At 57.5% G+C, this 66,846-nt stretch overlaps 3 non-coding genes across 3 annotated transcripts; all 3 read left to right on the top strand.

The window, feature by feature from the left end:
• Window positions 1-27,634: 27,634 nt before the first annotated feature.
• TRNAM-CAU (transfer RNA methionine (anticodon CAU)) lies at window positions 27,635-27,706 on the top strand. Its single transcript has one exon. It is a non-coding gene; the product is annotated as a tRNA-Met (tRNA).
• A 1,553-nt stretch (window positions 27,707-29,259) lies between these two features.
• TRNAM-CAU (transfer RNA methionine (anticodon CAU)) lies at window positions 29,260-29,331 on the top strand. The gene has a single exon. It is a non-coding gene; the product is annotated as a tRNA-Met (tRNA).
• A 1,553-nt stretch (window positions 29,332-30,884) lies between these two features.
• Window positions 30,885-30,956, top strand: TRNAM-CAU (transfer RNA methionine (anticodon CAU)). The gene has a single exon. It is a non-coding gene; the product is annotated as a tRNA-Met (tRNA).
• Window positions 30,957-66,846: the final 35,890 nt, after the last annotated feature.

Raw genomic sequence — 66,846 nt, 5'->3', positions numbered from 1 at the left:
GGAAATTCAAATCCCGGGCTTCATTAGCAAGTTCGGTATGCATACATTACCCCCCTAGTTCGAACTAGCGGGGTAGTGTAGACATACCCCCTGAGACTCACTGGTGCTGGCTCACCCCCTGTCCTGCTCGTGGCTCCGTTGTCCTCCTCCCCACAGCCCCCCCCAGCTCTAAATGCTGCTCACATCAGTTCCCCTTCCCTGTGGCCAGGCCCTGCAGGGCTCTGGGGGCTGGTTTGCTGCCCTCAGCCCTGCAGTAGCCTGCTCCCCAGTTTGCAGCCCCTCCCATCATGCGTGGGGTCTCCTGGTACCGGAGGGAGGACGGGGGCAGACCAGGAAGGTTAATTTGATGTTGCAGCGGCAGGAAGAGGAGGGGTGGCGCAGAGGAGCTGTCAGTACATTATCCCAATACGCCATCCCAGTGCAGGCGTCGCACTCAGCTCTACCTGCAGAGGAGTCTCTATCTGCGCTGAGCAGAAAGGGGGTCTAGGACACACACACAAGTAGCCCCAGAACCACGCAGGAGCAGAGTCGTTCTGCGAAAGGGAGAGGTTTATTGGGTCTGCGAGGGCGGCCGTAGGGGGGTGTCGTGTGTGTGCCACTCATCTCCGTCTGGGCAGCGGCACCGGTCGGGCTCACAACTGGGCACAGGACCCGACCACGGCACCATCGATCTCCAGTGTATCGATCTGCTGGAAGCCGCGGCAGAGCTGAATTGCAGAACGGCTGCCCATTGGCAAAGACCTTGAAATGCTGGTTCCTGCAGCCGATGGAGAGGAACCCACTGCTCCTGGGGGGAGGAGCAGCCAAAAGAGGGACCCACTCAGACCGGTCTGGCAGCGTGACGTAGTGGAACCAGCGCTGCCTAGGTAGGCTTTTACCTCCCCCCAGTCTGCTTCTGAGACCGAGTTTCCCCCTCTGCCCCATGGGCTAACAACAAGGCACTTTACAAACATTCTCTGTGTCATCGGCATTGTATGAAGGGGGAAACTGAGGCATGGAGTGGCATCTGATTTATATAGCTCAAGCCAGTCCCCACCCCTCTCGGTCTGCACCCTCCTGGTCTAGTGTGGAGGTCATGGACCTCATTGAGGTTTGGGGGCAGGGCCCCAGCGTCCATGATCTCTGTACTAGGAGGAGGAACGTGGCCGTCTACGGGCGCATAGCGGCCGCCATGGCCCGAAAGGGACACAGGCCACCCAGGAGCAGGTGCACCTGAAAGTAAAACAGCTGCGGCAGGCGTACGCCATGGCCACCAGGGGCGGCGCCGCAGCAGGGGCTGCCACCTGCCCCTACTTCCCTGCCCTCGACCGACTCTTGGGGGGCGGGGCGGTCCGTGCCAGCCCGGGAGGCAGCGAGCCGGGACTGGAGGGCCCTGACCTGGGCACACCGGAGGGGCCACCACAAGGAGTTCCAGCACTGGAGTCGGCAGGGTCATCCAGGGAGACCGTACCGGGGAAGTAGTTCCAATTAAGTAGTTCGGGGGAGGAGGCGGGAGGGAGACCAGGGACCGCGCAAATGGCCATGCCTCCCACGGATCACACAGACACCTGTGCACGTGCAAGCACATGCCATGCCACGCTCCAGCTGCGTGACACCCAGGGGCCGTGGCCCAATAGGCACATGCATGTCTGAAGAGACCTGACATGCTCCTGACCCTGGGGCGGGACCCAGCAGGATGCTTTCCCTCCACACGTCTCCTCTACATGGAGGCAGGGGACATCTCCCCCCCCCCCCCGCCCGCCCACCGCCCCGGCCACACTATACATGGCACAGGGACATGGGTGCAGTCTTGGGGCAGCTCCCCGTCCCGGGGAGAGCCAGACATCCTGACCATGGCCTCTGTACAAGCACAGCGGCTCTGACGGTGCAGGGCATGGTCGCCCTCACGTTGCGGGGCGGGGGGAGGGGGCTGGGCATCATCTACTGTGTCCCCAGGGAGAAGTGACCACTCTCTTTCTCTACAGCTGTACCAGCTGCTCGTGCAGGGCGCACCACCCCACCCGGGACATGCTCCCGCACCCATGGCCTGCTCCGGTCCGCCACCACAGAGCAGGAGTACTGGGACCAGCACCTGGGGTCCTTGCGAGCCCTGCACCACACCGTCAAGGCCTGGATGTGGGAAGACCTGCAGCTCCGCCAGGAGCAGCTGGCTGAGGACCGAGCCAGAAATGCAAATCTGCAGGCCCTGCTGCAGAGCATGGTGCCCTGTGCTGATCCTGCGCCTGCTGCCCCCCCAACAACTGTCCCTCCTCCCACTCCTGCCCCCCTCCCACCTCTTCCTCCTCAACCCCCACACCCTCCTCCTCCTCAATGTCCACACCCCCCACCTCAACCTCTGCACCCTCCACCCCATCCCCCCGGGGACGCCGAGGCCCCCTCCCTTGCCGTGCTGGGAGGCGGTTGGCCCGGCGTCACCCCCACCCCGATCCCTGAGTTTCCCCTCCCCCTCTTTCCCCTTGCTTTCCCCTTCCAGCTCCCTCCTCCCAGTTTTCCCCCTCCCCTCTCCCACACTCTCTCCTGCCCTTTCCTGCCTCCTTTCCCCCGTCTCCCCACAGTTTTATTTCCCCTCCCCAGTTTTGTTAAATAAAGAGAGTTTGTATTTTTGAACACACGTGTCCTTTATTTTTTTTTACATCAGGAAGGGGGGCTAGGGAGGGGTAAGTGGAAGAAGGTGAGGGAGGAATGGGGCATGAGCCCCCGATGGGGAGGACTAGGGTGGCTCTGCAGGCTCCTTGGGTGGAAGCTCTCCTGCAGGGCCTCCTGGATCCTGACAGTCCCCCGATTGAATTCAAATTAGCTTTTAGGTCTAGATACACTAGTTCAAATTAGCTTAGTTCGAATTAACTAATTCGAATTCAGTTAGTTCGAATTCGTGCTGTAGTGTAGACATACCCATTAATGACACACTCTTGCAGTTCTGATGCCATGCAACAGAGGGCAACAGACTGCACCGAAAACGTTGCGTATGAAAAAAAAAGCTGATTGAAGTTATTCTACAATATTTTACCAACATTTTTAAAGCACAAATCGTTTAATTTCAGTTAAATCTTTGCCCTCAAACACTTCACGTGCAATGATCTTGGGCATTCCACACAATCATTTAGCATTGAAAGGCGATCTTTTCCTGTGCTTTGCGGTGACAATTTGGATTTGGGCATCCAAATCCAAACTGGCAGGAAAATGTCTATTTGAAACTAAACCTCACACAAGCCATTTGTGCTTCTAACTGACCGTTCTGTCTCCTTTCATTTGCAAAAAACTCAAAACAAAGGAAAATGTCACATAGAAGCCCAGGTGGGATGATACGTCTGGTGCCTCCTGCCACAGCAACCCCCCGCCCAGTGAGTGCAGAGGAGGCAATAACTCACTGGCTGCCGGGTTACGACAGGGGCAGGGAATTCCAGAAGAAACTCGCCCAGCAGAAGGGTTTGGCATTCCCCCTCGGAAAGAGCCACTTTCCTGCCCTGAAAAGACATTTCCAGGCTCAGTCATGCTGGGCGAAGCCCAGGAAAGGGGCATGGAGACAAAGCATCTCATTGGACAAGCCCGCCCCCCCCCTGTTGTGTCATCATATTTCCTTTGGCATCCGTTGCCATGTGTGACGGACCGGACCGGACCGGGCCGTGTCTGGGCACAGCTGAGGGCATCCGCTCAGGGCGAATTGCTCAAATTCGGGGCTCCTTACAGCCCCCAGACTGGTGACCTTTCCAAACAGGCCACAAACCAGTCCCACGGAGCGCTTCAGCAGCCTGCCTGAAGCCTCCCGAGCAAAACCCCTCCGACACCCCAGCAATATCCGTGCCCCAGATGGCCCCGGGCCTCATACACCGGTGAGGTCACTCGTCAGGTCGGGCCAGTGAACTACGAGATCTATCAACCGGATCGGAAGAAGAAAACCCAAATATTTCATGTAAATTTCCTGAAGCACTGGCGAGAACGGGAGGCCCTGATGATTACCCCCTAGCCAGCGGAGCCCACTCTAGGGCCGGAAATACCTGATCTGGGGGAGGAAAGAGAGCCACAGCTGGGAAACACCCTCTCTGCAACCCAGGTGAAACAAGCACATTGTCTCATAGGGTATGTGGAATGAGGAGTAACGGTAGTTCGAACTAGGAAGCCTAGTTCGAACTACCTAGTTCGTGCCCCGTGTAGCCGCGCTGCACGGGGTTCGAACCAGCGGGCTTTTAAAAATGGCGGCGCCCCGCTTATGCAAATGAAGCCCGGGAAATTCAAATCCCGGGCTTCATCTGCAAGTGCGGTATGCCTACATTACCCTCCTAGTTCGAACTAGGAGGGTAGTGTAGACATACCCAGAGAGACATTTCGAAAGACCTTCACAACCCAACCCGGCCATACTGGGGTAATAACACAGAACATTTGGACCCCTCCAGGCCAAGTGGTACGAGAAGGTACTCGGCCTCTCCCCCGCCAGATGCGGAAGGTAGTCGAGGAGGAAGTCCAGTCGATGCTGCAACTGGGAGTGATAGAGCGCTCCCAGAGCGAGTGGCGTAGCCCAATCGTCTTGGTGCCGAAGCCAGATGGCAGTGTCCGCTTCTGCATCGATTTCAGACGAGTAAATGAAATTTCAAAATTTGACGCCTACCCCATGCCGCGAACAGACGCACTGTTAGAACGCTTGGGGAGAGCCGACTTTATAACCACCCTAGATCTTACAGAGGGATATTGGCAGATCCCCCTGGACTCCGAATCGAGAGAAAAAACTGCCTTTTCAACTCCCCCGGGATTGTTCCATTTTATAAGGATGCCATTCGGACTCCATGGGGCCCCTGCAACATTTCAGCGAATGATGGACCGCTTGCTATCCCCGCATACGGCGTATGCCGCCGCGTTCCTAGATGATGTGGTAATTTACAGCCAAGATTGGGAGGAACATCTGGAGCGGGTAGCGGCCGTAATGCGGACATTGCGGGATGCCGGCCTGACCACCAATCCCACGAAATGTAAACTTGCCTGGCAGGAAACCACCTACCTCGGGTACCAGCTGGGGTGGGGCCTAGTCCGGCCTCTAGTAGGGAAGGTGGAGGCGGTCCAAAACTACCCGGCACCCAACTCCAAGAAGAAAGTAAGACAGTTTTTAGGGTTGGCAGGCTACTATCGCCGTTTTGTGCCACACTTTGCAACTCGAGCCGCGCCTCTCACGGCGCTCCTCAAGAAAGACAGTCCTCAAAGGATCAGGTGGTCGCCGGAATGCAAGACAGCTTTTCAGGACCTAAAAGCCGCTGTGTGCAGCGAGCCAGTTCTGTTCAGCCCCGATTTCTCCCGGCCCTTCATTGTCCAGACGGACGCGTCAGACTGCGGACTGGGGGCAGTACTGTCCCAGGAAATTGAGGGAGAAGAACACCCAGTGCTGTATATCAGCCGAAAACTATTTCCTCGAGAGCGCCGCTACGCCGCAATTGAGAAGGAGGCCCTAGCGATAAAGTGGGCCATCGAGGCGCTGCGGTATTACCTCCTTGGAGACTCTTTTATTCTTTTTACAGACCATGCACCCCTACAATGGCTCCATCAGATGCGGGATACCAACAGTCGCATCATGAGATGGTACCTGTCCCTCCAACCGTATGTATTCACAGTGAAACACCGAGCAGGGAGGGACAATGTCGATGCCCTGTCCCGCAGGGAGGAAGAGCAGAATCCCGGTCCCGGAGATTGGGAGCTGGACTTAAGGGGGGAGGAGTGTAGGGGGGTGGAATGGCCACCCACTGAGCCGGAGGCGGAGGAACCCCTCTGGGAGCCATTTTGGGCCCAGCCTAGCCCCGCCCCCTCACCTGACCGGAAGTCAAAGGGCGGGACTAGGACTATAAGAAGGCTGCCTGGGAGCTCAGTCAGGGCCCAGCCCAAAGTTATAGTGAGGAGGCTGCTGTCAGGCAGCCCCATCATTGGGGAGCTTCACAGATCCCATCGAGCCCTTGTGGGGGATGAGCCGGGGGCAGAGCCAGGATTGTGCACTGGGAGCAGGGTGGGCTCAACCCCCCTTGCAGCAGCAAGCGCCCCGCGATCTGCAGGGTGGGAGGCGAGTCCCAGTCCCCGCGATGGCCATGGTGCGAATCCTGAGCAGTGCCACTCGCCTTCCACAGGCATCTGTGGGGACTGGAAGAACCATTTCACAGCGGCGCAGAGCAAGGCCTTCGACGGGATCTACCGGGACCGCATGGGAGGCCTCCTGGGGGCGTTCCCCTGGGATGCGCCCTGGGATTGAACAGTGGGAATAAAGCATCCAGGAGACCACGAGGAGCCAGGGCTGAGTTGCTGGGAGTGGCTGGCTGCCGTGGTTCACACAGCCTATGGGAGGGAATGGCTCCGGCCTGGCAGGATGGACCAGGCTGAGGAGCGTTGCCTGGCTTGGGCATTTCATGCCAGTGCTACCTGCCATGCCCTTGCCCTCCCTCCCACCAGGTTCCATAATCAGCCTGGCCTCTTATTGCCACAGGGAGCACCTCCAGGGTCAGCCTCCAGCCACTGCAGCTCGCTCCCTCGGCCTGTGACACCTCCCTGAACCTTACCGGCACCGCTCTACAGACTGAGGTGCATGTTCTGGGAGTGAGGTGTTGTGTCATCGTCTGCCCTGGAACTCTGGGTGCCTTAAATGCTCTGCTGCTGGGCTCACAGCCTGACACCCACAGCCTCCGACAAGCCCACAGAGCCCTGTGTGCGCCAGCCTGTGGCTTCCTTCTTCCCTCCAGAGCTGAGTTTCCCCCAGGCAGGCTTTTCGCAGGAGTACGAGGTGCAGGCTTCCTGTCTCCTCCTTGCTGGCAGGGCCCATCCCACTTAGCTCTGACTCCTGCACTCCCCACACCGCCAGCCCCCTGCCCTGAAGGACCCGAGCAAGGCCAAGTAAGTCTTCTAGTAAAATATTACAGCTTCAAAAGAGAAGCAATGTTTTGGTAAGAGAGTGAAGGAGAGAGGTACAGATTGGCCTTTCTCACCCTCGTTGTCTGAAGAAACAGTTCAGCATTCAGTAACTAAAGGGTTCACCCTGGAAAGTGGGTGACCAGGAAGTGTTGGCAGGTAGCCAGGAGAACCAATGGGAAGACCGTGTTAGAGTTGGCTTGAAAGGGAATCTGCCTGCTGCTTTTCCTTTGGGCATTCAAACCAAGAACTGGGGGGAAGGGAGATGAATACCCATGCCTAGAAATGGACTAGACTTTGGAAGTACAAACATGTGAGTAGATAGGGAATGTTTATAGTTCTACACAATTTTCTTTGTTTTGGTGTTTAGTTAACCCCCCCTTACGCTGTAACTAAAACTGAATCCCAGGGAAGCAATTCTCTGTGTTTTAATCTATTCTTTTCTCAGCTGCTCTATAACACCTAGCAATGAAGTATCCTTTATCAAGAATATCTTTTTGTTTTGTTAATAAGAACACCCTTTTAAAGACTAGGATCTGATTCTTGTGTCCTGGAAAGTAATAGGAGGTGGGTGAGTGCATGACTAAGACTGAGAGGTCAGCTATCAGAGATTATTGGGTTTTCTTCAAGCTTGCTAGTGGTAGCAGAGCTTGGGATACCCCTCTGAAGAAGTTCCCAGGAGCCAGCATCCCACACCGGCAGCTCCTCATAGTTGTGCCATCCTCAGCTGTGGCATCTCCTGTCTGGGATCGGATCTCTCTGCTTGGGAAGAGGGAGGACGTGGCTTTGGAGGTCACTGGGGGGCCTGGTGCTGTGCAGAGGCAGCAGTCGGGCCCCACACACACTCCCCACATCAGTAGGAGCCATGGGGAAGCAGAGCACAACAGAGCAAGTGCATTTGTCCAGTGCTGTCTGACTCCGCCATGGCTCCTGCCACACAGAGAATAGAGGGGGCATGACTGCTGCCTCCATGTGGTGCCAGCCCCCCAGTGATCCCCAAAGCTGCATCCTAGGGTACAAGATGCCACGCAGGGAGAGGGCGGGGTGATGGTGGGAAAGAGCAGGGCATGGGGCAGTAATGGACAGGAAGTCCCAGGCCAGATTGTGCAATTGCTCCAGCTGAGGATGGCCCATGGGCTGGGGACAGTGCTGCTGAACACGATCTGGGGGTTATCCAAGATCACAAATGGGCATATGAGTCAACAAGGTAATACAGCTGCAAAAAAGGGTTTGTCTAAACAGGGCTCTGGCTTGTCAGATCTGGGCGGTGCCTGTCCTCCTCCACCAGTCTCAGCTGACGGACTCTGTTGGGTTCTGGCTGCCACACTGTAGGGAAGATGTGGGCCAGGTGGAGCGAGTCCAGGGGAGAGTCACAAAAATGATAAAAGGTGTAAAATACCTGACCCATGAGAACGCCATAGACAGTCTTGAGAAAAGAAAAGGTAGGGAGGGCCGATAACAGGCCTTCACGTGTGTTACGGGCTCTTCTAAAGGGGCTGATGATCACTTCTCTCTATGTCCACTGAAGTTGGACAATGTGTGAGGGACTTTACCTGCACCGAGGGAGATTTAGGGGAACTTTCTGTCCCTAAGGGCAGTTAAGCTCTGGAAGAGGCTCCCAAAGGAGGCTGTGGAATCGCTGTCGCTGGAGGCGTTTAAAAAGAGGCTGGGCAGACACCTGTGAGGAATGGTCCAGGGTGACGTGCTCCCCTCACAGCTCAGACTTGAAGATTTCAGGGGGTTTCAAGACGCCCTGCCCCTCCAGGGCTCCGTGCTTTCTGCCTCGCTGCTCTGAACGAACTCCCCGAAAACATCCATTGAGCTGCCTCATCATCCCTTCCCTCCGTAGCACTCCCCGTCTCCATGACGCCTGCAAAGCCAGGAGAACCCTGGGGCTGATGGTGTGATGAGACCACTGCCTCTCCTGGAGACGATGACTCCTTGTGCTGCCCTCCCAGGCAGTCTGGGCGCTGAACTTCTCTTCACTGCTCAGGTGCCCAGCACAGGACGGTTCTCCTCATGGCGCAGCAAACGGCTTGGCTGGGGCTGTGACAGACCGGACTGTGTCTGGGCACAGCTGAGGGCTTCCGCTCAGGGCGAATTGCTCAACTTCGGGGCTCCTTACAGTCCCCAGACTGGTTACCTCTCCAAACAGGCCACAAACCAGTCTCACAGAGTGCTTCAGCTGCCTGCCTGAAGCCTCACGAGCAAAACCCTTCCGAAACCCCAGCAATATCCATGCCCCAGATGGCCCCGGGCCTCATACACCGGTGGGGGGGGTCTTAGCACCCAATCCCACCTACCCCGAACAAGTACTGTCCGGTTCCAAGAAACCAGCCACAGATCCCTGGTCAATTTACCCTCTGGACCTTACCCACAAATCATGCTGAGCCAATCATTTAGCATCTAACATCTAAAGGTTTATTATTACAATAAAGAAAAGCATGAGAGTAAGGTTGTTAAAGGATAGTACATTACATGCATCAAATTTCCCGGTTCTCGATGCAGCCTCTAGCAGAGATGTTACAGCTGCTGGCTTACAAGTCCTTGTTGCGCATCCTAGGGTCAGGATGGGCTCACAGTTCTTCCTGGCTCTTCGATCCCTGCACTGCTGCCTCTGGGATGAAGTGCTGAGCTGAGTACCAAGATGGAGTCGACCACATGGCCTATTTATCCCTCCTTCCTGGTCTCTTCCTGGCTACAGCAGGTCACCTGGCCCATGGCTTATCCCTGTGTTCCCTGCTGGTAGCCTCTAGGTATGAGTCACCACTCTTGAGGTGTGTCCTTGACCTAAAGAGGGCTATTGTTCCAGAGCTTTACTCGTTAGCATATCCATAGGCTGAGCTGCTTTGCCCATAGTTCAACCACATACAGAGAAACATTTGGTATCCACACAAAATACATGCTTATAACTTCACATACCAACATTATACAATCACATGAATAGCATATATGGAATCAGAAGAAAGTAGGCTTCTACTGGACACCTCACGTGGCCCCCCTTTGTGCCACTTTTGGGGCCAACACCCCCACATGGGTGCAGCAGTGATCTGGCTGCTCCCCTCAACATCCAGTAACATGACTGGGGGCAGGGAGGAAAAGTTGCTTTCCTCTCCCCCACATTGTTTCCTAAAAATCCCCCCTCACTTTCTGTGTCTAGCGTCAGGAGTGAAAGCAACTTAAAATTCTTACAGGTACTGTGGTACCACACCTCCCTTTGTGGAGGTCAAGGCAAGAGCTTGAATCACAGAATCATAGAATAATAGGACTGGAAGGGACCTCAAGAGGTCATCGAGTCCAGCCTCCCGCCCTCAAGGCAGGACCAATCTCAGTCTACACCATCCCTGACAGATGTCTATCTAACCTGTTCTTAAATAACTCCAGAGAGGGAGATTCCACCACCTCCCTTGGCAATTTATTGCAATATTTGACCACCCTGACGGTTAGGAATTTTTTCCTAATGTCCAATCTAAACCTCCCCTGCTGCACTTTAAGCCCATTACTCCTTGTCCTGTCCTCAGAAACCAAGAGGAACAAATTTTCTCCTTCCTCCTTGTGACACCCTTTTAGATATTTGAAAACCGCTCTCATGTCCCCCCTTAATCTTCTTTTTTCCAAACTAAACAAGCCCAGTTCATGAAGCCTGGCTTCATAGGTCATGTTCTCTAAACCTTTAATCATTCTTGTCGCTCTTCTCTGTACCCTTTCCAATTTCTCCACCTCTTTCTTGAAATGTGGCGCCCAGAACTGGACACAGTACTCCAGCTGAGGCCTAACTAGTGCAGAGTAGAGCGGCAGAATGACTTCACGAGTTTTGCTTACAACACACCTGTTGATACAACCTAGAATCATATTTGCTTTTTTTGCAACAGCATCACACTGTTGACTAATATTCAACTTGTGGTCCACTGTGACCCCTAGATCTCTTTCCACCATGCTCCTTCCTAGACAGTCGCTTCCCATCTTGTATGTATGGAACTGATTGTTCCTTCCTAAGTGGAGCACTTTGCATTTCTCTTTATTAAACCTCATCCTGTTTACCTCTGACCATTTCCCTAACTTGCTAAGGTCATTTTGAATTATGTCCCTCTCCTCCAAAGAAGTTGCAACCCCACCCAGTTTGGTATCATCTGCAAACTTAATAAGCGTACTCTCTATCCCAATATCTACATCATTGATGAAGATATTGAACAGTACGGGTCCCAAAACAGACCCTTGAGGAACTCCACTTGTTATCCCTTTCCAGCAGGATTTAGGACCGTTAACAACAACTCTCTGACTACGGTTATCCAACCAATTATGCACCCACCTTATCGTGGCCCTATCTAAGTTATAGTTGCCTAGTTTATCAATAAGAATATCATGCGAGACCGTATCAAATGCCTTACTAAAGTCTAGGTATATGACATCCACCGCTTCTCCCTTATCCACAAGGCTCGTTATCCTATCAAAGAAAGCTATCAGATTAGTTTGGCATGACTTGTTCTTCACAAACCCATGCTGGCTATTCCCTATCACTTTATTACCTTCCAAGTGTTTGCATATGATTTCCTTAATTACCTGCTCCATTATCTTCCCTGGGACAGACGTTAAACTGACCGGTCTGTAGTTTCCTGGGTTGTTCTTATTCCCCTTTTTATAGATGGGCACAATATTTGCCCTTTTCCAGTCTTCTGGAATCTCCCCTGTCTGCCATGATTTTTCAAAAATCATAGCTAAAGGCTCAGATAGCTCCTCTATCAGCTCCTTGAGTATCCTGGGATGCATTTCATCAGGAGCTGGTGACTTGCTGACATCTAACTTTCCTAAGTGATTTTTAACTTGTTCTTTGTGTATCCTATCTTCTAAACTTACCCTCTCTCTGCTTGTATTCACTACGTTAGGCACACCTCCAGACTTCTCGGTGAAGACCGAAACAAAGAAGTCATTGAGCATCTCTGCCATTTCCAAGTTTCCTGTTACTGCTTCTCCCTCCTCACTAAGCAGTGGGCCTACCCTGTCCTTGGTCTTCCTCTTGCTTTTAATGTATTTATAAAAGGTCTTCTTGTTTCCCTTTATGCCTGTAGCTAGTTTGATCTCATTTTGTGCCTTTGCCTTTCTAATCTTGCCCCTGCATTCCCGTGTTGCTTGCCTATATTCATCCTTTGTTAGTTGTCCTAGTTTCCATTTTTTATACGACTCCTTTTTTATTTTGAGATCATGCAAGATCTCCTTGTTAAGCCAAGCTGGTCTTTTGCCATATTTTCTATCTTTCCTACTCAGCGGAATTGTTTGCTTTTGGGCCCTTAACAACGTCCCTTTGAAATACTTCCAACTCTCCTCAGTTGTTTTTCCCTTCAGTCTTGCTTCCCATGGGACCTTACCTACAAGTTCTCTGAACTTATCAAAATCTGCCTTCCTGAAATCCATTAGCTCAATTGTGCTGGTCTCCCTTCTACCTTTCCTTAAGATCATGAACTCTATTATTTCGTGGTCACTGTCCCCTATACTGTCTTCCACTTTCAAGTTCTCAACTAGTTCCTCCCTATTTCTTAAAACCAAATCCAGAACAGCTTCTCCTCTGGTAGCTTTTTCAACCTTCTGAAACAGAAAGTTGTCTCCAATGCAGTCCAGAAACTTCTTGGATAGCCTGCGCCCCGCTGTGTTAGTTTCCCAACATATGTCTGGATAGTTGAAGTCCCCCATCACCACCAAATCTTGGGCTTTGGCTAGTTTTGTTAATTGTTTAAAAAAGGCCTCATCCACCTCTTCCACCTGGCTAGGTGGCCTGTAGTAGACTCCTAGCATGATATCACCCTCGTTTTTTACCCCTTTTAGCTTAACCCAGAGACTGTCTACACAGCTATCTCCTACGTTCATCTCCACTTCAGTCCAAGTGTGTACATTTTTAATATACAAGGCAACCCCTCCTCCCTTTTTTCCCTGTCTGTCCTTCCTGAGCAAGCCGTACCCTTCCATACCAACATTCCAATCGTGCGTCCCATCCCACCAGGTTTCTGTAATACCAATGATATCAAAGTTGTATTTATTGGTTAGCAATTCCAGTTCTTCCTGCTTATTACCCATACTTCTTGGATTTGTATATAGGCATCTAAGATACTGATTTGATCTTGCCTCCCTGTTGTGCCCTGACCCTCCTTGCTCCTTCCCATTATAGGCCGTAATCCCCCCCATTTCCAACCCATCTCTCAGTCCCGCACATTCAGCACTTACCTGTGGGCTTTGCTCACCTGTCCCCGTCGAACCTAGATTAAAGCCCTCCTCACAAGGTTAGCCGGCCTGTGTCCAAACTGAATGACAGGAAATTACCTGTGAGAAATTTGAATGTGTGGAATCCAGGGAGCTCAGGGCTGGGGTGTGTGGGTGTGGGGAGCTCAGGTTAGGGGGATGGAGTGTGAGGATGTGGGGGAGCTCAGGGCAGGGGGGTGGGAAGTTTGTAGATGTGGGGGAGCTCAGAGCAGTGGGATGGGGAATGTGGGAGTATGGGGAGCTCAGGGCGGGGGATGAGGAGTGTGAGGATGTGGGGGAGCTCAGGGCAGGGGGTGGGGAGTGTGGGAGGATGGGGAGCTCAGGGCAGGGGTATGGTGGAGCTCAGGACAGGGGGCTGGAGAGTGTATGGGTGTGGAGAGCTCAGGGCAGGGAGTCCAGGAGTGAGGGGGGGCGCAGTGCAGGGATTGTGGTGCAGGAGTCAGGGGTAGGTGGTGGGGGGTGTTTGGAGGTTCAGGGCAGGGGACTGGGAGTGCAGCCACTACACTACTTGGCCACCAGATCCCTGGAGTACACTGTGGCTGTGCAGCCCAGCGTGCTGACAGCACCCAAAGCCCCGCCCCCAGCCCGCCAGGCTTAGTGGGGCACCCCAGAGCGGCTTCCTATCGCCCTTGTCTAGCACAACATGGACAGTTGGTTCCCACTACCGTGATCTCCTGGGAGACTGAGACACCATTATGCCAGGACGGCCCAAGCTGCTGAGGGAAATTGCCCCTCACCATCCCGTCTATCCAGGTCCCTCTGCCTCTGGGTTTGTTCTTCAAGGGCCAGACGCGTGGGGCTGGGACTGTCCTTGTTCTGTGTTTGCAGAGTGCCCAGCAGAATGGCTCCTGCTTCACCCCTGGCCTAGAAATAACCAGAACAGGCAGTTTGGGGAGGGAAGAACCAGGGAAGGGAAGGTTTGGGGCCGGGGGCTAAGAGGCGGGGCTGGGAGGCAGGGCTGGGGTGGAGATGCAGATGGAGGGAGTTGGGGTGGAGGCTGGAAGAAATGGAACTCAAGGAGCTGGAAGGGTTGGTGAAGGATGGAGTAAAGGGAGGGGGGCCAGGCTACAGGACATGGAGGTGCCAGCCACAGGAGGGAGGAAGAGACGTTTGTTTGACAGGACCCCAGGGATTTGGGAGCGAGGAACAGTGGGAGGGGAGTGGGAAACATTTGGGGAGAGGAACCTTTGGGAGACCTGGTGGTGAGGAGGGCGGCAGTCAATGGGAGAGGAGACAAAAAGGAGCAGGTGCTGCCTGGGTCCAAGGAGGTGGGGAGAGATGGGGTCTGGGTGTCACGAGTACCAGAGTTAGCTGCACCTCCGTCCTCCTCCCTACCTGGTATCTCTGCCCCCTCCCTCCCGAACTTTCCTTCTGCATGTCTCTGGGCCTCTCTGTCAGTGCCAGAGGGGATCCCTCCCCCCCCCCCCCATGGCTGGATTCTTCCCTTCCCGAGACATGCAGTCACCATCTCAGTGGGGTGGGAGCCCTTTGATGCTTCGCCTGCGTGTTCCCAGCCGAGAAGGGGCGGCTAATCCCGCAGAAGCAGAGCCCTGCACTTTTGAGTACCTGGACCCAGGGTTTTGCTGCTTTATAGCGGGTGGGGTTAAAATAACGGAACGTCTCTTGTCCCACCAATCCCCCAGGACTCACCCCTCTTCTCTGCATTGCGCAGCGTCCGGGGGATACCGCCCCGCGGGGACACTCATGCCCGTGTCCAAGGGGCTGTCCCGTAGCCTATGTCAGTGTGAAAAGCATTAAAGGACCCTGCCCCAGAGGGAGAGCGTCTCTGGGGGCGTTGTCCCGGGATGACTGCAGTGCTTTGTCCACACCAGAGTAGTGAGAGGCAGCCGCAGCCAGGGTTGCCAGATGGTCAATAAAAATACCAGTCATACTTGCCATTGCATCACAACCTAGAGTACATCTTATTTAGAAAACTGAGATATTTTCTCAATTTATCTCCTGGACAGAAAGCTCAAATACTGGACTGTCCGGTTCAAACGGGACACCTGGCAACCCTAGCCGCAGCCCCTGCCCGGAAAAGCTCCCACGCTAAGCACCTGGGGGATTTAGGAGCACCAAGCAGTGGGCACAAAGCACAGTCACACACTTGTGCTCCCAACTCCCTTAGGGCTTTGAAAATGCTCCCCTTAGACGAGTTAGAATCAGTGTCCCCGTTTCACACACGGGGGCTGAGGCCCACTCAGGGGAGTGGCAGGGCCAAGGGCTCTGCAGCAGACCTGGGACTTGAACCTCAGTCTCCCAGAAGTTCCACAACCAGCCCGCTCTGCTTTGCTAAAGGAGCAGGCGGGACTGTTTGTGCAGGAGGAGGAGCTGGGCTGGCTGGCTGGCTGGCTGGGGCAGGCCACAGCAGGGCTCAGCCCTTGGCCTGGCTGAGAGCGAGGAGAGGCCTGCAGGCTGAGGGGCAGTGTGACGGACCGGGCCGTGTCTGGGCACAGCTGAGGGCGTCTGCTCAGGGCGAATTGCTCAACTTCGGGGCTCCTTACAGCCCCCAGACTGGTGACCTCTCCACACAGGCCACAAACCAGTCCCACAGAGCGCTTCAGCTGCCTGCCTGAAGCCTCACGAGCAAAACCCCTCCGGCACCCCAGCAATATCCATGCCCCCGATGGCCCCGGGCCTCATACACCGGTGGGGGTCCTAGCACCCAATCCCACCTACCCCGAACAAGTTCTGTCTGGTCCCAAGAAACCAGCCACAGATCCCTGGTCAATTTACCCTCTGGATCTTACCCACAAATCATGCTGAGCCAATCCTTTAGCATCTAACACCTAAAGGTTTATTATTACAATAAAGAAAAGCATGAGAGTAAGGTTGTTAAAGGAATAGTATGTTACATGCACCGAATCTCCCAGTTCTCGATGCAGCCTCTAGCAGAGATGTTACAGCTGCTGGTTTAAGAGTTCTTGTTGCACATCCTAGGGTCAGGATGGGTTCACAGGTCTTCCAGGCTCTTCGATCCCTGCAATGCTGCCTCTGGGATGAAGTGCTGAGCTGAGAACCAAGATGGCATCGACCACATGGCCTATTTATCCCTCCTTCCTGGCCTCTTCTTGGCTGCAGGAGATCACCTGGTCCTCAGCCTCTCTCTGCTGGCCGCTCTTAGGTGTCCGCCCTCATGCTTTAGGTGTGTCCTTGGCCCATTCAGTGCCATTGTCCCACAGGGCCTCGCTAATTAGCATGTCCACAGGCCGGGCTCTGCCCAATGCTCAACCACATGCAGAGAAATATTCAGGATCCACACAGACTACAGATTCCTAACTACACACACAGACGTTATACAACCACATAAATAGCTTACATAGGACTATCAGATAATAAGCTTCTATTCAGCACCCCACATGGCCCCCTTTTCTACCATTTTCTGGGGCCAACACCCCCACCTATGGGTGCAGCAGTGATCTGGCTGCTCCCCTCAAGATCCAGTAATGTGACAGGCAGTGACTGGAGGAGCTGCCTGGGCATTGACTGTAACCCAGGGGCCCACAGTGCAGCAATCATCAGCAGTGTCTGTGTCTCCCCAGCCCCCATTCAGAGCTGAGTACAGGTACCTCCCCAGCCCCCTCCCCACCCCCGTCTCCTGCTCACAGCAGGTCAATAGGGTTCTCCCATTCTTGGGCCTCTGGTTCCCATGCAGCTGCTCCCAACAGGAGTCCCTTGCAGCCCGGCAGGCTGGGGCATCACCAAGGTGATGACGGATACAGACACCAGGAGGAGCGAGACGAGGGTGCAGCCAATGGCCTAGCGGGCAGGAGATGTGGCCGGCCCTGCAAATGGAAAGGACCTGGTGACAGTCGGGTGCAAAGTGGCAAATGGCTCTGCAGTGCCAGCACTAGGCACAGAGCACCTGCCGTGTAGAGACCTTGGGTGAGTGCCCAGAGGGCTAGATCTACAGGGGATCATGCTGCAGGGGGCATGTTCCCCCGACAGGAGGCCGAAGTGACAGAGGCTGTTGGGGACTCTCCTCCCTTTGCCCAGGTGGTGTTGGAGGAGCAGGGAAGGACCCAGGTTTGCTCAGGCTGCACCAGGACTTGGTGCAAAGGCCTGACAGGAGCCAGCAACGGACACAGCAGCCCAGACCCTCTCGCCTCTCCCCAGTATGGCTGGCAGCTCACAGGGGCGACCCCGCCCTGGGCACGAGGCCTTGGCACCGGCTGTGGGCTCAGGAGGGGGCGGACATGGGACATAAGCGATGCCGAAGGGAGGGGTGTGGGCATTAGAGGCCACTACCATTGCCCCGCCCCCTTCCCCGCACCTACCCCCTGCCCCTGTTCTGAGGCCACGCCCCCACTCATTCCACTCCCCCCTCCCTCTGCTGCTTGGGCTCCCCCACCCTCACTCAGGTTCGCTGGCCTGAGGCTGGGGTTACGGTGCAGGATGGCTGGGGAGTGGGGCGCGGGAGAGGCTGCGGGTTGCAGGCTCTGGGACAGGTTCAGGGCAGCGATGGGAGTTTGGGTGCAGACTCAGAGGCAGTTAACTGTGGGAGGAGGATCCAACAGGAGGCTGGGGTTTGGGGTGGGGGGTGTCTACCCCAGCTGCCTGAGAGATACTAGACTGACTCTGGTTTCCTTGTGTCTCCCCGGCTGGGCTCTCACTCCCACTTCTCCTCTCAGGGTCCCTGCCGGCTCCCCTGCTCTATCTGAATGCGTCCCTGGCGCCTCCAACCCCCCCAAGCCTCACGAATGTGGCCCCGACTGAGACATCTCACTCCCCTGGCACTCCAGCCCCAGCACAGATTAACTCTCCTGGATTCCAGGGAGAGTGGCATTTGCGGGTCCCTCTCAATCTGAGGGGGGGCCAAAAATGAGGGATCCCCGAACCTCAGTCCTCCCTGTCCCTTCCCCTCACCTCAGTGAGGCTTGTGGGCTTTGGAAGAAGGGTTTTTGTATTTTGCTTTTCTCGTGTGTGGTCCCCAACTGGTTTTTCTGGGGGTCAGTGGCCCTGGAGACAAAAAAGGTTCCTCATCCCTGCCTTTAAGAAAGAAAACTTTGAAACCCTTTGTGGTAGACAGAAATTAACATTTGACCTTATTTAAAATGAAGTTTCCTAAAGTTAAAACACCTAATCTGTGTAAACATTCAAATTAAACCAGTCACCCAAGCTCCAGCACTAGCACAATGGCGCCGCGTGATGATGCAATGGACGGTGCGCACCCAGGCTCCTCCCCTCAGCTCTCTTCTGCACCCAACCGCCCCGTCCCAGACCCCAAACTCCTCGGTAGAAATGTGGCCCTTGACCACTTGCCAAAATGCCCCCCCCCATTAAAAATTATTGACAAAGCCTGATCCAAATGTTTTTTGAAACGTTATTTAATCCGAATTTAAATACATTCTATACAATTGGGAGGGTTGGCGGGAGGGGGACGCAGCTGCTGGCTCCTCAGCTCCTTGTGCTCTCACTGGCTGTCTTCCTGCTGCAAGGGAAGCAGAATCCGTCACATTCATCCCTGGGGACTCAGGGGTACTGGGCCCCCCCAGCATTTCCACCCTCCTCCCCCCTGCGCTGAGACTTGTTCTGCTCTCTGGTCACCCCCCGTCAGGCCCGCAGGGTGAGCTTCTGACCCACCCAGCAGGGAGGTGGGGTGGGGGCAGCATGAGGAAAGGGGCGGGGGACTCCCTGAGGGGATGGGAAGGAGACCCTGGCCCTGCCCCGCTCTCCTGCATCTGCTCCGGCTGCTCACCATGTATCCCAGGAGCTGATGGGCCTGCCCATGCAGGGCGCGGGCCAGGACCAGCCCGGCCTGGCTGGGGCGCCTCAGGGGGGAGCGGACAGCGAGCAGAGCCTTGTCTAAAAAGCAGTTCTCCTGCTCTGGCGTGAAGAGCTGCCCAAAGACCTGAAATCAAGAGCACGGGAGGTTTCAGCTGACGGCCCAGAGCCCGGCCCCAACTCCTGGGGCTAAAACAGCTTCCTCCTTCTGCAAACTCCCTTCCAGACCCTGCACCCAGACGCTCTCCTCACCCTGCACCCTAACCCCTGCCCCAGGTCACACCTTCCTCCTGCCCCCAAGACCCTCCCAGACCTCACCCCCCTCCGCACAACAGAGCAGCCCTAGGCCACTGGCCAACATCTTGGAGCGACCTCCATCAAAAAGTGTTGCCCCCCCCCGCCCTGCTTCCCCTCCTACGGGAGATCCGGGGCAAGGTGCGGCGCTGCCCCTAGGAAGCGCCGCCCCTTTGAAACGCCGGGACAGCGTCACAAAGGGGCAGCGCCGCCCTGTCCACGGCTCGAATAGTCGAGGGAAAATGCATCGACCATTCGATCAGCGACTCCCCGCTCCCACCCCGCGTCCTACCCGCACGAGGGCCCCAGCCAGCCCCACCCCCGAGCCCTGCCCTGCCCTGGCAGCGCGTCCTTACCTCTCCCACCCGCACGGTGTTGCTGTGCGCCAGGACCCATCTCTCCTTATAGTAGTGCCTGCACCACAGGTCCTCTGCCTGGTGGATGTTGAGGCCTGCAAGAGACAAACCAGGGTGATTCTGCTGGCAGGTCTGAGCCCTTCCCCTCCCACGGGTCCCTGCAGGCATCCCTGGGCAAATGGAGGGGCACAGGGGGCAGAAGGGGAACACAGAGGGACGCATCCCCCCTTGGGCCAGTCTGGGGGAAAAGGGCTGGGTCCCCTCCCCCCGCCGCCGGCACCCTCAGGGTGTCCCTGGGGCCCAGGTCCCGGCTGGGTTCCTTACCCCTGTGGTGCAGGAGGAGTCGGTACAGGCTGTGCACCCCCTTCCGGGCCAGCCGGCTGACGTCTTCGGATGGGTCCGAAATAAAAAGGCCCAGCTGGGCCACGTGGTGACCCATCCTCGGCCAGTCGGCGGAGTTCTGAGGGGAGAGAAGAGGGGGGGTCCCTCAGCATCCTGGGGCTGCACGTCCCATGCTAACGGCCGCCGAGGCGGTTCTGAGCTCGGGGACGGACAGAGACACCTCCCGGGGCGGGGCGGGGCGGGGCGGGGCCGGCCTTGCGAGGAGACAACCCTGAGCAATGGCCCCGACTGAAGGGTCACTCCGGGGGTGGAACAAGGGGATCCACTGACGGCCACTCCCCAGTCTGGGGCCCAGGTGCCCCCCGGAAAGGCCCAGGGTCGCCCCTCCCCGGGGAAAGGAGAACGCGGCCCATTCCCGGCCCATTCCCAGCTCTGCCTCCCGGGGACGCTCCCAGCCCCGCGCCCTGCAGCCCCAGACCCCCCGGCTCCGAGGTCACTTACCTCAAACCCCGGGAGGGTGGTGGCGACTCCCAGCAGGGCCGTGGTGCTGCCAAGGGCCCTGGCTCGCTCCTGGGGCAGGCGGGACTCCAGCCACGGGCTCAGGTGCTGGGGGGGAAAGAGGCAGGTCAGGACCCGTAGGGAGGCGCCGGTTCTGGGCAGAGCCTGGGGCTCCTCTCAGACTGTGCCCCCCCACCCCCAGCCACTGACACAGCTCCTCTCTCGGCCCCCCGAGGAAGCAGGGCCAATGGCCCCGTCCCCCCCACGGGGCTCACCTCCATGATCAGCTGCAGCCTGGCGGTGTCTGGGGACTCGGCGAGGAGGCTTGCCAGTAGGGCCTGGAGGTCGACGGGAAGGGCCCGGATGAACTGCTGCAAGACAAGGGGGAGCCCCGGGTCAGAGGGGGGTTGGGGAATCCAGGCCACCCGCTGGCCCCGGGGTGCAGCCTTGAGCAGGGTCTGAGCCGCCTCGCAGAGCAGGGAGGAGCCCAGGCTGGGCATGGAAGGGACGGGCCCCCACGGAGAGCAACGGGAAACCTGGAGGGAAGGATCCAAACCTGCAGCTTCTTCTCTCCCTCTGCCCCCACCCCCACTCCTCTCTGGAGCTCCAGCCCAGCCCGGGAGCAGGGCCCGGAGGGACGTACCTGTGTGTGGATGGGCTCCTGCTGCCAGTCCCCAGACACAGTCTGTCCCACGGCCGCCCTCAGCAGGGGGCTCAGGAGCTGGGCCTGTAGGGGAGGCTGCAAGGTGCTGGCAGGAGAGAGGGGCAGAGACTGTTCATTCAGCAGCAGGGCTGTGTCCAGACTCAGGGGTTTTTTCGGGAAAAGTAGCCTTTTTCCGAAAAATCATCACCTGCGTCTAGACTGCAGTCGCGTTCTTTCGAAATTAAATCGAAAGAACGCGGCTTTTCTTTCCACGGCGGTAAACCTCATTTCACGAGGAAGAACGCCTTCTTTGGAAAGTGCTTCTTTCGAACGAAGGCGTTCTTGAATGGAACTAGGGCTTCTTCGAAAGAGAGCATCCAGACTCACTGGGTGCTCTCTTTCGAAAGAGGCTTGCAGTCTAGACATAGCCCAGGAGACAGAGACTTTCCCACTCCCTGGTCAGGGGATCTGCTCTGGGGGGGAGTCGGCGGGGGGGGGTCGGTACCTGAGGCTGCAGGCGGCGTTGAGGCAGTCGGCCAAGACCAGTGGGGGGGGGGAGTCCTCCATGATCTCCTGTGAGACCCAAGGAGACAAAGGGGCGTGTGAGGCTGGGGCCCCCAAGAGACGCTCACACGGCCAGCGCCCCCACCCAGCAGGATCCAACCCCACTGCCTCCCGCTGGCCTGTAGCCCCCCTGCCCGGCACAGGGCCCCTCCCAGCACCCCCCTCCCAAACCGGGACCAGCTCAATCCTTGTCCCCAGGCCGTCTCCTGCCCCTCACTGCCCTGGTGACCAGCCTCTGAACCTCCTCATCCCTGCTCCCCAGGCGCATCCTCAGCAGCCCACTCTGCTAACCTTCCAGCTCCCCCCCCCCCATGGCCCGGGGAGACCCCTCCCTGTTCCGAATCCCCCTCCCTGTCCAGCACCCCAGACCTGCCCCATTTCTGTGTCCCTCCCTCCTCCAGCATCCCCACCCACCCTCCCCATGTCCACCTCCCCCTCCCCCTCCAGCACTCCTGGCCCCACCCATCCCATTTCCAGCACCCCCACCCGCCGCCATGGCCCAGGCAGACCCCTGTCCACCCCAGGTATCCCCTCCCCTCCTCCCGGCCGCCGCGACTCGCTCACCACGATCCTGGCCATCATGGTGTCCTTGCAGCAGCGCGGCGCCAGGGTGTCCTCGCCCCTTTGGAGGGCGGCGAGGCAGGCGGGGGGGACGGCCAGGAGGAACCGCTGCAGGGCGGCTGGGCTCTGCACCCCAGAGAGAGTCTGTGAGCCTGGGGCCTGCCTGCCCCCCACGGACAGCTGCAGGGCTCAGGCCTCCCAGGAGTGGAGGTGGGAGCTGCCGGTTGTCCAAGCACCCACATTCCCCCCCCAACTGCTTCCTCAGGCTTGTGGGGGCCCAGCTGGTGCATGACAAGAGACCTCAGCTTGGGGGGCCCAGGTCATGCAGGAGAAGGGGCCCCAGGGGGATCCCCAGGGACAAGCCCCTCCCGGAGGGGGGGACGTGCTGGGAAGGGGCCGGACAATCTCGGGTCCCCCCCGTGTGGAGAAGGTTCCTACCGTGTCCCGGGTGTGGAGCTGCTCTTCAATATCATAGATGGCCCCTTCCTCCACCCGGGAGTCCATCCGCTCCTGGCAGAGCTCCGCCGAGGCGCAGGGGGGCTCTGTGCGGGAGGGAAGGGACCAGGGTGACTCCAGCGGCCAGCAGGGGTCACGCGCCCCCATGTCAGGGACCCAGGGCAGCTTGGGCCCCACACGCCCCTCGCAGGGACCCATCCCCCTTCCACCCTCACATCTGCCAACGCCCTCAGCAGAGCCCCCGCCAGGAACAAGAGAGCCAAGCAGCAGCTCCCGCCCCCATCCATTGCCCTGGCTGCGGGGCAGACACTGGGGCTGCCCCCCCGTGTACTGGGTGAGCCCCTGGGCCCAGCATGTTCACGGCCCCTCACCTGGGTCTGAGCGGCTGCAGGAGGTGGCCCGGCTGCAGCTGGAGGCCCAGGCGCTGCTGCTCACTGAGCTGGACCCACAGCTGCAGGGGCTGGTGCGGAGAGGCTGGGGGCTCCCGGAGACTGGCAGGTCCCCGGGGGCCGGGCAGGGCGATGCCCCCTGGTGGTAATGGGGGCTGGGCTCCTGGGGCAGGTGTTTCTCTCCACAGAGGAGGCCCCAGAGCCACCCTACCCGGCTGCCCTGCTGGGCTGGGTCCCGCCTTCCCAGCCGCCTCTGGAGCCAGGTCCGGAGGGGCCTGGCCGGTGGGCGAGTCGCCCCGAGCTGGTGGGATTCAGCTTCCCCGCCCGCGGGGACGGAGGAGCTGCTTCCCACCGGCCCTGGGGCCATCTTCAGGGCTTTCCGGAACCACAGCCTGATGTGTTTGGCCATGCTGCAAATGAGGGGAGCAAAGGGGAGCTTGGGGCGCAGCCTGCAGAGCGAAATCCAGGGGTTCCAGCTCCCCAGAGCGACTGCCCCCAGCCCCCAAATGGCCCCTTGCTTATCGGCTCGGTCTTGCACAGGCACTGCAAGGACCTGAGTCTCCTGCCCATCAACAGCCCCTGCTCGGCCAATCAGGGGAGAGTCTAAGGTGTGTGGGGGGGGTGGAGCGTTCTCCCCAAAGACACCGGCATAGACCTGGTCCATCCCCACCTCCCCAGTCCCCACAATGGGGGCTGCATCCCCCGCCCCACGGCTCCTGCAAACCACCCCCCCTCCTTCAGCTAGTCTGTTGGGTCACAAGCTGGGGGGGCAGCAGGGGAAGGTCACAGAAGAGGCAAGAACAGAGCAGAAATGTGGGCGTCATGGAGGAAAAGGGAAACCAACCAGGAGAAAGCCCCAGTGGCGCTAAGGACACAGCCCAGGTGAGGAATCACCTTCTGGCCCTTGACCGAGGGCTGGGCCTGCCTGGAACCCAGCCGGCCCCGGGCGGGATCCAAACCCCTGGGGGCTCTTACCTTCTGCAAAACGCTGTCCGGATGTGGAACTCACAGAGGACAAAGCAACTGTGAGCAGGAGACGCACCAGAGCTAAAGCAACCGGGGGTCTCCAAAGTCCCCTGGGCCCGCCCCCCCCTTTTCTCAGCCTGAGATGTGGGTTCCTCTGTGAGGTCACCACCTCCCCACCTGCCCTTTGCCTGATCTGCTGAGGGCTGCCCAAAGCCCCTGTGAGGTCACTGCCCCCCCACCTCACCCTGCCAGGCAAATGTCCTGCCTCTGGCCACCCCTCTGGGAAGTTGGAGCCATTCCTAGGGGTCCCCCCCACTCCCTGACTGGGCATCCTGCAGCCAGCAGCTCCAGTAGCCCCATAGGCTGCTCCCTGCCCTACACTGCAGGCTTCTTGCACAAGAACTGTTTCACACCGGAGTTCTTGCGCAAAAGGTCTCGTGCAAGAGCACCTCCACCCTGCCATGTGCTTTTGCACAAGAGTGTCCATGGCATTGTGAACGCTTTCTCGTGCAACAAAGCTCTGATGACCATTTTAGCCATAAAAGTGTCTTGCTCAAGAAGCCCCTGGTGCCCGTCCACGCTGCCTTCTTGCACAACAGCTCTTGCACAAAAGGGGCTTATTCCTCGTGGGGAGAGGAATAACTCCTGTGCAAGAAGCCCTCTTTTCTGATGCTTTACTGCAAATTTACTTGCACAAGAATTCACGTGCAGTGTAGACGCGCCACAAGTTTTTGCACAAGAACAGCTGTTCTTGAGCAAAATGCCTGCAGTGCAGACGTGGCCTTGGTGTCACCCAGCACTGGACTTCCTGGCCAGGAGCAAGAGTTAGAGCCTCCCACTCGCCCCGCTGCCTCTCACGGGCTCCCGTCCGGGCCCAGCCCTGGGCTTTGCCCTAGCGCATCCCAGCAAGGCCTCTGGCCTGCACTAGACCCATTGACATGTGGAGACTCCACCACTGCCCTGGGGCGCTTTTGTCTATGGGACTCGGACTCACAGCTGAGCATGGAGCCCGATTTTAGTTCGAACTAGCGGGGTAGTGTAGACATACCCCCTGAGACTTACTGGTGCTGGCTCACCCCCTGTCCTGCTCGTGGCTCCGTTGTCCTCCTCCCCACAGCCCCCCCCAGCTCTAAATGCTGCTCACATCAGTTCCCCTTCCCCGTGGCCAGGCCCTGCAGGGCTCTGGGGGCTGGTTTGCTGCCCTCAGCCCTGCAGTAGCCTGCTCCCCAGTTTGCAGCCCCTCCCATCATGCGTGGGGTCTCCTGGTACCGGAGGGAGGACGGGGGCAGACCAGGAAGGTTAATTTGATGTTGCAGCGGCGGGAAGAGGAGGGGTGGCGCAGAGGAGCTGTCAGTACATTATCCCAATACGCCATCCCAGTGCAGGCGTCGCACTCAGCTCTACCTGCAGAGGAGTCTCTATCTGCGCTGAGCAGAAAGGGGGTCTAGGACACACACACAAGTAGCCCCAGAACCACGCAGGAGCAGAGTCGTTCTGCGAAAGGGAGAGGTTTATTGGGTCTGCGAGGGCGGCCGTAGGGGGGTGTCGTGTGTGTGCCACTCATCTCCGTCTGGGCAGCGGCACCGGTCGGGCTCACAACTGGGCACAGGACCCGACCACGGCACCATCGATCTCCAGTGTATCGATCTGCTGGAAGCCGCGGCAGAGCTGAATTGCAGAACGGCTGCCCATTGGCAAAGACCTTGAAATGCTGGTTCCTGCAGCCGATGGAGAGGAACCCACTCCTCCTGGGGGGAGGAGCAGCCAAGAGAGGGACCCACTCAGACCGGTCTGGCAGCGTGACGTAGTGGAACCAGCGCTGCCTAGGTAGGCTTTTACCTCCCCCCAGTCTGCTTCTGAGACCGAGTTTCCCCCTCTGCCCCATGGGCTAACAACAAGGCACTTTACAAACATTCTCTGTGTCATCGGCATTGTATGAAGGGGGAAACTGAGGCATGGAGCGGCATCTGATTTATATAGCTCAACCCAGTCCCCACCCCTCTCGGTCTGCAGGAAAAGAAGCCAAGTGCTCTTGTTCCCACTACTCCTCCATTCCCCTGCTTCCACCTGATGTCAAATACACAAAGCTCACTACTTCTTCTTTCCTGCACTTAAGCCAAGCAGATCAGGATGGGGAGGAGACATGAGGGAGCCCCCAGGCTCTTGCTCTCTCTCGCACATACACACACATATATTACTTTAGAAAATGCCAGGTGTGAGCTAGAGGAGAATCTCCATTAACTGTTAGCACTATAGGGCATATGATACATACATAAAGCATTTACAGTCCATCCAGCAGAGGGCAACAATACACCCCGCACACATGTAGCTCCCCCTCCTTTTCCAAATGCCCCAAGATTTAAACTACTGGAGACTACCCATTAGCTGCTAGTTGTATAGGAACTATGGGTATGTCTACACTACAAAGTTAATTCGAACTAACAGCCGTTAGTTGGAAGTAACTTTCATAGGTGCTACACATACAAACCGCTAGTTTGGACTTAATTCGAACTAGGTAAACTTCATTCTACCAGGAGTAACGCCAAATTCGAATTCAGTAGTTGGAATTAAGGGCTGTGTAGCCACTTAATTCGAAGTAGCTGGAGGCCAGCACTCCCCAGGTTCCCCTGGTGGCTGCTCTGGGCCAAACCAGGAAAACTCCTCTCCTCTCCCCAGCCCTGGGGCCCTCAAAGGGGTAGACTCTGGCCAGACGGCACTTGCCAGAGCCAGCCCTGCCAGCAGTCTCTGCCCCGAACCAGGGGCTGCAGGATGAGCCAGGCAGCCAGTGCCAGCGAGCCGTCCCCCCGCCCAGTCCCCCAGCACCCAGGGGCCAGCCAGGGGCCGTAGATGGCGCGCACCCTCCTGGTCTAGTGTGGAGGTCATGGACCTCATTGAGGTTTGGGGGCAGGGCCCCAGCGTCCATGATCTCTGTACTAGGAGGAGGAACGTGGCCGTCTACGGGCGCATAGCGGCCGCCATGGCCCGAAAGGGACACAGGCCACCCAGGAGCAGGCGAATCCTGGTGTTCTGGCTGTGGGGGAAAAAGACAGCCACAAGATGGCGTTTGGAGTCACACGGGCGAGTCGCCTGTCCAAGCGGGACCGAGTCCCTTCCAAAGAGAAACCATGGCAGCCATGCAAGTCCAAGGCTGCACAGGAAACCTCAGGAGCTGCGACTGGGGCTCAGTTCGCGCGGCCACGCTTCCCAGGGGAGGCATGAGACAGGCCCAGAGGTCTGCGCAGCAAACAGGCCCGCAGGAGGGAGGCGGCTAAGAACCCACGCGGCTCGTGCGTTTCTCCCTCTCAGCTGGCGTAGAGGAGGGAGGGGAACGACACCTGCCCGGCTGGAGCTTTCGCGCTTGGGCTCGGGGCTTAAGCCCTGAGGCCGAGGCCCCGGCCCGGTTGCTGGGAGACGGGCTCCTGTGGCACGGCACGGCCCCTGAACCTTGCCGGCCACAAGGTGACCTCACCGAGGCCGAGAGGGATGGCTTGGAGGTGGCAAAAGGGAGCCCGCTAGCAAGCGCCAGGAGGCCGAGCGTAGCCGCGTCCCCGGGTGGGCTCGAACCACCATCCTTTCGGTTAACAGCCAAACGCGCTGACCCATTGCGCCACAGAGACCTCGAAGGGCTTTCCGAAATGCTGCCTAGCAGCCTGCTCCTCTGCCTGGCCGTGCCAGTGCAGCCCAGGTGCTAGAGTGGATTGCGGGCAGTCTAGCCCCAAGGGAGCAGAGTGGCGCAGCGGAAGCGTGCTGGGCCCATAACCCAGAGGTCGATGGATCGAAACCATCCTCTGCTATGTGTGGGCCGGCCTCTTTTGACTCCGCGCCTTCACTCCAGGCTGCAAGTAGCTAAAGGCCAGGCCAGGATGCCGCCTGCGGGGAAGCTCTCGGCAGTCCCCCGCTTCCTGTGTGGGAGGCACGGAGGCCTCCTCTTCTGTCCTCAGGCAACAGGGCTTCCTCCTGCCCTTTTCCCACCCACAAGGGCCGCCGGGACCCGCTCAGGGAGCGCGCCAGGGAGGCTCTCCAGACGCTCGTGGAACAAAGCACTTCTGGACCACGCTACCCAGAGCCTTCATTCAGGCCTAGACAAAACGCCTAGACAAAGAGCTGCCACAGCATCAACACTGGCCTTGCTCTACTACTCCCAGGCACGCCAAACCCCTCACAAAGAGAACTTCTGCCTTCGCCATACTGCTCAACAACAGGACACGCGAGCAATTCCCTCCGACGCGCCGCTTCTCCCGCATCGCCACCACCCACGCTCTTTAGGCACACGTCGGCTGACCAAAACCCATCTCATCCCATCAAAAGCTTCTGCCCAGCCCAAGAGGACCAGCTACGTTCCCGGCTCAATTCATCCCTTACAGTCAGAGCCAAAAATCACCAGCTGACGGTCCTTCAGAATCCTCAATGGAAAGGGGGAGAGGGAATTGTGGGAGCACTCGCCACGTTCTCGGTTGAGGCTTGCAGCAGTCATGGAAGAGAGAGCTGGCTTCGGTCAAGTCTCGGGAGTACGGCCACGGCTTGGACGGGTCCTTCAGTCCTTGGCTCAGAGCTTCGGTTGGTAGCCCACATCCTCCCGAGGTAAAAAAGCAGGAGGGCTTTCCTTCCAGGGCCTTTTGCATCTTCTGCCGTGGGAGGCGAATCCTGGTGTTCTGGCTGTGGGGGAAAAAGACAGCCACAAGATGGCGTTTGGAGTCACACGGGCGAGTCGCCTGTCCAAGCGGGACCGAGTCCCTTCCAAAGAGAAACCATGGCAGCCATGCAAGTCCAAGGCTGCACAGGAAACCTCAGGAGCTGCGACTGGGGCTCAGTTCGTGCGGCCACGCTTCCCAGGGGAGGCATGAGACAGGCCCAGAGGTCTGCGCAGCAAACAGGCCCGCAGGAGGGAGGCGGCTAAGAACCCGCGCGGCTCGTGCGTTTCTCCCTCTCAGCTGGCGTAGAGGCGGGAGGGGAACGACACCTGCCCGGCTGGAGCTTTCGCGCTTGGGCTCGGGGCTTAAGCCCGGAGGCCGAGGCCCCGGCGCGGTTGCTGGGAGACGGGCTCCCGTGGCACGGCACGGCCCCTGAACCTTGCTGGCCACAAGGTGACCTCACCGAGGCCGAGAGGGATGGCTTGGAGGTGGCAAAAGGGTGCCCGCTAGCAAGCGCCAGGAGGCCGAGCGTAGCCACGTCCCCGGGTGGGCTCGAACCACCATCCTTCCGGTTAACAGCCAAACGCGCTGACCCATTGCGCCACAGAGACCTCGAAGGGCTTTCCGAAACGCTGCCTAGCAGCCTGCTCCTCTGCCTGGCCGTGCCAGTGCAGCCCAGGTGCTAGAGTGGATTGCGGGCAGTCTCGCCCAAAGGGAGCAGAGTGGCGCAGCGGAAGCGTGCTGGGCCCATAACCCAGAGGTCGATGGATCGAAACCATCCTCTGCTACGTGTGGGCCGGCCTCTTTTGACTCCGCGCCTTCACTCCAGGCTGCAAGTAGCTAAAGGCCAGGCCAGGATGCCGCCTGCGGGGAAGCTCTCGGCAGCCCCCTGCTTCCTGTGTGGGAGGCACGGAGGCCTCCTCTTCTGTCCTCAGGCAACAGGGCTTCCTCCTGCCCTTTTCCCACCCACAAGGGCCGCCGGGACCCGCTCAGGGAGCGCGCCAGGGAGGCTCTCCAGACGCTCGTGGAACAAAGCACTTCTGGACCACGCTACCCAGAGCCTTCATTCAGGCCTAGACAAAACGCCTAGACAAAGAGCTGCCACAGCATCAACACTGGCCTTGCTCTACTACTCCCAGGCACGCCAAACCCCTCACAAAGAGAACTTCTGCCTTCGCCATACTGCTCAACAACAGGACACGCGAGCAATTCCCTCCGACGCGCCGCTTCTCCCGCATCGCCACCACCCACGCTCTTTAGGCACACGCCGGCTGACCAAAACCCATCTCATCCCATCAAAAGCTTCTGCCCAGCCCAAGAGGACCAGCTACGTTCCCGGCTCAATTCATCCCTTACAGTCAGAGCCAAAAATCACCAGCTGACAGTCCTTCAGAATCCTCAATGGAAAGGGGGAGAGGGAATTGTGGGAGCACTCGCCACGTTCTCGGTTGAGGCTTGCAGCAGTCATGGAAGAGAGAGCTGGCTTCGGTCAAGTCTCGGGAGTACGGCCACGGCTTGGACGGGTCCTTCAGTCCTTGGCTCAGAGCTTCGGTTGGTAGCCCACATCCTCCCGAGGTAAAAAAGCAGGAGGGCTTTCCTTCCAGGGCCTTTTGCATCTTCTGCCGTGGGAGGCGAATCCTGGTGTTCTGGCTGTGGGGGAAAAAGACAGCCACAAGATGGCGTTTGGAGTCACACGGGCGAGTCGCCTGTCCAAGCGGGACCGAGTCCCTTCCAAAGAGAAACCATGGCAGCCATGCAAGTCCAAGGCTGCACAGGAAACCTCAGGAGCTGCGACTGGGGCTCAGTTCGCGCGGCCACGCTTCCCAGGGGAGGCATGAGACAGGCCCAGAGGTCTGCGCAGCAAACAGGCCCGCAGGAGGGAGGCGGCTAAGAACCCACGCGGCTCGTGCGTTTCTCCCTCTCAGCTGGCGTAGAGGAGGGAGGGGAACGACACCTGCCCGGCTGGAGCTTTCGCGCTTGGGCTCGGGGCTTAAGCCCTGAGGCCGAGGCCCCGGCCCGGTTGCTGGGAGACGGGCTCCTGTGGCACGGCACGGCCCCTGAACCTTGCCGGCCACAAGGTGACCTCACCGAGGCCGAGAGGGATGGCTTGGAGGTGGCAAAAGGGAGCCCGCTAGCAAGCGCCAGGAGGCCGAGCGTAGCCGCGTCCCCGGGTGGGCTCGAACCACCATCCTTTCGGTTAACAGCCAAACGCGCTGACCCATTGCGCCACAGAGACCTCGAAGGGCTTTCCGAAATGCTGCCTAGCAGCCTGCTCCTCTGCCTGGCCGTGCCAGTGCAGCCCAGGTGCTAGAGTGGATTGCGGGCAGTCTAGCCCAAAGGGAGCAGAGTGGCGCAGCGGAAGCGTGCTGGGCCCATAACCCAGAGGTCGATGGATCGAAACCATCCTCTGCTACGTGTGGGCCGGCCTCTTTTGACTCCGCGCCTTCACTCCAGGCTGCAAGTAGCTAAAGGCCAGGCCAGGATGCCGCCTGCGGGGAAGCTCTCGGCAGCCCCCCGCTTCCTGTGTGGGAGGCACGGAGGCCTCCTCTTCTGTCCTCAGGCAACAGGGCTTCCTCCTGCCCTTTTCCCACCCACAAGGGCCGCCGGGACCCGCTCAGGGAGCGCGCCAGGGAGGCTCTCCAGACGCTCGTGGAACAAAGCACTTCTGGACCACGCTACCCAGAGCCTTCATTCAGGCCTAGACAAAACGCCTAGACAAAGAGCTGCCACAGCATCAACACTGGCCTTGCTCTACTACTCCCAGGCACGCCAAACCCCTCACAAAGAGAACTTCTGCCTTCGCCATACTGCTCAACAACAGGACACGCGAGCAATTCCCTCCGACGCGCCGCTTCTCCCGCATCGCCACCACCCACGCTCTTTAGGCACACGCCGGCTGACCAAAACCCATCTCATCCCATCAAAAGCTTCTGCCCAGCCCAAGAGGACCAGCTACGTTCCCGGCTCAATTCATCCCTTACAGTCAGAGCCAAAAATCACCAGCTGACGGTCCTTCAGAATCCTCAATGGAAAGGGGGAGAGGGAATTGTGGGAGCACGGGCAGCACTCGCCACGGTCTCGGTTGAGGCTTGCAGCAGTCATGGAAGAGAGAGCTGGCTTCGGTCAAGTCTCGGGAGTACGGCCACGGCTTGGACGGGTCCTTCAGTCCTTGGCTCAGAGCTTCGGTTGGTAGCCCACATCCTCCCGAGGTAAAAAAGCAGGAGGGCTTTCCTTCCAGGGCCTTTTGCATCTTCTGCCGTGGGAGCACCTGAAAGTAAAACAGCTGCGGCAGGCGTACGCCATGGCCACCAGGGGCGGCGCCGCAGCAGGGGCTGCCACCTGCCCCTACTTCCCTGCCCTCGACCGACTCTTGGGGGGCGGGGCGGTCCGTGCCAGCCCGGGAGGCAGCGAGCCGGGACTGGAGGGCCCTGACCTGGGCACACCAGAGGGGCCACCACAAGGAGTTCCAGCACTGGAGTCGGCAGGGTCATCCAGGGAGACCGTACCGGGGAAGTAGTTCCAATTAAGTAGTTCGGGGGAGGAGGCGGGAGGGAGACCAGGGACCGCGCACGTGGGCCATGCCTCCCACGGATCACACAGACACCTGTGCACGTGCAAGCACATGCCATGCCACGCTCCAGCTGCGTGACACCCAGGGGCCGTGGCCCAATAGGCACATGCATGTCTGAAGAGACCTGACATGCTCCTGACCCTGGGGCGGGACCCAGCAGGGTGCTTTCCCTCCACACGTCTCCTCTACATGGAGGCAGGGGACATCTCCCTCCCCCCGCCCGCCCGCCCATCGCCCCGGCCACACTATACATGGCACAGGGACATGGGTGCAGTCTTGGGGCAGCTCCCCGTCCCGGGGAGAGCCAGACATCCTGACCATGGCCTCTGTACAAGCACAGCGGCTCTGACGGTGCAGGGCATGGTCGCCCTCACGTTGCGGGGCGGGGGGAGGGGGCTGGGCATCATCTACTGTGTCCCCAGGGAGAAGTGACCACTCTCTTTCTCTACAGCTGTACCAGCTGCTCGTGCAGGGCGCACCACCCCACCCGGGACATGCTCCCGCACCCATGGCCTGCTCCGGTCCGCCACCACAGAGCAGGAGTACTGGGACCAGCACCTGGGGTCCTTGCGAGCCCTGCACCACACCGTCAAGGCCTGGATGTGGGAAGACCTGCAGCTCCGCCAGGAGCAGCTGGCTGAGGACCGAGCCAGAAATGCAAATCTGCAGGCCCTGCTGCAGAGCATGGTGCCCTGTGCTGATCCTGCGCCTGCTGCCCCCCCAACAACTGTCCCTCCTCCCACTCCTGCCCCCCTCCCACCTCTTCCTCCTCAACCCCCACACCCTCCTCCTCCTCAATGTCCACACCCCCCACCTCAACCTCTGCACCCTCCACCCCATCCCCCCGGGGACGCCGAGGCCCCCTCCCTTGCCGTGCTGGGAGGCGGTTGGCCCGGCGTCACCCCCACCCCGATCCCTGAGTTTCCCCTCCCCCTCTTTCCCCTTGCTTTCCCCTTCCAGCTCCCTCCTCCCAGGTTTCCCCCTCCCCTCTCCCACACTCTCTCCTGCCCTTTCCTGCCTCCTTTCCCCCGTCTCCCCACAGTTTTATTTCCCCTCCCCAGTTTTGTTAAATAAAGAGAGTTTGTATTTTTGAACACACGTATCCTTTATTTTTTTTTACATCAGGAAGGGGGGCTAGGGAGGGGTAAGTGGAAGAAGGTGAGGGAGGAATGGGGCATGAGCCCCCGATGGGGAGGACTAGGGTGGCTCTGCAGGCTCCTTGGGTGGAAGCTCTCCTGCAGGGCCTCCTGGATCCTGACAGTCCCCCGATTGAATTCAAATTAGCTTTTAGGTCTAGATACACTAGTTCAAATTAGCTTAGTTCGAATTAACTAATTCCAATTCAGTTAGTTCGAATTCGTGCTGTAGTGTAGACATACCCATTAATGACACACTCTTGCAGTTCTGATGCCATGCAACAGAGGGCAACAGACTGCACCGAAAACGTTGCGTATGAAAAAAAAAGCTTATTGAAGTTTTTCTACAATATTTTACCAACATTTTTAAAGCACAAATCGTTTAATTTCAGTTAAATCTTTGCCCTCAAACACTTCACGTGCAATGATCTTGGGCATTCCACACAATCATTTAGCATTGAAAGGCGATCTTTTCCTGTGCTTTGCGGTGACAATTTGGATTTGGGCATCCAAATCCAAACTGGCAGGAAAATGTCTATTTGAAACTAAACCTCACACAAGCCATTTGTGCTTCTAACTGACCGTTCTGTCTCCTTTCATTTGCAAAAAACTCAAAACAAAGGAAAATGTCAAATAGAAGCCCAGGTGGGATGGTACGTCTGGTGCCTCCTGCCACAGCAACCCCCCGCCCAGTGAGTGCAGAGGAGGCAATAACTCACTGGCTGCCGGGTTACGACAGGGGCAGGGAATTCCAGAAGAAACTCGCCCAGCAGAAGGGTTTGGCATTCCCCCTCGGAAAGAGCCACTTTCCTGCCCTGAAAAGACATTTCCAGGCTCAGTCATGCTGGGCGAAGCCCAGGAAAGGGGCATGGAGACAAAGCATCTCATTGGACAAGCCCGCCCCCCCCTGTTGTGTCATCATATTTCCTTTGGCATCCGTTGCCATGTGTGACGGACCGGACCGGACCGGGCCGTGTCTGGGCACAGCTGAGGGCATCCGCTCAGGGCGAATTGCTCAAATTCGGGGCTCCTTACAGCCCCCAGACTGGTGACCTTTCCAAACAGGCCACAAACCAGTCCCACGGAGCGCTTCAGCAGCCTGCCTGAAGCCTCCCGAGCAAAACCCCTCCGACACCCCAGCAATATCCGTGCCCCAGATGGCCCCGGGCCTCATACACCGGTGAGGTCACTCGTCAGGTCGGGCCGGTGAACTACGAGATCTATCAACCGGATCGGAAGAAGAAAACCCAAATATTTCATGTAAATTTCCTGAAGCACTGGCGAGAACGGGAGGCCCTGATGATTACCCCCTAGCCAGCGGAGCCCACTCTAGGGCCGGAAATACCTGATCTGGGGGAGGAAAGAGAGCCACAGCTGGGAAACACCCTCTCTGCAACCCAGGTGAAACAAGCACATTGTCTCATAGGGTATGTGGAATGAGGAGTAACGGTAGTTCGAACTAGGAAGCCTAGTTCGAACTACCTAGTTCGTGCCCCGTGTAGCCGCGCTGCACGGGGTTCGAACCAGCGGGCTTTTAAAAATGGCGGCGCCCCGCTTATGCAAATGAAGCCCGGGAAATTCAAATCCCGGGCTTCATCTGCAAGTGCGGTATGCCTACATTACCCTCCTAGTTCGAACTAGGAGGGTAGTGTAGACATACCCAGAGAGACATTTCGAAAGACCTTCACAACCCAACCCGGCCATACTGGGGTAATAACACATAACATTTGGACCCCTCCAGGCCAAGTGGTACGAGAAGGTACTCGGCCTCTCCCCCGCCAGATGCGGAAGGTAGTCGAGGAGGAAGTCCAGTCGATGCTGCAACTGGGAGTGATAGAGCGCTCCCAGAGCGAGTGGCGTAGCCCAATCGTCTTGGTGCCGAAGCCAGATGGCAGTGTCCGCTTCTGCATCGATTTCAGACGAGTAAATGAAATTTCAAAATTTGACGCCTACCCCATGCCGCGAACAGACGCACTGTTAGAACGCTTGGGGAGAGCCGACTTTATAACCACCCTAGATCTTACAGAGGGATATTGGCAGATCCCCCTGGACTCCGAATCGAGAGAAAAAACTGCCTTTTCAACTCCCCCGGGATTGTTCCATTTTATAAGGATGCCATTCGGACTCCATGGGGCCCCTGCAACATTTCAGCGAATGAGGGACCGCTTGCTATCCCCGCATACGGCGTATGCCGCCGCGTTCCTAGATGATGTGGTAATTTACAGCCAAGATTGGGAGGAACATCTGGAGCGGGTAGCGGCCGTAATGCGGACATTGCGGGATGCCGGCCTGACCACCAATCCCACGAAATGTAAACTTGCCTGGCAGGAAACCACCTACCTCGGGTACCAGCTGGGGTGGGGCCTAGTCCGGCCTCTAGTAGGGAAGGTGGAGGCGGTCCAAAACTACCCGGCACCCAACTCCAAGAAGAAAGTAAGACGGTTTTTAGGGTTGGCAGGCTACTATCGCCGTTTTGTGCCACACTTTGCAACTCGAGCCGCGCCTCTCACGGCGCTCCTCAAGAAAGACAGTCCTCAAAGGATCAGGTGGTCGCCGGAATGCAAGACAGCTTTTCAGGACCTAAAAGCCGCTGTGTGCAGCGAGCCAGTTCTGTTCAGCCCCGATTTCTCCCGGCCCTTCATTGTCCAGACGGACGCGTCAGACTGCGGACTGGGGGCAGTACTGTCCCAGGAAATTGAGGGAGAAGAACACCCAGTGCTGTATATCAGCCGAAAACTATTTCCTCGAGAGCGCCGCTACGCCGCAATTGAGAAGGAGGCCCTAGCGATAAAGTGGGCCATCGAGGCGCTGCGGTATTACCTCCTTGGAGACTCTTTTATTCTTTTTACAGACCATGCACCCCTACAATGGCTCCATCAGATGCGGGATACCAACAGTCGCATCATGAGATGGTACCTGTCCCTCCAACCGTATGTATTCACAGTGAAACACCGAGCAGGGAGAGACAATGTCGATGCCCTGTCCCGCAGGGAGGAAGAGCAGAATCCCGGTCCCGGAGATTGGGAGCTGGACTTAAGGGGGGAGGAGTGTAGGGGGGTGGAATGGCCACCCACTGAGCCGGAGGCGGAGGAACCCCTCTGGGAGCCATTTTGGGCCCAGCCTAGCCCCGCCCCCTCACCTGACCGGAAGTCAAAGGGCGGGACTAGGACTATAAGAAGGCTGCCTGGGAGCTCAGTCAGGGCCCAGCCCAAAGTTATAGTGAGGAGGCTGCTGTCAGGCAGCCCCATCATTGGGGAGCTTCACAGATCCCATCGAGCCCTTGTGGGGGATGAGCCGGGGGCAGAGCCAGGATTGTGCACTGGGAGCAGGGTGGGCTCAACCCCCCTTGCAGCAGCAAGCGCCCCGCGATCTGCAGGGTGGGAGGCGAGTCCCAGTCCCCGCGATGGCCATGGTACGAATCCTGAGCAGCGCCACTCGCCTTCCACAGGCATCTGTGGGGACTGGAAGAACCATTTCACAGCGGCGCAGAGCAAGGCCTTCGACGGGATCTACCGGGACCGCATGGGAGGCCTCCTGGGGGCGTTCCCCTGGGATGCGCCCTGGGATTGAACAGTGGGAATAAAGCATCCAGGAGACCACGAGGAGCCAGGGCTGAGTTGCTGGGAGTGGCTGGCTGCCGTGGTTCACACAGCCTATGGGAGGGAATGGCTCCGGCCTGGCAGGATGGACCAGGCTGAGGAGCGTTGCCTGGCTTGGGCATTTCATGCCAGTGCTACCTGCCATGCCCTTGCCCTCCCTCCCACCAGGTTCCATAATCAGCCTGGCCTCTTATTGCCACAGGGAGCACCTCCAGGGTCAGCCTCCAGCCACTGCAGCTCGCTCCCTCGGCCTGTGACACCTCCCTGAACCTTACCGGCACCGCTCTACAGACTGAGGTGCATGTTCTGGGAGTGAGGTGTTGTGTCATCGTCTGCCCTGGAACTCTGGGTGCCTTAAATGCTCTGCTGCTGGGCTCACAGCCTGACACCCACAGCCTCCGACAAGCCCACAGAGCCCTGTGTGCGCCAGCCTGTGGCTTCCTTCTTCCCTCCAGAGCTGAGTTTCCCCCAGGCAGGCTTTTCGCAGGAGTACGAGGTGCAGGCTTCCTGTCTCCTCCTTGCTGGCAGGGCCCATCCCACTTAGCTCTGACTCCTGCACTCCCCACACCGCCAGCCCCCTGCCCTGAAGGACCCGAGCAAGGCCAAGTAAGTCTTCTAGTAAAATATTACAGCTTCAAAAGAGAAGCAATGTTTTGGTAAGAGAGTGAAGGAGAGAGGTACAGATTGGCCTTTCTCACCCTCGTTGTCTGAAGAAACAGTTCAGCATTCAGTAACTAAAGGGTTCACCCTGGAAAGTGGGTGACCAGGAAGTGTTGGCAGGTAGCCAGGAGAACCAATGGGAAGACCGTGTTAGAGTTGGCTTGAAAGGGAATCTGCCTGCTGCTTTTCCTTTGGGCATTCAAACCAAGAACTGGGGGGAAGGGAGATGAATACCCATGCCTAGAAATGGACTAGACTTTGGAAGTACAAACATGTGAGTAGATAGGGAATGTTTATAGTTCTACACAATTTTCTTTGTTTTGGTGTTTAGTTAACCCCCCCTTACGCTGTAACTAAAACTGAATCCCAGGGAAGCAATTCTCTGTGTTTTAATCTATTCTTTTCTCAGCTGCTCTATAACACCTAGCAATGAAGTATCCTTTATCAAGAATATCTTTTTGTTTTGTGAATAAGAACACCCTTTTAAAGACTAGGATCTGATTCTTGTGTCCTGGAAAGTAATAGGAGGTGGGTGAGTGCATGACTAAGACTGAGAGGTCAGCTATCAGAGATTATTGGGTTTTCTTCAAGCTTGCTAGTGGTAGCAGAGCTTGGGATACCCCTCTGAAGAAGTTCCCAGGAGCCAGCATCCCACACCGGCAGCTCCTCATAGTTGTGCCATCCTCAGCTGTGGCATCTCCTGTCTGGGATCGGATCTCTCTGCTTGGGAAGAGGGAGGACGTGGCTTTGGAGGTCACTGGGGGGCCTGGTGCTGTGCAGAGGCAGCAGTCGGGCCCCACACACACTCCCCACATCAGTAGGAGCCATGGGGAAGCAGAGCACAACAGAGCAAGTGCATTTGTCCAGTGCTGTCTGACTCCGCCATGGCTCCTGCCACACAGAGAATAGAGGGGGCATGACTGCTGCCTCCATGTGGTGCCAGCCCCCCAGTGATCCCCAAAGCTGCATCCTAGGGTACAAGATGCCACGCAGGGAGAGGGCGGGGTGATGGTGGGAAAGAGCAGGGCATGGGGCAGTAATGGACAGGAAGTCCCAGGCCAGATTGTGCAATTGCTCCAGCTGAGGATGGCCCATGGGCTGGGGACAGTGCTGCTGAACACGATCTGGGGGTTATCCAAGATCACAAATGGGCATATGAGTCAACAAGGTAATACAGCTGCAAAAAAGGGTTTGTCTAAACAGGGCTCTGGCTTGTCAGATCTGGCCGGTGCCTGTCCTCCTCCACCAGTCTCAGCTGACGGACTCTGTTGGGTTCTGGCTGCCACACTGTAGGGAAGATGTGGGCCAGGTGGAGCGAGTCCAGGGGAGAGTCACAAAAATGATAAAAGGTGTAAAATACCTGACCCATGAGAACGCCATAGACAGTCTTGAGAAAAGAAAAGGTAGGAAGGGCCGATAACAGGCCTTCACGTGTGTTACGGGCTCTTCTAAAGGGGCTGATGATCACTTCTCTCTATGTCCACTGAAGTTGGACAATGTGTGAGGGACTTTACCTGCACCGAGGGAGATTTAGGGGAACTTTCTGTCCCTAAGGGCAGTTAAGCTCTGGAAGAGGCTCCCAAAGGAGGCTGTGGAATCGCTGTCGCTGGAGGCGTTTAAAAAGAGGCTGGGCAGACACCTGTGAGGAATGGTCCAGGGTGACGTGCTCCCCTCACAGCTCAGACTTGCAGATTTCAGGGGGTTTCTTGACGCCCTGCCCCTCCAGGGCTCCGTGCTTTCTGCCTCGCTGCTCTGAACGAACTCCCCGAAAACATCCATTGAGCTGCCTCATCATCCCTTCCCTCCGTAGCACTCCCCGTCTCCATGACGCCTGCAAAGCCAGGAGAACCCTGGGGCTGATGGTGTGATGAGACCACTGCCTCTCCTGGAGACGATGACTCCTTGTGCTGCCCTCCCAGGCAGTCTGGGCGCTGAACTTCTCTTCACTGCTCAGGTGCCCAGCACAGGGCGGTTCCCCTCAAGGCGCAGCAAACGGCTTGGCTGGGGCTGTGACAGACCGGACTGTGTCTGGGCACAGCTGAGGGCTTCCGCTCAGGGCGAATTGCTCAACTTCGGGGCTCCTTACAGTCCCCAGACTGGTTACCTCTCCAAACAGGCCACAAACCAGTCTCACAGAGTGCTTCAGCTGCCTGCCTGAAGCCTCACGAGCAAAACCCCTCCGAAACCCCAGCAATATCCATGCCCCCGATGGCCCCGGGCCTCATACACCGGTGGGGGGGTCTTAGCACCCAATCCCACCCACCCCGAACAAGTTCTGTCCGGTTCCAAGAAACCAGCCACAGATCCCTGGTCAATTTACCCTCTGGACCTTACCCACAAATCATGCTGAGCCAATCCTTTAGCATCTAACATCTAAAGGTTTATTATTACAATAAAGAAAAGCATGAGAGTAAGGTTGTTAAAGGAATAGTATGTTACATGCATCAAATTTCCCGGTTCTCGATGCAGCCTCTAGCAGAGATGTTACAGCTGCTGGCTTACAAGTCCTTGTTGCGCATCCTAGGGTCAGGATGGGCACACAGTTCTTCCTGGCTCTTCGATCCCTGCACTGCTGCCTCTGGGATGAAGTGCTGAGCTGAGTACCAAGATGGAGTCGACCACATGGCCTATTTATCCCTCCTTCCTGGTCTCTTCTTGGCTACAGCAGGTCACCTGGCCCATGGCTTATCCCTGTGTTCCCTGCTGGTAGCCACTAGGTATGAGTCACCACTCTTGAGGTGTGTCCTTGGCCTAAAGAGGGCTATTGTTCCAGAGCTTTACTCGTTAGCATATCCATAGGCTGAGCTGCTTTGCCCATAGTTCAACCACATACAGAGAAACATCTGGTATCCACACAAAATACATGCTTATAACTTCACATACCAACATTATACAATCACATGAATAGCATATATGGAATCAGAAGAAAGTAGGCTTCTACTGGACACCTCACGTGGCCCCCCTTTGTGCCACTTTTGGGGCCAACACCCCCACATGGGTGCAGCAGTGATCTGGCTGCTCCCCTCAACATCCAGTAACATGACTGGGGGCAGGGAGGAAAAGTTGCTTTCCTCTCCCCCACATTGTTTCCTAAAAATCCCCCCTCACTTTCTGTGTCTAGCGTCAGGAGTGAAAGCAACTTAAAATTCTTACAGGTACTGTGGTACCACACCTCCCTTTGTGGAGGTCAAGGCAAGAGCTTGAATCACAGAATCATAGAATAATAGGACTGGAAGGGACCTCAAGAGGTCATCGAGTCCAGCCTCCCGCCCTCAAGGCAGGACCAATCTCAGTCTACACCATCCCTGACAGATGTCTATCTAACCTGTTCTTAAATAACTCCAGAGAGGGAGATTCCACCACCTCCCTTGGCAATTTATTGCAATATTTGACCACCCTGACGGTTAGGAATTTTTTCCTAATGTCCAATCTAAACCTCCCCTGCTGCACTTTAAGCCCATTACTCCTTGTCCTGTCCTCAGAAACCAAGAGGAACAAATTTTCTCCTTCCTCCTTGTGACACCCTTTTAGATATTTGAAAACCGCTCTCATGTCCCCCCTTAATCTTCTTTTTTCCAAACTAAACAAGCCCAGTTCATGAAGCCTGGCTTCATAGGTCATGTTCTCTAAACCTTTAATCATTCTTGTCGCTCTTCTCTGTACCCTTTCCAATTTCTCCACCTCTTTCTTGAAATGTGGCGCCCAGAACTGGACACAGTACTCCAGCTGAGGCCTAACTAGTGCAGAGTAGAGCGGCAGAATGACTTCACGAGTTTTGCTTACAACACACCTGTTGATACAACCTAGAATCATATTTGCTTTTTTTGCAACAGCATCACACAGTTGACTCATATTCAACTTGTGGTCCACTATGACCCCTAGATCTCTTTCCACCATGCTCCTTCCTAGACAGTCGCTTCCCATCTTGTATGTATGGAACTGATTGTTCCTTCCTAAGTGGAGCACTTTGCATTTCTCTTTATTAAACCTCATCCTGTTTACCTCTGACCATTTCCCTAACTTGCTAAGGTCATTTTGAATTATGTCCCTCTCCTCCAAAGAAGTTGCAACCCCACCCAGTTTGGTATCATCTGCAAACTTAATAAGCGTACTCTCTATCCCAATATCTACATCATTGATGAAGATATTGAACAGTACGGGTCCCAAAACAGACCCTTGAGGAACTCCACTTGTTATCCCTTTCCAGCAGGATTTAGGACCGTTAACAACAACTCTCTGACTACGGTTACCCAGCCAATTATGCACCCACCTTATCGTGGCCCTATCTAAGTTATATTTGCCTAGTTTATCAATAAGAATATCATGCGAGACCGTATCAAATGCCTTACTAAAGTCTAGGTATATGACATCCACCGCTTCTCCCTTATCCACAAGGCTCGTTATCCTATCAAAGAAAGCTATCAGATTAGTTTGGCATGACTTGTTCTTCACAAACCCATGCTGGCTATTCCCTATCACTTTATTACCTTCCAAGTGTTTGCATATCATTTCCTTAATTACCTGCTCCATTATCTTCCTTGGGACAGACGTTAAACTGACCGGTCTGTAGTTTCCTGGGTTGTTCTTATTCCCCTTTTTATAGATGGGCACAATATTTGCCCTTTTCCAGTCTTCTGGAATCTCCCCTGTCTGCCATGATTTTTCAAAAATCATAGCTAAAGGCTCAGATAGCTCCTCTATCAGCTCCTTGAGTATCCTGGGATGCATTTCATCAGGAGCTGGTGACTTGCTGACATCTAACTTTCCTAAGTGATTTTTAACTTGTTCTTTGTGTATCCTATCTTCTAAACTTACCCTCTCTCTGCTTGTATTCACTACGTTAGGCACACCTCCAGACTTCTCGGTGAAGACCGAAACAAAGAAGTCATTGAGCATCTCTGCCATTTCCAAGTTTCCTGTTACTGCTTCTCCCTCCTCACTAAGCAGTGGGCCTACCCTGTCCTTGGTCTTCCTCTTGCTTTTAATGTATTTATAAAAGGTCTTCTTGTTTCCCTTTATGCCTGTAGCTAGTTTGATCTCATTTTGTGCCTTTGCCTTTCTAATCTTGCCCCTGCATTCCCGTGTTGCTTGCCTATATTCATCCTTTGTTAGTTGTCCTAGTTTCCATTTTTTATACGGCTCCTTTTTTATTTTGAGATCATGCAAGATCTCCTTGTTAAGCCAAGCTGGTCTTTTGCCATATTTTCTATCTTTCCTACTCAGCGGAATTGTTTGCTTTTGGGCCCTTAACAACGTCCCTTTGAAATACTTCCAACTCTCCTCAGTTGTTTTTCCCTTCAGTCTTGCTTCCCATGGGACCTTACCTACAAGTTCTCTGAACTTATCAAAATCTGCCTTCCTGAAATCCATTAGCTCAATTGTGCTGGTCTCCCTTCTACCTTTCCTTAAGATCATGAACTCTATTATTTCGTGATCACTGTCCCCTATACTGTCTTCCACTTTCAAGTTCTCCACTAGTTCCTCCCTATTTCTTAAAACCAAATCCAGAACAGCTTCTCCTCTGGTAGCTTTTTCAACCTTCTGAAACAGAAAGTTGTCTCCAATGCAGTCCAGAAACTTCTTGGATAGCCTGCGCCCCGCTGTGTTAGTTTCCCAACATATGTCTGGATAGTTGAAGTCCCCCATCACCACCAAATCTTGGGCTTTGGCTAGTTTTGTTAATTGTTTAAAAAAGGCCTCATCCACCTCTTCCACCTGGCTAGGTGGCCTGTAGTAGACTCCTAGCATGATATCACCCTCGTTTTTTACCCCTTTTAGCTTAACCCAGAGACTGTCTACACAGCTATCTCCTACGTTCATCTCCACTTCAGTCCAAGTGTGTACATTTTTAATATACAAGGCAACCCCTCCTCCCTTTTTTCCCTGTCTGTCCTTCCTGAGCAAGCCGTACCCTTCCATACCAACATTCCAATCGTGCGTCCCATCCCACCAGGTTTCTGTAATACCAATGATATCAAAGTTGTATTTATTGGTTAGCAATTCCAGTTCTTCCTGCTTATTACCCATACTTCTTGGATTTGTATATAGGCATCTAAGATACTGATTTGATCTTGCCTCCCTGTTGTGCCCTGACCCTCCTTGCTCCTTCCCATTATAGGCCGTAATCCCCCCCATTTCCAACCCATCTCTCAGTCCCGCACATTCAGCACTTACCTGTGGGCTTTGCTCACCTGTCCCCGTCGAACCTAGTTTAAAGCCCTCCTCACAAGGTTAGCCGGTCTGTGTCCAAACTGAATGACAGGAAATTACCTGTGAGAAATTTGAATGTGTGGAATCCAGGGAGCTCAGGGCTGGGGTGTGTGGGTGTGGGGAGCTCAGGTTAGGGGGATGGAGTGTGAGGATGTGGGGGAGCTCAGGGCAGGGGGGTGGGAAGTCTGTAGATGTGGGGGAGCTCAGAGCAGTGGGATGGGGAATGTGGGAGTATGGGGAGCTCAGGGCGGGGGATGAGGAGTGTGAGGATGTGGGGGAGCTCAGGGCAGGGGGTGGGGAGTGTGGGAGGATGGGGAGCTCAGGGCAGGGGTATGGTGGAGCTCAGGACAGGGGGCTGGGGAGTGTATGGGTGTGGGGAGCTCAGGGCAGGGAGTCCAGGAGTGAGGGGGGGCGCAGTGCAGGGATTGTGGTGCAGGAGTCAGGGGTAGGTGGGGGGGGGGTGTTTGGAGGCTCAGGGCAGGGGACTGGGAGTGCAGCCACTACACTACTTGGCCACCAGATCCCTGGAGTACACTGTGGCTGTGCAGCCCAACGTGCTGACAGCACCCAAAGCCCCGCCCCCAGCCCGCCAGGCTTAGTGGGGCACCCCAGAGCGGCTTCCTATCGCCCTTGTCTAGCACAACATGGACAGTTGGTTCCCACTACCGTGATCTCCTAGGAGACTGAGACACCATTCTGCCAGGACGGCCCAAGCTGCTGAGGGAAATTGCCCCTCACCATCCCATCTGTCCAGGTCCCTCTGCCTCTGGGTTTGTTCTTCAAGGGCCAGACGCGTGGGGCTGGGACTGTCCTTGTTCTGTGTTTGCAGAGTGCCCAGCAGAATGGCTCCTGCTTCACCCCTGGCCTAGAAATAAGCAGAACAGGCAGTTTGGGGAGGGAAGAACCAGGGAAGGGAAGGTTTGGGGCCGGGGGCTAAGAGGCGGGGCTGGGAGGCAGGGCTGGGGTGGAGATGCAGATGTAGGGAGTTGGGGTGGAGGCTGGAAGAAATGGAACTCAAGGAGCTGGAAGGGTTGGTGAAGGATGGAGTAAAGGGAGGGGGGCCAGGCTACAGGACATGGAGGTGCCAGCCACAGGAGGGAGGAAGAGACGTTTGTTTGACAGGACCCCAGGGATTTGGGAGCGAGGAACAGTGGGAGGGGAGTGGGAAACATTTGGGGAGAGGAACCTTTGGGAGACCTGGTGGTGAGGAGGGCGGCAGTCAATGGGAGAGGAGACAAAAAGGAGCAGGTGCTGCCTGGGTCCAAGGAGGTGGGGAGAGATGGGGTCTGGGTGTCACGACCTCCGTCCTCCTCCCTACCTGGTATCTCTGCCCCCTCCCTCCCGAACTTTCCTTCTGCATGTCTCTGTCAGTGCCAGAGGGGATCCCTCCCCCCCCCCCCCATGGCTGGATTCTTCCCTTCCCGAGACATGCAGTCACCATCTCAGTGGGGTGGGAGCCCTTTGATGCTTCGCCTGCGTGTTCCCAGCCGAGAAGGGGCGGCTAATCCCGCAGAAGCAGAGCCCTGCACTTTTGAGTACCTGGACCCAGGGTTTTGCTGCTTTATAGCGGGTGGGGTTAAAATAACGGAACGTCTCTTGTCCCACCAATCCCCCAGGACTCACCCCTCTTCTCTGCATTGCGCAGCGTCCGGGGGATACCGCCCCGCGGGGACACTCATGCCCGTGTCCAAGGGGCTGTCCCGTAGCCTATGTCAGTGTGAAAAGCATTAAAGGACCCTGCCCCAGAGGGAGAGCGTCTCTGGGGGCGTTGTCCCGGGATGACTGCAGTGCTTTGTCCACACCAGAGTAGTGAGAGGCAGCCGCAGCCAGGGTTGCCAGATGGTCAATAAAAATACCAGACATACTTGCCATTGCATCACAACCTAGAGTACATCTTATTTAGAAAACTGAGATATTTTCTCAATTTATCTCCTGGACAGAAAGCTCAAATACTGGACTGTCCGGTTCAAACGGGACACCTGGCAACCCTAGCCGCAGCCCCTGCCCGGAAAAGCTCCCAAGCTAAGCACCTGGGGGATTTAGGAGCACCAAGCAGTGGGCACAAAGCACAGTCACACACTTGTGCTCCCAACTCCCTTAGGGCTTTGAAAATTCTCCCCTTAGATGAGTTAGAATCAGTGTCCCCGTTTCACAGACGGGAGCTGAGGCCCACTCAGGGGAGTGGCAGGGACAAGGGCTCTGCAGCAGACCTGGGACTTGAACCTCAGTCTCCCAGAAGTTCCACAACCAGCCCGCTCTGCTTTGCTAAAGGAGCAGGCGGGACTGTTTGTGCAGGAGGAGGAGCTGGGCTGGCTGGCTGGCTGGGGCAGGCCACAGCAGGGCTCAGCCCTTGGCCTGGCTGAGAGCGAGGAGAGGCCTGCAGGCTGAGGGGCAGTGTGACGGACCGGGCCGTGTCTGGGCACAGCTGAGGGCGTCTGCTCAGGGCGAATTGCTCAAATCCGGGGTTCCTTACAGCCCCCAGACTGGTGACCTCTCCACACAGGCCACAAACCAGTCCCACAGAGCGCTTCAGCTGCCTGCCTGAAGCCTCACGAGCAAAACCCCTCCGGCACCCCAGCAATATCCATGCCCCCGATGGCCCCGGGCCTCATACACCGGTGGGGGTCCTAGCACCCAATCCCACCTACCCCGAACAAGTTCTGTCTGGTCCCAAGAAACCAGCCACAGATCCCTGGTCAATTTACCCTCTGGATCTTACCCACAAATCATGCTGAGCCAATCCTTTAGCATCTAACACCTAAAGGTTTATTATTACAATAAAGAAAAGCATGAGAGTAAGGTTGTTAAAGGAATAGTATGTTACATGCACCGAATCTCCCAGTTCTCGATGCAGCCTCTAGCAGAGATGTTACAGCTGCTGGTTTAAGAGTTCTTGTTGCACATCCTAGGGTCAGGATGGGTTCACAGGTCTCTCGGGCTCTTCGATCCCTGCAATGCTGCCTCTGGGATGAAGTGCTGAGCTGAGAACCAAGATGGCATCGACCACATGGCCTATTTATCCCTCCTTCCTGGCCTCTTCTTGGCTGCAGGAGATCACCTGGTCCTCAGCCTCTCTCTGCTGGCCGCTCTTAGGTGTCCGCCCTCATGCTTTAGGTGTGTCCTTGGCCCATTCAGTGCCATTGTCCCACAGGGCCTCGCTAATTAGCATGTCCACAGGCCGGGCTCTGCCCAATGCTCAACCACATGCAGAGAAATATTCAGGATCCACACAGACTACAGATTCCTAACTACACACACAGACGTTATACAACCACATAAATAGCTTACATAGGACTATCAGATAATAAGCTTCTATTCAGCACCCCACATGGCCCCCTTTTCTACCATTTTCTGGGGCCAACACCCCCACCTATGGGTGCAGCAGTGATCTGGCTGCTCCCCTCAAGATCCAGTAATGTGACAGGCAGTGACTGGAGGAGCTGCCTGGGCATAGACTGTAACCCAGGGGCCCACAGTGCAGCAATCATCAGCAGTGTCTGTGTCTCCCCAGCCCCCATTCAGAGCTGAGTACAGGTACCTCCCCAGCCCCCTCCCCACCCCCGTCTCCTGCTCACAGCAGGTCAATAGGGTTCTCCCATTCTTGGGCCTCTGCTTCCCATGCAGCTGCTCCCAACAGGAGTCCCTTGCAGCCCGGCAGGCTGGGGCATCACCAAGGTGATGACGGATACAGACACCAGGAGGAGCGAGACGAGGGTGCAGCCAATGGCCTAGCGGGCAGGAGATGTGGCCGGCCCTGCAAATGGAAAGGACCTGGTGACAGTCGGGTGCAAAGTGGCAAATGGCTCTGCAGTGCCAGCACTAGGCACAGAGCAGCTGCCGTGTAGAGACCTTGGGTGAGTGCCCAGAGGGCTAGATCTACAGGGGATCATGCTGCAGGGGGCATGTTCCCCCGACAGGAGGCCGAAGTGACAGAGGCTGTTGGGGACTCTCCTCCCTTTGCCCAGGTGGTGTTGGAGGAGCAGGGAAGGACCCAGGTTTGCTCAGGCTGCACCAGGACTTGGTGCAAAGGCCTGACAGGAGCCAGCAACGGACACAGCAGCCCAGACCCTCTCGCCTCTCCCCAGTATGGCTGGCAGCTCACAGGGGCGACCCCGCCCTGGGCACGAGGCCTTGGCACCGGCTTTGGGCTCAGGAGGGGGCGGACATGGGACATAAGCGATGCCGAAGGGAGGGGTGTGGGCATTAGAGGCCACTACCATTGCCCCGCTGCCTTCCCCGCACCTACCCCTGCCCCTGTTCTGAGGCCACGCCCCCACTCATTCCACTCCCCCCTCCCTCTGCTGCTTGGGCTCCCCCACCCTCACTCAGGTTCGCTGGCCTGAGGCTGGGGTTACGGTGCAGGATGGCTGGGGAGTGGGGCGCGGGAGAGGCTGCGGGTTGCAGGCTCTGGGACAGGTTCAGGGCAGCGATGGGAGTTTGGGTGCAGACTCAGAGGCAGTTAACTGTGGGAGGAGGATCCAACAGGAGGCTGGGGTTTGGGGTGGGGGGTGTCTACCCCAGCTGCCTGAGAGATACTAGACTGACTCTGGTTTCCTTGTGTCTCCCCGGCTGGGCTCTCACTCCCACTTCTCCTCTCAGGGTCCCTGCCGGCTCCCCTGCTCTATCTGAATGCGTCGCTGGCGCCTCCAACCCCCCCCAAGCCTCACGAATGTGGCCCCGACTGAGACATCTCACTCCCCTGGCACTCCAGCCCCAGCACAGATTAACTCTCCTGGGTTCCAGGGAGAGTGGCATTTGCGGGTCCCTCTCAATCTGAGGGGGGGCCAAAAATGAGGGATCCCCGAACCTCAGTCCTCCCTGTCCCTTCCCCTCACCTCAGTGAGGCTTGTGGGTTTTGGAAGAAGGGTTTTTGTATTTTGCTTTTCTCGTGTGTGGTCCCCAACTGGTTTTTCTGGGGGTCAGTGGCCCTGGAGACAAAAAAGGTTCCTCATCCCTGCCTTTAAGAAAGAAAACTTTGAAACCCTTTGTGGTAGACAGAAATTAACATTTGACCTTATTGAAAATGAAGTTTCCTAAAGTTAAAACACCTAATCTGTGTAAACATTCAAATTAAACCAGTCACCCAAGCTCCAGCACTAGCACAATGGCGCCGCGTGATGATGCAATGGACGGTGCGCACCCAGGCTCCTCCCCTCAGCTCTCTTCTGCACCCAACCGCCCCGTCCCAGACCCCAAACTCCTCGGTAGAAATGTGGCCCTTGACCACTTGCCAAAATGCCCCCCCCCCATTAAAAATTATTGACAAAGCCTGATCCAAATGGTTTTTGAAACGTTATTTAATCCGAATTTAAATACATTCTATACAATTGGGAGGGTTGGGGGGAGGGGGACGCAGCTGCTGGCTCCTCTGCTCCTTGTGCTCTCACTGGCTGTCTTCCTGCTGCAAGGGAAGCAGAATCCGTCACATTCATCCCTGGGGACTCAGGGGTACTGGGCCCCCCCAGCATTTCCACCCTCCTCCCCCCTGCTCTGAGACTTGTTCTGCTCTCTGGTCACCCCCCGTCAGGCCCGCAGGGTGAGCTTCTGACCCACCCAGCAGGGAGGTGGGGTGGGGGCAGCATGAGGAAAGGGGCGGGGGACTCCCTGAGGGGATGGGAAGGAGACCCTGGCCCTGCCCCGCTCTCCTGCATCTGCTCCGGCTGCTCACCATGTATCCCAGGAGCTGATGGGCCTGCCCATGCAGGGCGTGGGCCAGGACCAGCCCGGCCTGGCTGGGGCGCCTCAGGGGGGAGCGGGCAGCGAGCAGAGCCTTGTCTAAAAAGCAGTTCTCCTGCTCTGGCGTGAAGAGCTGCCCAAAGACCTGAAATCAAGAGCACGGGAGGTTTCAGCTGACGGCCCAGAGCCCGGCCCCAACTCCTGGGGCTAAAACAGCTTCCTCCTTCTGCAAACTCCCTTCCAGACCCTGCACCCAGACGCTCTCCTCACCCTGCACCCCAACCCCTGCCCCAGGTCACACCTTCCTCCTGCCCCCAAGACCCTCCCAGACCTCACCCCCCTCCGCACAACAGAGCAGCCCTAGGCCACTGGCCAACATCTTGGAGCGACCTCCATCAAAAAGTGTTGCCCCCCCCCCCGCCCTGCTTCCCCTCCTACGGGAGATCCGGGGCAAGGTGCGGCGCTGCCCCTAGGAAGCGCCGCCCCTTTGAAACGCCGGGACAGCGTCACAAAGGGGCAGCGCCGCCCTGTCCACGGCTCGAATAGTCGAGGGAAAATGCATCGACCATTCGATCAGCGACTCCCCGCTCCCACCCCGCGTCCTACCCGCACGAGGGCCCCAGCCAGCCCCACCCCCGAGCCCTGCCCTGCCCTGGCAGCGCGTCCTTACCTCTCCCACCCGCACGGTGTTGCTGTGCGCCAGGACCCATCTCTCCTTATAGTAGTGCCTGCACCACAGGTCCTCTGCCTGGTGGATGTTGAGGCCTGCAAGAGACAAACCAGGGTGATTCTGCTGGCAGGTCTGAGCCCTTCCCCTCCCACGGGTCCCTGCAGGCATCCCTGGGCAAATGGAGGGGCACAGGGGGCAGAAGGGGAACACAGAGGGACGCATCCCCCCTTGGGCCAGTCTGGGGGAAAAGGGCTGGGTCCCCTCCCCCCGCCGCCGGCACCCTCAGGGTGTCCCTGGGGCCCAGGTCCCGGCTGGGTTCCTTACCCCTGTGGTGCAGGAGGAGTCGGTACAGGCTGTGCACCCCCTTCCGGGCCAGCCGGCTGACGTCTTCGGATGGGTCCGAAATAAAAAGGCCCAGCTGGGCCACGTGGTGACCCATCCTCGGCCAGTCGGCGGAGTTCTGAGGGGAGAGAAGAGGGGGGGTCCCTCAGCATCCTGGGGCTGCACGTCCCATGCTAACGGCCGCCGAGGCGGTTCTGAGCTCGGGGACGGACAGAGACACCTCCCGGGGCGGGGCGGGGCGGGGCGGGGCCGGCCTTGCGAGGAGACAACCCTGAGCAATGGCCCCGACTGAAGGGTCACTCCGGGGGTGGAGCAAGGGGATCCACTGACGGCCACTCCCCAGTCTGGGGCCCAGGTGCCCCCCGGAAAGGCCCAGGGTCGCCCCTCCCCAGGGAAAGGAGAACGCGGCCCATTCCCGGCCCATTCCCAGCTCTGCCTCCCGGGGACGCTCCCAGCCCCGCGCCCTGCAGCCCCAGACCCCCCGGCTCCGAGGTCACTTACCTCAAACCCCGGGAGGGTGGTGGCGACTCCCAGCAGGGCCGTGGTGCTGCCAAGGGCCCTGGCTCGCTCCTGGGGCAGGCGGGACTCCAGCCACGGGCTCAGGTGCTGGGGGGGAAAGAGGCAGGTCAGGACCCGTAGGGAGGCGCCGGTTCTGGGCAGAGCCTGGGGCTCCTCTCAGACTGTGCCCCCCCCCCCCCAGCCACTGACACAGCTCCTCTCTCGGCCCCCCGAGGAAGCAGGGCCAATGGCCCCGTCCCCCCCACGGGGCTCACCTCCATGATCAGCTGCAGCCTGGCGGTGTCTGGGGACTCGGCGAGGAGGCTTGCCAGTAGGGCCTGGAGGTCGACGGGAAGGGCCCGGATGAACTGCTGCAAGACAAGGGGGAGCCCTGGGTCAGAGGGGGGTTGGGGAATCCAGGCCACCCGCTGGCCCCGGGGTGCAGCCTTGAGCAGGGTCTGAGCCGCCTCGCAGAGCAGGGAGGAGCCCAGGCTGGGCATGGAAGGGACGGGCCCCCAGGGAGAGCAACGGGAAACCTGGAGGGAAGGATCCAAACCTGCAGCTTCTTCTCTCCCTCTGCCCCCACCCCCACTCCTCTCTGGAGCTCCAGCCCAGCCCGGGAGCAGGGCCCGGAGGGACGTACCTGTGTGTGGATGGGCTCCTGCTGCCAGTCCCCAGACACAGTCTGTCCCACGGCCGCCCTCAGCAGGGGGCTCAGGAGCTGGGCCTGTAGGGGAGGCTGCAAGGTGCTGGCAGGAGAGAGGGGCAGAGACTGTTCATTCAGCAGCAGGGCTGTGTCCACACTCAGGGGGTTTTTCGGGAAAAGTAGCCTTTTTCCGAAAAAACATCACCTGCGTCTAGACTGCAGTCGCGTTCTTTCGAAATTAAATCGAAAGAACGCGGCTTTTCTTTCCACGGCGGTAAACCTCATTTCACGAGGAAGAACGCCTTCTTTGGAAAGTGCTTCTTTCGAACGAAGGCGTTCTTGAATGGAACTAGGGCTTCTTCGAAAGAGAGCATCCAGACTCACTGGGTGCTCTCTTTCGAAAGAGGCTTGCAGTCTAGACATAGCCCAGGAGACAGAGACTTTCCCACTCCCTGGTCAGGGGATCTGCTCTGGGGGGGAGCCGGCGGGGGGGGGGGTCGGTACCTGAGGCTGCAGGCGGCGTTGAGGCAGTCGGCCAAGACCAGTGGGGTGGGGGAGTCCTCCATGATCTCCTGTGAGACCCAAGGAGACAAAGGGGCGTGTGAGGCTGGGGCCCCCAAGAGACGCTCACACGGCCAGCGCCCCCACCCAGCAGGATCCAACCCCACTGCCTCCCGCTGGCCTGTAGCCCCCCTGCCCGGCACAGGGCCCCTCCCAGCACCCCCCTCCCAAACCGGGACCAGCTCAATCCTTGTCCCCAGGCCGTCTCCTGCCCCTCACTGCCCTGGTGACCAGCCTCTGAACCTCCTCATCCCTGCTCCCCAGGCGCATCCTCAGCAGCCCGCTCTGCTAACCTTCCAGCTCCCCCCCCCATGGCCCGGGGAGACCCCTCCCTGTTCCGAATCCCCCTCCCTGTCCAGCACCCCAGACCTGCCCCATTTCTGTGTCCCTTCCTCCTCCAGCATCCCCGCCCACCCATTTCCAGCACCCCCACCCGCCGCCATGGCCCAGGCAGACCCCTGTCCACCCCAGGTATCCCCTCCCCTCCTCCCGGCCGCCGCGACTCGCTCACCACGATCCTGGCCATCATGGTGTCCTTGCAGCAGCGCGGCGCCAGGGTGTCCTCGCCCCTTTGGAGGGCAGTGAGGCAGGCGGGGGGGACGGCCAGGAGGAACCGCTGCAGGGCGGCTGGGCTCTGCACCCCAGAGAGAGTCTGTGAGCCTGGGGCCTGCCTGCCCCCCACGGACAGCTGCAGGGCTCAGGCCTCCCAGGAGTGGAGGTGGGAGCTGCCGGTTGTCCAAGCACCCACACTCCCCCCCCAACTGCTGCCTCAGGCCTGTGGGGGCCCAGCTGGTGCATGACAAGAGACCTCAGCTTGGGGGGCCCAGGTCATGCAGGAGAAGGGGCCCCAGGGGGATCCCCAGGGACAAGCCCCTCCCGGAGGGGGGGACGTGCTGGGAAGGGGCCGGACAATCTCGGGTCCCCCCCGTGTGGAGAAGGTTCCTACCGTGTCCCGGGTGTGGAGCTGCTCTTCAATATCATAGATGGCCCCTTCCTCCACCCGGGAGTCCATCCGCTCCTGGCAGAGCTCCGCCGAGGCGCAGGGGGGCTCTGTGCGGGAGGGAAGGGACCAGGGTGACTCCAGCGGCCAGCAGGGGTCACGCGCCCCCATGTCAGGGACCCAGGGCAGGTTTGGCCCCACACGCCCCTCGCAGGGACCCATCCCCCTTCCACCCTCACATCTGCCAACGCCCTCAGCAGAGCCCCCGCCAGGAACAAGAGAGCCAAGCAGCAGCTCCCGCCCCCATCCATTGCCCTGGCTGCGGGGCAGACACTGGGGCTGCCCCCCCGTGTACTGGGTGAGCCCCTGGGCCCAGCATGTTCACGGCCCCTCACCTGGGTCTGAGCGGCAGCAGGAGGTGGCCCGGCTGCAGCTGGAGGCCCAGGCGCTGCTGCTCACTGAGCTGGACCCACAGCTGCAGGGGCTGGTGCGGAGAGGCTGGGGGCTCCCGGAGACTGGCAGGTCCCCGGGGGCCGGGCAGGGCGATGCCCCCTGGTGGTAATGGGGGCTGGGCTCCTGGGGCAGGTGTTTCTCTCCACAGAGGAGGCCCCAGAGCCACCCTACCCGGCTGCCCCGCTGGGCTGGGTCCCGCCTTCCCAGCCGCCTCTGGAGCCAGGTCCGGAGGGGCCTGGCCGGTGGGCGAGTCGCCCCGAGCTGGTGGGATTCAGCTTCCCCGCCCGCGGGGACGGAGGAGCTGCTTCCCACCGGCCCTGGGGCCATCTTCAGGGCTTTCCGGAACCACAGCCTGATGTGTTTGGCCATGCTGCAAATGAGGGGAGCAAAGGGGAGCTTGGGGCGCAGCCTGCAGAGCGAAATCCAGGGGTTCCAGCTCCCCAGAGCGACTGCCCCCAGCCCCCAAATGGCCCCTTGCTTATCGGCTCGGTCTTGCACAGGCACTGCAAGGACCTGAGTCTCCTGCCCATCAACAGCCCCTGCTCGGCCAATCAGGGGAGAGTCTAAGGTGTGGGGGGGGTGGAGCGTTCTCCCCAAAGACACCGGCATAGACCTGGTCCAGCCCCACCTCCCCAGTCCCCACAATGGGGGCTGCATCCCCCGCCCCACGGCTCCTGCAAACCACCCCCCCTCCTTCAGCTAGTCTGTTGGGTCACAAGCTGGGGGGGCAGCAGGGGAAGGTCACAGAAGAGGCAAGAACAGAGCAGAAATGTGGGCGGGATGGAGGAAAAGGGAAACCAACAAGGAGAAAGCCCCAGTGGCGCTAAGGACACAGCCCAGGTGAGGAATCACCTTCTGGCCCTTGACCGAGGGCTGGGCCTGCCTGGAACCCAGCCGGCCCCGGGCGGGATCCAAACCCCTGGGGGCTCTTACCTTCTGCAAAACGCTGTCCGGATGTGGAACTCACAGAGGACAAAGCAACTGTGAGCAGGAGACGCACCAGAGCTAAAGCAACCGGGGGTCTCCAAAGTCCCCTGGGCCCGCCCCCCCCTTTTCTCAGCCTGAGATGTGGGTTCCTCTGTGAGGTCACCACCTCCCCACCTGCCCTTTGCCTGATCTGCTGAGGGCTGCCCAAAGCCCCTGTGAGGTCACTGCCCCCCCACCTCACCCTGCCAGGCAAATGTCCTGCCTCTGGCCACCCCTCTGGGAAGTTGGAGCCATTCCTAGGGGTCCCCCCCACTCCCTGACTGGGCATCCTGCAGCCAGCAGCTCCAGTAGCCCCATAGGCTGCTCCCTGCCCTACGCTGCAGGCTTCTTGCACAAGAACTGTTTCACACCGGAGTTCTTGCGCAAAAGGTCTCGTGCAAGAGCACCTCCACCCTGCCATGTGCTTTTGCACAAGAGTGTCCATGGCACTGTGAACGCTTTCTCGTGCAAGAAAGCTCTGATGACCATTTTAGCCATAAAAGTGTCTTGCTCAAGAAGCCCCTGGTGCCCGTCCACGCTGCCTTCTTGCACAACAGCTCTTGCACAAAAGTGGCTTATTCCTCGTGGGGAGAGGAATAACTCCTGTGCAAGAAGCCCTCTTTTCTGATGCTTTACTGCAAATTTACTTGCACAAGAATTCACGTGCAGTGTAGACGCGCCACAAGTTTTTGCACAAGAACAGCTGTTCTTGAGCAAAATGCCTGCAGTGCAGACGTGGCCTTGGTGTCACCCAGCACTGGACTTCCTGGCCAGGAGCAAGAGTTAGAGCCTCCCACTCGCCCCGCTGCCTCTCACGGGCTCCCGTCCGGCCCCAGCCCTGGGCTTTGCCCTAGCGCATCCCAGCAAGGCCTCTGGCCTGCACTAGACCCATTGACATGTGGAGAATCCACCACTGCCCTGGGGCGCTTTTGTCTATGGGACTCGGACTCACAGCTGAGCATGGAGCCCGATTTTAGTTCGAACTAGCGGGGTAGTGTAGACATACCCCCTGAGACTCACTGGTGCTGGCTCACCCCCTGTCCTGCTCGTGGCTCCGTTGTCCTCCTCCCCACAGCCCCCCCCCAGCTCTAAATGCTGCTCACATCAGTTCCCCTTCCCCGTGGCCAGGCCCTGCAGGGCTCTGGGGGCTGGTTTGCTGCCCTCAGCCCTGCAGTAGCCTGCTCCCCAGTTTGCAGCCCCTCCCATCATGCGTGGGGTCTCCTGGTACCGGAGGGAGGACGGGGGCAGACCAGGAAGGTTAATTTGATGTTGCAGCGGCAGGAAGAGGAGGGGTGGCGCAGAGGAGCTGTCAGTACATTATCCCAATACGCCATCCCAGTGCAGGCGTCGCACTCAGCTCTACCTGCAGAGGAGTCTCTATCTGCGCTGAGCAGAAAGGGGGTCTAGGACACACACACAAGTAGCCCCAGAACCACGCAGGAGCAGAGTCGTTCTGCGAAAGGGAGAGGTTTATTGGGTCTGCGAGGGCGGCCGTAGGGGGGCGTCGTGTGTGTGCCACTCATCTCCGTCTGGGCAGCGGCACCGGTCGGGCTCACAACTGGGCACAGGACCCGACCACGGCACCATCGATCTCCAGTGTATCGATCTGCTGGAAGCCGCGGCAGAGCTGAATTGCAGAACGGCTGCCCATTGGCAAAGACCTTGAAATGCTGGTTCCTGCAGCCGATGGAGAGGAACCCACTCCTCCTGGGGGGAGGAGCAGCCAAGAGAGGGACCCACTCAGACCGGTCTGGCAGCGTGATGTAGTGGAACCAGCGCTGCCTAGGTAGGCTTTTACCTCCCCCCAGTCTGCTTCTGAGACCGAGTTTCCCCCTCTGCCCCATGGGCTAACAACAAGGCACTTTACAAACATTCTCTGTGTCATCGGCATTGTATGAAGGGGGAAACTGAGGCATGGAGCGGCATCTGATTTATATAACCCAGACCCCACCCCTCTCGGTCTGCAGGAAAAGAAGCCAAGTGCTCTTGTTCCCACTACTCCTCCATTCCCCTGCTTCCACCTGATGTCAAATACACAAAGCTCACTACTTCTTCTTTCCTGCACTTAAGCCAAGCAGATCAGGATGGGGAGGAGACATGAGGGAGCCCCCAGGCTCTTGCTCTCTCTCGCACATACACACACATATATTACTTTAGAAAATGCCAGGTGTGAGCTAGAGGAGAATCTCCATTAACTGTTAGCACTATAGGGCATATGATACATACATAAAGCATTTACAGTCCATCCAGCAGAGGGCAACAATACACCCCGCACACATGTAGCTCCCCCTCCTTTTCCAAATGCCCCAAGATTTAAACTACTGGAGACTACCCATTAGCTGCTAGTTGTATAGGAACTATGGGTATGTCTACACTACAAAGTTAATTCGAACTAACAGCCGTTAGTTGGAATTAACTTTCATAGGTGCTACACATACAAACCGCTAGTTTGGACTTAATTCGAACTAGGTAAACGTCATTCTACCAGGAGTAACGCCAAATTCGAATTCAGTAGTTGGAATTAAGGGCTGTGTAGCCACTTAATTCGAAGTAGCTGGAGGCCAGCACTCCCCAGGTTGCCCTGGTGGCTGCTCTGGGCCAAAGCAGGAAAACTCCTCTCCTCTCCCCAGCCCTGGGGCCCTCAAAGGGGTAGACTCTGGCCAGACGGCACTTGCCAGAGCCAGCCCTGCCAGCAGTCTCTGCCCCGAGCCAGCGGCTGCAGGATGAGCCAGGCAGCCAGTGCCAGCGAGCCGTCCCCCCGCCCAGTCCCCCAGCACCCAGGGGCCAGCCAGGGGCCGTAGATGGCGCGCACCCTCCTGGTCTAGTGTGGAGGTCATGGACCTCATTGAGGTTTGGGGGCAGGCCCCCAGCGTCCATGATCTCTGTACTAGGAGGAGGAACGTGGCCGTCTACGGGCGCATAGCGGCCGCCATGGCCCGAAAGGGACACAGGCCACCCAGGAGCAGGCGAATCCTGGTGTTCTGGCTGTGGAAAAAGACAGCCACAAGATGGCGTTTGGAGTCACACGGGCGAGTCGCCTGTCCAAGCGGGACCGAGTCCCTTCCAAAGAGAAACCATGGCAGCCATGCAAGTCCAAGGCTGCACAGGGAACCTCAGGAGCTGCGACTGGGGCTCAGTTCGCGCGGCCACGCTTCCCAGGGGAGGCATGAGACAGGCCCAGAGGTCTGCGCAGCAAACAGGCCCGCAGGAGGGAGGCGGCTAAGAACCCGCGCGGCTCGTGCGTTTCTCCCTCTCAGCTGGCGTAGAGGCGGGAGGGGAGCGACACCTGCCCGGCTGGAGCTTTCGCGCTTGGGCTCGGGGCTTAAGCCCTGAGGCAGAGGCTCCGGCGCGGTTGCTGGGAGACGGGCTCCTGTGGCACGGCACGGCCCCTGAACCTTGCCGGCCACAAGGTGACCTCACCGAGGCCGAGAGGGATGGCTTGGAGGTGGCAAAAGGGAGCCCGCTAGCAAGCGCCAGGAGGCCGAGCGTAGCCACGTCCCCGGGTGGGCTCGAACCACCATCCTTTCGGTTAACAGCCGAACGCGCTGACCCATTGCGCCACAGAGCCCTCGAAGGGGTTTCCGAAACGCTGCCTAGCAGCCTGCTCCTCTGCCTGGCCGTGCCAGTGCAGCCCAGGTGCTAGAGTGGATTGCGGGCAGTCTAGCCCCAAGGGAGCAGAGTGGTGCAGCGGAAGCGTGCTGGGCCCATAACCCAGAGGTCGATGGATCGAAACCATCCTCTGCTACGTGTGGGCCGGCCTCTTTTGACTCCGCGCCTTCACTCCAGGCTGCAAGTAGCTAAAGGCCAGGCCAGGATGCCGCCTGCAGGGAAGCTCTCGGCAGCCCCCCGCTTCCTGTGTGGGAGGCACGGAGGCCTCCTCTTCTGTCCTCAGGCAACAGGGCTTCCTCCTGCCCTTTTCCCACCCACAAGGGCCGCCGGGACCCGCTCAGGGAGCGCGCCAGGGAGGCTCTCCAGACGCTCGTGGAACAAAGCACTTCTGGACCACGCTACCCAGAGCCTTCATTCAGGCCTAGACAAAACGCCTAGACAAAGAGCTGCCACAGCATCAACACTGGCCTTGCTCTACTACTCCCAGGCACGCCAAGCCCCTCACAAAGAGAACTTCTGCCTTCGCCATACTGCTCAACAACAGGACACGCGAGCAATTCCCTCCGACGCGCCGCTTCTCCCGCATCGCCACCACCCACGCTCTTTAGGCACACGCCGGCTGACCAAAACCCATCTCATCCCATCAAAAGCTTCTGCCCAGCCCAAGAGGACCAGCTACGTTCCCGGCTCAATTCATCCCTTACAGTCAGAGCCAAAAATCACCAGCTGACGGTCCTTCAGAATCCTCAATGGAAAGGGGGAGAGGGAATTGTGGGAGCACTCGCCACGTTCTCGGTTGAGGCTTGCAGCAGTCATGGAAGAGAGAGCTGGCTTCGGTCAAGTCTCGGGAGTACGGCCACGGCTTGGACGGGTCCTTCAGTCCTTGGCTCAGAGCTTCGGTTGGTAGCCCACATCCTCCCGTGGTAAAAAAGCAGGAGGGCTTTCCTTCCAGGGCCTTTTGCATCTTCTGCCGTGGGAGCACCTGAAAGTAAAACAGCTGCGGCAGGCGTACGCCATGGCCACCAGGGGCGGCGCCGCAGCAGGGGCTGCCACCTGCCCCTACTTCCCTGCCCTCGACCGACTCTTGGGGGGCGGGGCGGTCCGTTCCAGCCCGGGAGGCAGCGAGCCGGGACTGGAGGGCCCTGACCTGGGCACACCGGAGGGGCCACCACAAGGAGTTCCAGCACTGGAGTCGGCAGGGTCATCCAGGGAGACCGTACCGGGGAAGTAGTTCGAATTAAGTAGTTTGGGGGAGGAGGCGGGAGGGAGACCAGGGACCGCGCACGTGGGCCATGCCTCCCACGGATCACACAGACACCTGTGCACGTGCAAGCACATGCCATGCCACGCTCCAGCTGCGTGACACCCAGGGGCCGTGGCCCAATAGGCACATGCATGTCTGAAGAGACCTGACATGCTCCTGACCCTGGGGCGGGACCCAGCAGGATGCTTTCCCTCCACACGTCTCCTCTACATGGAGGCAGGGGACATCTCCCCCCCCCCCCCCCGCCCGCCCGCCCACCGCCCCGGCCACACTATACATGGCACAGGGACATGGGTGCAGTCTTGGGGCAGCTCCCCGTCCCGGGGAGAGCCAGACATCCTGACCATGGCCTCTGTACAAGCACAGCGGCTCTGACGGTGCAGGGCATGGTCGCCCTCACGTTGCGGGGCGGGGGGAGGGGGCTGGGCATCATCTACTGTGTCCCCAGGGAGAAGTGACCACTCTCTTTCTCTACAGCTGTACCAGCTGCTCGTGCAGGGCGCACCACCCCACCCGGGACATGCTCCCGCACCCATGGCCTGCTCCGGTCCGCCACCACAGAGCAGGAGTACTGGGACCAGCACCTGGGGTCCTTGCGAGCCCTGCACCACACCGTCAAGGCCTGGATGTGGGAAGACCTGCAGCTCCGCCAGGAGCAGCTGGCTGAGGACCGAGCCAGAAATGCAAATCTGCAGGCCCTGCTGCAGAGCGTGGTGCCCTGTGCTGATCCTGCGCCTGCTGCCCCCCCAACAACTGTCCCTCCTCCCACTCCTGCCCCCCTCCCACCTCTTCCTCCTCAACCCCCACACCCTCCTCCTCCTCAATGTCCACACCCCCCACCTCAATCTCTGCACCCTCCACCCCATCCCCCCGGGGACGCCGAGGCCCCCTCCCTTGCCGTGCTGGGAGGCGGTTGGCCCGGTGTCACCCCCACCCCGATCCCTGAGTTTCCCCTCCCCCTCTTTCCCCTTGCTTTCCCCTTCCAGCTCCCTCCTCCCAGTTTTCCCCCTCCCCTCTCCCACACTCTCTCCTGCCCTTTCCTGCCTCCTTTCCCCCGTCTCCCCACAGTTTTATTTCCCCTCCCCAGTTTTGTTAAATAAAGAGAGTTTGTATTTTTGAACACACGTGTCCTTTATTTTTTTTTACATCAGGAAGGGGGGCTAGGGAGGGGTAAGTGGAAGAAGGTGAGGGAGGAATGGGGCATGAGCCCCCGATGGGGAGGACTAGGGTGGCTCTGCAGGCTCCTTGGGTGGAAGCTCTCCTGCAGGGCCTCCTGGATCCTGACAGTCCCCCGATTGAATTCAAATTAGCTTTTAGGTCTAGATACACTAGTTCAAATTAGCTTAGTTCGAATTAACTAATTCCAATTCAGTTAGTTGGAATTCGTGCTGTAGTGTAGACATACCCATTAATGACACACTCTTGCAGTTCTGATGCCATGCAACAGAGGGCAATAGACTGCACCGAAAACGTTGCGTATGAAAAAAAAAGCTTATTGAAGTTTTTCTACAATATTTTACCAACATTTTTAAAGCACAAATCGTTTAATTTCAGTTAAATCTTTGCCCTCAAACACTTCACGTGCAATTATCTTGGGCATTCCACACACGAGATCTATCAACCGGATCGGAAGAAGAAAACCCAAATATTTCATGTAAATTTCCTGAAGCACTGGCGAGAACTGGGGTAATAACACATAACATTTGGACCCCTCCAGGCCAAGTGGTACGAGAAGGTACTCGGCCTCTCCCCCGCCAGATGCGGAAGGTAGTCGAGGAGGAAGTCCAGTCGATGCTGCAACTGGGAGTGATAGAGCGCTCCCAGAGAGAGTGGCGTAGCCCAATCGTCTTGGTGCCGAAGCCAGATGGCAGTGTCCGCTTCTGCATCGATTTCAGACGAGTAAATGAAATTTCAAAATTTGACGCCTACCCCATGCCGCGAACAGACGCACTGTTAGAACGCTTGGGGAGAGCCGACTTTATAACCACCCTAGATCTTACAGAGGGATATTGGCAGATCCCCCTGGACTCCGAATCGAGAGAAAAAACTGCCTTTTCAACTCCCCCGGGATTGTTCCATTTTATAAGGATGCCATTCGGACTCCATGGGGCCCCTGCAACATTTCAGCGAATGATGGACCGCTTGCTATCCCCGCATACGGCGTATGCCGCCGCGTTCCTAGATGATGTGGTAATTTACAGCCAAGATTGGGAGGAACATCTGGAGCGGGTAGCGGCCGTAATGCGGACATTGCGGGATGCCGGCCTGACCACCAATCCCACGAAATGTAAACTTGCCTGGCAGGAAACCACCTACCTCGGGTACCAGCTGGGGTGGGGCCTAGTCCGGCCTCTAGTAGGGAAGGTGGAGGCGGTCCAAAACTACCCGGCACCCAACTCCAAGAAGAAAGTAAGACAGTTTTTAGGGTTGGCAGGCTACTATCGCCGTTTTGTGCCACACTTTGCAACTCGAGCCGCGCCTCTCACGGCGCTCCTCAAGAAAGACAGTCCTCAAAGGATCAGGTGGTCGCCGGAATGCAAGACAGCTTTTCAGGACCTAAAAGCCGCTGTGTGCAGCGAGCCAGTTCTGTTCAGCCCCGATTTCTCCCGGCCCTTCATTGTCCAGACGGACGCGTCAGACTGCGGACTGGGGGCAGTACTGTCCCAGGAAATTGAGGGAGAAGAACACCCAGTGCTGTATATCAGCCGAAAACTATTTCCTCGAGAGCGCCGCTACGCCGCAATTGAGAAGGAGGCCCTAGCGATAAAGTGGGCCATCGAGGCGCTGCGGTATTACCTCCTTGGAGACTCTTTTATTCTTTTTACAGACCATGCACCCCTACAATGGCTCCATCAGATGCGGGATACCAACAGTCGCATCATGAGATGGTACCTGTCCCTCCAACCGTATGTATTCACAGTGAAACACCGAGCAGGGAGGGACAATGTCGATGCCCTGTCCCGCAGGGAGGAAGAGCAGAATCCCGGTCCCGGAGATTGGGAGCTGGACTTAAGGGGGGAGGAGTGTAGGGGGGTGGAATGGCCACCCACTGAGCCGGAGGCGGAGGAACCCCTCTGGGAGCCATTTTGGGCCCAGCCTAGCCCCGCCCCCTCACCTGACCGGAAGTCAAAGGGCGGGACTAGGACTATAAGAAGGCTGCCTGGGAGCTCAGTCAGGGCCCAGCCCAAAGTTATAGTGAGGAGGCTGCTGTCAGGCAGCCCCATCATTGGGGAGCTTCACAGATCCCATCGAGCCCTTGTGGGGGATGAGCCGGGGGCAGAGCCAGGATTGTGCACTGGGAGCAGGGTGGGCTCAACCCCCCTTGCAGCAGCAAGCGCCCCGCGATCTGCAGGGTGGGAGGCGAGTCCCAGTCCCCGCGATGGCCATGGTGCGAATCCTGAGCAGCGCCACTCGCCTTCCACAGGCATCTGTGGGGACTGGAAGAACCATTTCACAGCGGCGCAGAGCAAGGCCTTCGACGGGATCTACCGGGACCGCATGGGAGGCCTCCTGGGGGCGTTCCCCTGGGATGCGCCCTGGGATTGAACAGTGGGAATAAAGCATCCAGGAGACCACGAGGAGCCAGGGCTGAGTTGCTGGGAGTGGCTGGCTGCCGTGGTTCACACAGCCTATGGGAGGGAATGGCTCCGGCCTGGCAGGATGGACCAGGCTGAGGAGCGTTGCCTGTGTCATGATTATGAGGGTTAGCCAGCAGCCTGGGGATTAAGGGGTTAACTACACCTAGCCAGGTGGAGAGACCAATAAGAATGTAGGTGGGACTTTTCAAACTGGGACAAAGGAATTTGGGGTTTTTTTTCCTTCTCTCCTTTTGTCTCTCTGAGAGTTCTCTGCAGCTACAGAGAGGGACAAGCATGTCTCTCTCTCTCTCCAAGACACCATTCTTCATTTTCTGTAAGTAGGGTAAAGTTTAGGTAGTTTCGTTAGGTTTTATTGTGTTATGGATTGGGTATGGGATCTGAGATCTGGCACTGCCTAAAAGATGTTTTGGCTTTTCTTTGTAACTAAGTTCTAGGCCCATGGAGTTTCTCCATGAGTATATTTTGTTACCTTCCTCTCTAGTCATTATACTTGCAACCAGAATATTGTTGTAATAATAAAAGTTCTTTCTTTTCTTTTATTAACCTGGCAGTGGTTAATGGTGTGCCCTGATTTTTGTTTTAGGGGGAAGATTTCCCAAATGATCTTTCCCCTGGTTTCTTTAGCAACATTTGGGTGGTGGCAGCGGAAGTTTTATTCCCAAGATCTAGGGTTTTTAAGATCTTGGGGGAAGTTTTATACCAAAGCCTGGTAGATAAGGCTTTGGGGTACACTTGCTGGCCCCCACTTCTGCATTTATCATGCCAGAGTGGGGAAGGAGCCATGACATGGTGGCACAGCGGTGGGATTATTTGGAGAACCCAGGATTTTTAAAAGGGCACAAGTTTCTTTTGAGTTGCAAGCTTTGCAGTTTTCCTTTTGTTTTTTCTTTTGTTGCTGGGCTGCCTCAGGGAGGAGCAGACCTTAAGCCAGACACAGACCTACCCAAACAGTTTGTTTTTTTGTTAGCTTTCGGGACAACTGGATAGCTAGGCTAGACTAGGGCAGGGAAGGAACCCAGTACATGCTCTTGCGATCAGGCAAGGTAACCTTAGAGAACCCAACCCTTCCTAAGCAACACCCGGAGGCAGAAACAGCCTCAGAGCCAGGCATGATGTTAAGTACCCGGAAAGATTCCACACCCAGAGAGGGGAAACAAGAGTTTACCTCTGTGAGCCCTGGGGGAAGGGATCTTGAAGAGGCAGAAGCAGCCAGCTGCTGCTCTCCCTCCCCCCCACCTGTGCCTTCTGTGTGCGATTATGCCATAAGGACCGGCAGGCCTCTAACTGACAAGGAGATGGAGTTTTTCCTACAGCTGGAGGACAGGCGTGCACAACGAGAGGCCGAGGACAGGCGTGCACAACGAGAGGCCGAGGACAGGCGTGCACAACGAGAGGCCGAGGACAGGCGTGCCCGAGAGGCCGAGGACAGGCGTGCACAACTAGAGGCCGAGTGTATACAACAGGAGGTGAAACTGGCAGAGATCGCAGCAGGGACGAGGCGAGCAGAACTAGAGGCCCAAGTTGCGCTGGAGAAAGCCAGGCAGCCGGACACCTCAGGTACCCCTCCCAACACTCCCACCTCCATCATCATTGAACCCCCCAGAAAGCTCCCCATGTACCAAGTAGGGGATAATGTTGAGGACTTTTTCCTCAACTTTGAGAGGGCCTGCCAGGGGTACAACATTCCTCCTGATCAGTACATGAGAGAGTTAAGATCCCAAATCGCTGGTCCCTTACTGGGGGTAGCTGCGGACCTGCCAGGTGACATGGCAAATGACTATGAACTGTTTAAGCAGGAGGCCAGACTCAGGATGGGCCTCACCCCTGAACAGGCCCGGTGTCGCTTCAGGGCCTCCAAGTGGACCCCAAATACACCGTTCCCTGAACATGCCAGTCGTGTCCTCAAAAACTGGGAAACGTGGCTCTCTGGAGAGCAGGCCCACACTCGGGAAGAAATCTCTCTCCTGATGCAGATGGAACAGTTCCTCGAGGGTGTGCCAGGAGAGATTAGAGGGTACATCCTGGACGGAAAACCAAAAAACCTCAGAGAGGCAGCAGTGCTTGGGGCCAGATGGATGGAACTGAGGGGCCACAGCAGCCTGGAAAGCAGTCTGAGGGGGCCCATCAACACCTGGGGATCCCCCGATCCCCACCTCGCAGAGACGGGCCCTACATACACCCAGGAAGACCCCAGATCTCTCCCCGTTCCTCCATACCATCTGCTGGGAGCCCCTCCCGTTCCAATGATACCGCTGTGAGGCGATGCTTTAAATGTAATGGACTGGGGCATGTAAAGGCCGACTGTCCCCAGAGCACCAGCCGGCTACAACTCATCACTCCGGGGTTGCCACAAGGAGCCTCGGGTCCAGATGCCTCACTGATCCCCCTAGAGCGGAGGGAGACTGTGAGAGTGGGGGGACGGGAGGTTATCGCATGGAGAGACACCGGGGCACAGGTGTCAGTGATTCACCACGCTCTGGTGGACCCCAAGGCCATTGACCCAGAGACTCTAGTTACCATTCAACCCTTCAAGGCTGACCCCTTCGACCTGCCTACGGCCAAGCTACCAGTTCAGTACAAGGGCTGGTCTGGAACTTGGACTTTCGCAGTCTATGATGACTACCCCATTCCTATGCTGGTCGGGGAGGATTTGGCCAAGCATGTGAAACAAGCTAAGAGGGTGGGAGTGCTCACACGTAGCGAGGCTATGCAGGCTGTACACCCAGACACCCCGAATCCTGCAGTGATAGCTAATAGGTGTAATCAGGCTGATACCTTAATCCAGCCTCAGGACATGTATGAGGTTTGTGAAGGGGATGAGTGTGAATCTGGGAAGTTGTCTGTGGCTAGTCAGTCCTATGGGGAGCCAGGTAAAAGTTTTCCTCAATGTTTGCCTGAGGGAGAGAGCTGTGTGTCTGTGAGTGAGGTTTCTGCATATCTGCCTGGAGTCTCAGAGAAGAGGCTGGTGTCAGATTTTTGGTCAGATTTTTGGGCTCTCCCTGCCCTGTTTCGGGAAAGGGTCCCTCTGGTGCAGTCTGGAGTGGCTGGCCAGAGTGAAAGCTTAGTTGGGGAAAAAGATCAAATTCTGGAGGGTGTTCAGTGTGAGCAACCTCTGTGTGTGGAGCCTGGCAGTTTGGCTGCTGAGGAGGGGGGTATGCATGTGGGGGAAGGGTTTCTTCCCAGTTCTTTGTCTACAGGAGGTGCCTGTCAGCCTGGATTGGCTGAGGAGAGTGCTGTGGGCCCAGATTTAGCTCTGGGGGCAGCTGAAGCCCAGAAAGGAGAGGGGGAGGTCTCTGATCTTTCCCCAGAGGAGTCTGTGTGTTTTCCTGAAGGGGGGTTGTGTGAAGACCTGCCTGTTCAGGGGATAGAGGGATCACAGGAGGAGTTGGTGGTGGTTCAGCAGGGTGATGCTGCTGTAGAGCCAGGGGAAGATGAGCTTTTGCTTGCAGAAAGCCATAAGGAAGAGGATCCTTATGGTGAGGCTGGCCAGCAGGTTGCTGTGCCTGAGGGGGGTAAAAGTGACTTGGGGATAGAAAGATCCTGTGAGGAGCAAAGGAATTCCATAGCCATTGTGAGCAGGGGAGCCACACCCAGCCAGGCCTATGTCTGTGTGGGAGGGAGTTCACAGCCTAAACCCACAGGACATGGGGGAGGGAAAAGAATTGTGTTTGCCCAGGAAGGTTGCAACTTTTTAAATGTAAAAAACCAGAATTGTCAATGTACAGTTGGGGTGGATTTGTTCCTACTGCTTATGTTAACTTGCATAACCACTGTACTGCTGTTACTAAGAATGGTAACTATGTCCACTATGCATGATTTTGTACCAAAACCCTGGAAACTGTTACAAGATGTACCCAAGGACACACTGGATGTTCAAAAGCTTTGGGACCCTGGTATTTCACT

The sequence above is a fragment of the Pelodiscus sinensis genome, chromosome 25 (genome assembly GCF_049634645.1).
Source record: "Pelodiscus sinensis isolate JC-2024 chromosome 25, ASM4963464v1, whole genome shotgun sequence".
NCBI classification, from domain to species: Eukaryota; Metazoa; Chordata; order Testudines; family Trionychidae; genus Pelodiscus; species Pelodiscus sinensis.
This window is presented reverse-complemented; position numbering and strand designations above follow the sequence as displayed.